Raw genomic sequence first — 71,879 nt, forward strand, 5'->3', positions numbered from 1 at the left:
CCTTTAGACTTGCAATAATTCTTAAATTGCTTAGAACAGAATTTCATACCATTATCAGTGCGAAGTATCTTTACCTTCTTTTCAGTTTGTCTCTCAATCATAATCTTCCACTCCTTAAAAGCTGAGAATGCTTCATATTTATGCTTCAAGAAATAAGGCCAAACTTTTCTCGAATAATCATTAATTATAGTCAGCATGTAACTAGCACCACCTAGTGACTTTCTGCGAGATGGTCCCCATAAATCAGAATGAACATAATCAAGAATACCTTCAGTTGTATGAGTCGAAGCGTTGAACTTCACCCTCTTGTGTTTGCCAAAGATACAATGCTCACAAAATTTCAATTTTCCAGGTTCATATCCATCAAGAAGACCTCTCTTATTTAACTCTGCCAAACCAAGTTCACTCATATGTCCAAGATGCATATGCCAAAGGTTAGCAGCATCACAATCAGAATTCTTTGAAATAGCTGGAGTAGCGTTACCTGAAACGGTAGAACCTCGAAGGTAATAAAGACCATTGGTCGAACTCAAATCACCTTTCATCACAATAAGGGAACCTTTGATGACTTTCAAAACACTATCTCCACCTGAATACTTGTATCCCTTTGCATCAAGGGCACTCATAGAAATAAGATTTCTCTTCATCTTCGGAATATACCAAACATCTGTCAAAGTTTTGATTATGCCATCAAACATCTTGATTCGAATAGAACCTATGCCTTCAATCTTGCTTGGTGAATTATCAAAACCCAAAACGGAACCAGCAACAGAAGTGGAATCAAAAGTATTAAACCCATCTCTATGTGGACACATATGAAAAGTGCATTCAGTGTCAAGTACCCACTCATCATTGGTCTCAGCACATCCAGTAATAACGACAAGAGCATCATCCAAATTATCATCACGAGCAACATTAGCAGAATTTTCACCTTGTTTGTTACCTTTCCTCTTTTCTTTGTTCTACAACTTGAGACACTCTGAGATGTCATGCCCGTCTCTCTTGCAATATCTGCAATATTTCTTGTCTCTGGATTGCGACCGGCCCCTATAGCCATTTTTACTTTTGCCTCTGTTTCCATTATTGGCGTTCTTCTCCTTTGTCCTGCCACGAACAAATAATCCCTCGGCTTGGGATGAACATGAACCATCATGAGGCACCATTAATTTCATCTTCTCCTTGGAGTTCAAAGCTTCATAAACTTCATTAACCGTGAGAGTATCACGACTATATAATATGGTGTCTCTAAAATTGGTATAAGAACTTGGCAGTGAACAAAGTAACAATAAAGCAGTATCTTCCTCTTCATACTTAACCTCCATTGCAGCTAGATCAGATATGATCTCTTTAAATTCAGAAATATGATTCAAAACATTACCTCCCTCAGGTAATATGTGTAGGAATAATTTTTGCTTCAAATGCATCTTGCTGGTGAGATCTTTAGTCATGCAAATCCCTTCCAGCTTTAACCATAGAGCGGCGGCAGTTTTCTCGCTCAAAACTTCCTGCAAAATATTATTATGCAAATGGAGTTGAATTTGTGACAAAGCCTTAGGGCATCTCCAGCCGTTGGCCCCCCAGAGGGCGTCTAAAAGCGCCGCCTGGGGGTGAGCCGGCGCAAAAAATGGCCCTGGGGGCGAGTCGGTCCCCAGCCGTCGGCCCCCAAGGCTGCCCCCCAGGCGCGTATTTAAAAAAAACCGTTCGGCGAAGTTATGATAAAAACTAGTTAAATTTCGGACAAACATGGCAAGTTTCGGCGAAATTCGTCCAAACATTACATTAACCTAATGCATTAATCTAATCTAAAAAAAAGAAAGGGGCTGAAGTCGTCGCCGCCATCGTCCTCGTCGGCCTTCTCCTCCTTGACGCGGGTGCCACTGCTGGACCCCTACCCGACGTCGCCTTGGCGAACAGGCGGTGGCGCGTCATCGTCGTCATCGTCGCTGTCGCATAAGACGACGACCCCGCCTTCCTCGCGACCGCGTCGGCGCTCCTCGAAGCGGCGCAGGGCGGTGCACTGGCGCTCCTTCGCCTTCTCCCGGCGCGCCTTCTCCATCGCAATGGAGTCCTGGCGCGCCCATTCGAGGGTCGCGTCGTCGTCGTCGAACTCCGCCTTCACCGGAGCCAGCCCCGGCTCCGTCACCGGCGCCAGCCCCGGCTCTGTCTTTGGCTTGACGAAGCGCGGAGGAGCCGACGAGGACGAGGCGCGCCGGCCGCCCTCGTTGATGATGATGCCGGCGCTGCGAGTGCGCCGGCCGAGCGGCGACTCCGCTGCGGGCTCGGCCTTGACGCCGAGGAGGGCCGGAGAGCCGGAGGAGTGCGATGAGGATCGGGAGGAGGAGGACCCGAACCTCCTTGGCGCCCATGGCCCGACGCGTCGGTGCTGCGCCGGGGGGTACGCCAACGACGGGTCGTTGCCGCCCTCGAGGTACGTGAGCACGCCCTCGAGTGTGCGGCCGGGGACGCCCCACCAGAGGTGGCGCCCCTCGCTGTTCTGCCGGCCGCCGACCACCGGCGCGCCGTTGGTGGACGCCAGTCGCTGCTGCTGGCGGCGCTCGAAGTACGCCGCCCAGGCCGCGTGGTTGTCGGCGGCGTACTGGGGGAGGGAGAGTTGGGCGTCGGTGAGGGACGCGCGCACGATGTCGACCTCCTCGACGAAGTACCTCGGCTTCGCCACGGCGTCGGGCAACGGGGGAATGGGCACTCCCCCGGCGCTGAGTCTCCACCCCGTTGGCCCGGCGCGCATGTCCGGCGGCGCCGGGATGTTCGCTTGGAACAGGAGCCAGGACTCCTGTTCGCGGAGCGAACGGCGGCCGAAGCCGTTGGCCGCCGCCTCGTCTTCGGGGAATCGTTCTGCCATGGCGACGGCGGGGATGGGCGGGCTCGGGAGAGGTAGAGGGAGGGGCTCGGCGGCGGCTAAGGCTAAGGCGTCGCATGCTCTCTCCTTGGGCTAAGGCGTCGCCAGCGAGCCGGCATCAACGCCCCTGCATCGGCATGGGCCCCAGCTCACTCCTGCGGTCAGGGAATCGCCGGCGAGCCCACCTTGGGCAGCTTCTCCTCCTTTCTTTATCTCTCCCCAACCCCAATCCCCATCACCTCCTCCTCAGCTTCTCTCGCATCGGCCGCTGCCCGCATCAACACTGCCTCCCGGCGAGCAGAGCTCCGCCGTGGCTCTTCACTGTTGGCTTTTGATCCCTAGATCAAATCACCTAGAAACTATGCACGCGAGGTGCAAAAGCTAGCTAGATGAGCTTGATTGATTCTCAAGCAACACACACGTAAACGTTGAACTTGACCTAGCCGGCGGCCTTGGCGGAACGTCTCGACGTAACTTTAGCAAACGGAAAAACTGATTTGGTGATAGCTACAGCCTGTCTTTCTTTGTAGGGAAACGGTTGGGACCGGCGCACCGGCGGAAGATTGGGCCGGTCTCCCTCTTCCTCGCGTCACTCCTCCACATCTCGCGCAGCTTGCCGGGGCGCGCGCCGCCCTCTTCTTCTGCTCCCTCCTCCCCACCCCTTCCCCATCCCTTCCCCCTCCCTCCCCCCCCTGCCCGCCCCCCGGTCGCCACACCACGCCTCCCCCTCTCCCCGCTCGAAGCTCGCCATGGCTCTGCGCGGTGACCATCCCATCTCGCCGGCGACCGAGGAGGGGGTGACCACGGGAGATGCTGCAACCGGGGCGACGGGGTGCTACCACGGCGACGGCGACGCTGATGCAACCCCGCGGGAGGCCGGGGTGTGTGACGGCGATGACCGAGGTGACCGTGGGCTGCAACCACGGTTTTTCCATCACTGGTAGCCGGTTGAAGCTTTTCCTATATACGGTTGAAGCTTTCTCTGTCAATGTTCGCAACTTTTTCTCTGGTTTGCAGGTCTGGTTGAAGCCTTTTTTCTTAACGTATGAAGCTTTTTTATACACGATTGAAGCTTTTCCAAACCACAGTCGAAGCTTTCTGAAAACGATGGAAACTTTTTTTCATTTTTTTGTGTTTGCTACAACCACGCCATTTTTTTGCTGCAATCGACAACCACAGAAGCTACATCCATTTAACATTTTTGCTACAACGACGACGGCGGGCTTAACCAAGACTGCTACAAAGAAAAATAGCTGCAACCGTTGATAGAAAAGTTTCAACCGTAGATACAAAAAGCTACAACCATTAAAAGAGAAAGCTACAACCATACACTGCAAATCAGAAAAGTTGCATCCGTTGTAGAAAAAGCTTCAATCGTATGTGTGAAAAGCTTCAATCGGCGTGCGTTGCCACCGGAGCTGCAACCATAGTTGATGGCCTGGTAGCCGTCGTCGATGCAATTTTCGCGCAGCGACGAGCATCAATTGTGAGTCGCGGCGACGGAGCTACAACCGGGGAGAGCTACAAGCGCCGCCGCTGCAAGCTGCAACCACAGATGTAGTTTTATTTTCATGGGTCGCGGCGACGATGAGGACGGCCGGCGACGGTTGGAAGCGGCGACGGGGACGGGCGGCGAGGGTGGGGACCGGCGACGGGGACGGCCGGCGAGGGTGCGGACCGGCGACGAGGACGGCTACCAGAAGGGATAGGAGGCGCTGCGCGGCGGAGCCCGAGCGAGGGGATCGAACCCGAGGAAGAAGAAGCTGGGGTGTTCCTTTTTTTTTTGCTTCCAGATCCAACCGCTGCGCGCTCACATCCAACGGCCTGGGCTAGACCGGCCGAAACTTTCGGCCGGTGCACCGGCGCCTATCACTGCCCTTCTTTGTATTGCTTTTCTCTTCGTTGGTCTAATACAGATTACAGGGGTGGTCACGTATATATACTACCAGGCTAGACCTAAACCCAAACCGACTAGGCTTAGTATCCTACATGGACACGCATACATACAAGACGGACACAGGATTACTCTAACATTCACCATTATCCCGCTCCTCTCACCCTCCTCCTTCTACCCGCCTCATGCACCCACTCTCGCAACCCTGATCCGATGCTCTGAGCGTCGTTGAACTACATATTTATCTACAAATACACTGTACAATTAATTCTAATCCTTGCCGATCGATCAGGGAGCTTGATTGACAGCCGATATATGTATAAAGAAGAAGAAGAAGAAGAAGAAGAAGAAGAAGAAAAGAATGAAAGAATTGTTTGATCCTTCCTCTCTAGCTCTAGCTAGGCTAGCTAGTTGTCGAGGTGGTGAGCGCGCGTGTCCTCATGCATCAATGTCACAGGGAGGGAGGGAGGGTCAGAGTGCCACGACGGCGGCGGCCTTGGCGGCGCCGGAGTCGTCCTGGTGGGTGAGGTCGTGCCGGCCGGTGTCGATCATGATCTTGAAGCGGCAGGTCCCCTGCGACGGGTCGGTGGTGGTGACCACGGAGAGGTTGTTGAAGCCGCAGGATCCCTTCTGCTGGCTGGCTGACTGGAACAACTGGTTGAAGGCGTAGGAGACGTTGCCCCTGACGTCAAGGCCGCCGCAGCATGAGGCTGGTGCAGTCGGCGTACTGGCACGCGTACCCGACGGCGCCCACGATGGCCGGGTCGGTGGGGCTGGCGTCGGGCCGGAGCACGCACCACTGCTTGGACAGGTACTTCACGCCCTTGGCCGGCACGATGCCCTTGCCGCCGGCGAGGCGGAGCGCGTACTTGGGCGAGCCGTCGTAGTTGAAGACGCCCCAGTGGCGCTCGACAAGTACTTGGGCGAGCGCCGCCTGCACGTTGTGGTGAGGGTGGTGATGTCCGGGCGGAAGTCCCCCGAGGAGGGGCGGCCGTCGAGCGACTCGTAGACGTCGGCGTTGAGGGGCACGGTGACGCGCACCTGGCGGGCCAGGCCGGCCTTGACGAGCGCCGCCTGCACGTTGCGCACCGCCGGGAGCGTGGCCGCCTCGAACTGGCCCTTGTACGACTTGAGGAACGGCTCGTTGCCCACGGCCACGAACCTTGGCCGATCATCCATGTCATCCAGGGTTTGTTTGAATGAAAAAGAAAGAGGAAGAAAAGAGAGTTTGATTTCTCTTGTTCGTTTCTTCTTGCTTGTTTGATTGACGTACGTGTACGTACCGGATGTCGACGCCGTAGTCGGAGACGTAGTGGGAGACGTTGTGCTCGGCGGCGGCGACGTCCCGGGCGACGGTGGCGAGGAGGTCGTTGGGGAGGCCGAGCATGACCTGGATGCCGGAGTGGCCCAGCGCCTTGAGCGCGGCCGGGTCGGCCTCGAAGAGCTTCACCTTGTCGAAGCCGTTGTCCTTGAGCAGCTGCACGGTGACGTCGCCGGGGAGCGGAGCGGGTGCAGCGCGCGCGTGCCCCAGTTGGCCGCCAGCGCGTCCGCCCTGAACGCTAATGCTAGGGCGAGCAGCCACAGCAGCAGCAGCGCCGCCGGCGCCGACGACGACGACCACCCCATAACAATCGATGGACCGATTCGATCGATATACTATTACTAGCTAGCTAGATGCCCGTTGTATATATGTACTAGGCGAGTTGGTCCTAGTGTTGTTGCAGCCAGGAGATTGATAGATAGACGATATATATTGGGAGGTGAGGAGAGTGAATGGGAAATCCATCCATCCATCCATCCATCCATCCGTATGTTGAGTTCATTTAAGATGCCTAGAAAGACAAGTATTTAGAAACGGAGGGAGTAGTATAGTTGATGGTTGCATGGGAAGTAAGTTTGGATTTGGGTTGCAGACTGGAGAAAGATAAGCATATACAAATTGTATTGTGGGGGCATCGCATTGCATTGCATTGCATCGGTTGAGAGGCAAAGAAGAAGATGCCAAGAAGAAAGACCAAGGAAGGATGGACAAGTGTAGCAACCAAGGGCAAAAGGGAGGTAGGTAGCTGACCTAGGAAGGAAGGAAAAGGGCATTTTTGCATCAGGTGAGAAGGAAAAGGGAAGCAGCTGCTTATGCTATAAGTTATAATTATTCAAGAAGAAGCCCTAGATTCATCCAGAGACACACAGTTCACCTCAACTTACTGCTGTTGAGAACGACATTTTAACCGCTCCTTTTTCGGAAAAGGAGGTATTCGAGGCCATCTCCCAGATGAAAAATAATAAGGCATCCGGTCCGGATGGTTTCCCGGCTGAGTTTTATAACAAGTGTTGGCATATTATTAAAGGGGACCTGTTGCCGATGTTCCATGATTTGTTCTCAGGACAATTGCAGCTTTTTTAGCTAAAACTTTAGAACAATAACCCTGCTCCCTAAGAAAACAGAGGCCGTGAGAATCGAGCAATTCAGACCTATCTGTCTTCTGAATGTCAGTTTCAAAAATTTTACCAAGGTCGGGACGATTAGGCTCACACAGATTGCGCATGCTGTGGTGCAGCCTACTCAAACCGCTTTCATGCCGGACAGGAACATTCTGAAAGGGGTTGTGGTCCTTCATGAAACGCTCCATGAGATTCACACGAAAAAACTTGACGGAGTTATTTTCAAGGTGGATTTCGAGAAGGCGTATGATAAAGTCAAATGGCCATTCCTTCAACAGGCCTTACGCATGAAGGGCTTTGATGAAGCTTGGCGACGCCAGGTCGAATCGTTCACGCAAAAAGGGAGTGTTGGCATTAAAGTGAATGATAATATAGGTCATTATTTCCAAACGCATAAGGGTCTGAGACAAGGTGATCCTATGTCTCCAATTTTGTTCAATATTGTGGTTGATATGTTGGCGATCCTGATAGGGCGGGCGAAGGAGGCAGGTCAGGTGGGTGGCTTGGTGCCTCATCTAGTTGATGGTGGTGTGTCCATCATGTAATACGCTGATGATACAATCATCTTTATGGAGCATGATTTGGCAAAAGCAAGAAATATGAAGTTGGTGTTATGCTTATTTGAACAATTGACTGGATTAAAGATTAATTTCCATAAAAGCGAGCTGTTCTGCTTTGGTAGAGCCAAAGACGAACAAGAGGCTTATAGACAATTGTTTGGTTGTGAATTGGGGGCTTTGCCTTTTACGTATCTAGGTATTCCCATTCACCATCGTAAGCTAACAAACAGAGAGTGGAAGTGCATCGAGGATCTGTTTGAGAAGAAATTGAGTTGCTGGAAAGGAAAACTCATGTCTTATGGAGGCCGATTGATTCTTATTAATTCGGTGCTCACGAGTATGCCTATGTTCCTCCTTTCCTTCTTTGAGGTCCCAGCTGGGTTAGGAAAAGACTGGACTTCTATCGATCCCGATTTTTCTGGCAGAGTGATGAACTTAAGAGAAAATACCGCCTTGCCAAATGGGATATTATCTGTCGACCAAAGGACCAGAGGGCCTTGGTATTGAGAATCTTGAAGTCAAGAATAGATGTCTTCTCAGTAAATGGCTGTATAAGTTGTCAATTGAGACGGAGGCAACGTGGGCGCAGATTTTACGTAGTAAATATCTGCAGTCCAAAACTTTGTCCCAGGTCACACTGAGACCAACTGATTCGCCGTTCTGGAAGGGCTTATGAGAATCAAAGCTACCTTCTTTAACGGAACTAAGTTTATTGTCGGTAATGGCAACAATACTCGATTCTGGGAGGATACGTGGCTTGGGGACGCGCCTTTGGCAACCCAGTATCCGTCCCTATATCGTATTGTTTAGCGTCGTGAGGCTTTTGTTGCCACGGTTATGCAGTCCATTCCACTCAATATTCAGTTTAGGAGGGTGCTTGTGGGCGATCGATGGGAAGCATGGCTTCACTTGGTGCGTAGACTGATGGAGGTTCAGTTAGCCCCTCAGCCTGATCAGTTGTGTTGGAAGCTTACTAGATCTGGGGAGTTCACAGTTAAATCGATGTATATCGATAACATTAACTCTAGTGTTATTCCTAGTTCCAAACATGTTTGGAAAGTCAAAGTTCCTTTGAAGATTAAAGTGTTTATGTGGTTTGTCCATAAACAAGTAATTTTAACAAAGGATAATTTGGTTAAGCGCAACTGGACAGGTTCTACTAGGTGTAGTTTCTGTGATCGGGACGAGACTATTAAGCACCTCTTTTTTGACTGCCCGTTGGCAAGAGTTTTGTGGCGCTCTGTGCAAATTGCCTTTAACATTACTCCTCCGACTTCGGTCAACACGTTATTCGGGACGTGGCTTGCTGGGATAGAGTCTGAAACAGCTAGACACATTCGTGTAGGAGTTTGTGCGTTGTTATGGGCAATTTGGAATTGCAGAAATGATTTGGCTTTTAACAGAACAACAACTATTCATTTTTTTGCAGGTTTTATTCCGGGCTACTGCGCTGATCCGTATGTGGTCCTTACTCACTCCGACGGAGGCCAGGGAGCGTTTGGTTACTGGATCTGTCCGGTGGGAGATGGTAGCGTGGGATATCTTCAACCGGTTTGGATGGCGGTCATGTAATAGGATAGGCGATTACTTTACCTATCTTCTCTTTTGCCAGCCGGTTGTGGCTTGTTGGGCATTTTGTATTGGCGTTGAGGCTCGTGTGAGCTAGCCGTTCTTTTTGTTTCCAGACTTTAAGACCTTGTTGAACCTTGTTAAACTTTTTTAATAAATGTGGCCGTATGCATCATTTTGATGCAGAGGCCGGGGAGTCCCCCTTTTCGAAAAAAAAGAAGAAGCCCAAATTAAGATGGAGATACGTACATGAGAAGCCTCCACGTGCATTCCATTCCAGTTCAGTTTTCAAAAGGGAGGACCAACCTGTGTATTTCCTAGACTGGAACAGGATTTGTAGCACTTGGTGTATGGACATTATGTTGTTCAAAATAATACTGGGAGATTTCAAAAAAAAAATCTATGAAACGTGGGTGTCCAATCTACTTTCGTGTGAAATTTTGTGAAAGTATACTAGGAAACGTACATATCCGTGACAAACAAGCCAAAAAATTCCAATGTATAGAAATAAATTGTTTGGATGGATTTTAGTTCGGACAAAGTTTCCTCTCTGCCACGGACGATACGTTTCTTGATATTTTTCTATGAAACTTCATACGGGGGTAGATTGGGCACCCAAATTTAAGATTTCATATATTTTTTTGAATTTTCCTTGTAATTTCTCGATTTAATTTTTTTATAGGGAGGAGGTGGAGAACTCAGGTGCTCGCGTGTGTGTGTGTGTGTATTTCTGGGACCAATTTCTTGTATTACTTCATTTTGTGATTCCATCTCCAGTTATCTCTGCACTCCATTAGGATACGTGTGTGAGGCCGACATAACGTCACAATCCTACCGAGGAGTATAGTATCAAACAGAGGACACATGTGCATATCACACTTGTCCCTTTTCCTCCTGGCTGGCTATGGCTAGATTTTCCTCGCAAAAAAAAGAAGAGGCTATGGCTAGATTCCAAGGTCAAAAACCCAAACTCGGCCCCAACAAATGGATTCGAGACTTTACGAGCAGCTGACATGGGATGGGTTGTGCTAATTGGCCATTAGAGGACGCAGGCCCCCGTTGGTTAAGTACTTCCTTCGTTCCTAAATGTAAGTCTTTGTGGAGATTTCAATATAAAGCACATACGGATGTATATAGATGCATTTTAAGTTTAGATTCATTCATTTTGCTCTGTATGTAGTCCATCTAATGGAATCCCTACAAAGACTTATATTTAGGAACGGAGGGAGTACATTTTTGCTTGTCCATCCATCCATCCATCCATGTCTTTCTCGCATCTTCTTCCTTCTGTAGCTACAACCAACCTCTTTGGTTTGGTACATGAATATTCCTTTCTTTCCTCCTTTTGCAAATCCAATAAAAGTGGGACGCTTCAGATTGATTGTTCTCTCATATATGAGGTGGTTGCCACCTTAATTATAACTTCTTGTTGATTTTATTTTATCTTACTTATTTTCCCGGGGGGAATTACGATTAATGATTAGCATGCAACGTTATCTACAGCCGGAGGCCCCGGATCTGCCCTAAACGCCCGGGCAGGCTGCCCGGCAAAACATGCCCAAACGCTTGAACTGACCAGCACTCCTATCTGGGGCGGATATGGGTGCCCGAATGCGCCCGAGCACGGCTGCCACGTATGACTGACCGCAAGGGCCCACGTGGTCACACATCAAAAATATTGGTCCAACGAGCGCCTCCCCTGGTCCTCGGCGCGGACACATTCATGGCACCACTCCGACGTGCCGCTTGAGGGACCAAGTCCGGCCATTTAAGCTTGACAGCGATGGCCTGTCTCTATGACGTCCCCATCCCTTCCCTCTCCCTCCCCTCTGTGCCGCCACCTTCCATCTGCTCGCCGTAGCTGCTAGCCATGGCCCAGCAAAGGATCACCATGTATGCGATGCTGAATCGGAGCATCGGTTGCATATGCTAGAGGAGATCCGTGCTAGGCGCCATGCGAAGGTCGCTGTCGGCCTGCCTCCGGATTCACCATAGCCGAAGGAGGAGCACGCATAGCCGCAGAAGGAGGAATCTGCCATGGTGGAGGACGACACTGCCATGCTGGAGGCGGAGCGGGAACCAACGGAGGACACACGGGAACATCGTCAAGTTACTTTCGCCATGATTCATGGATTTAACGTTTATTGCCTTGATAAATGTTATGTGGGATGACCAGAGCTATGGTACTATTTTTGCTTGAACAAATACCTACTTATGATTAGATGGCCAGCTCCCGCATTAGCGTCCACTGAGGATTGGAGATGCACATAGAGGGTCCCTAATTTTGAAAGCCTAACTAGCGTTGATGTTAAAAAATATCCCTCAAATCAAAAATTAAATATGCTTGAAGCTTCCCACATGCATTGTAGAAATCCGACTCTAATCATGATATGTGAATGTGAGTTAACAAAATAATCAAACCAGGAAAAAAGGAACCTCCAACGTCTATAATGGGTGATCCATCGAATGATACATCCATTTCTGCGACAAGTAATTCCGAACGGAGGGAGTAGGTTTCTATAGGAGGAGGGGAAAGTTTCTTGGAGGAGCAGACTGCCAAGGCCATGGCAAAGAGGAAGGGTTTGAATGCATTCGCCATAAGGTGATGGTGATCCAGCTTAAGAGAGGCGTAACACTCGGGGGGGTTTACCACGCCTCCCCGGCCAGATCGCCCCCACATCGACGAGATATAGTCGTACCGCCCAAATCGTCAATAACCTGCATACACCCACACCATAAGAGAAGAGAAGAGAAGCAATTAGTAGTTACTCCCTCAAGTAATGATCTAAACGCTATTATATTTCTTTTCTTTACGAAGGGAGTAGTGTTTATGACATGAAGGGCTCAACTGACTCACCATGAGAGGATGGCGAGGAAGATGCCCAGCGCGAAGCTGGATACGGAGACGCCGTCACGGCGCACGCAGCAGCATCCGTGGTGTTGGAAGGTGAAATACGAGACGAAACCCACAAGGACAGCCAGCTCGGCCATACCCACCACCAAAGACAGGCTCATGACTGAAACACGCACGCACCCCTGTCGTTCAATCTGATGGGAGAATATCATACGGAAACCAACATTCGATGGAAACCAGTGAAAACCACGAGAAAAAGATGTTTCGAAGTTTCAAAAAAAATGAAAAAAATGCTGGATGTTAAGAGGATGATGTTTATTGCCACACAAAATTTCAAGTTAAAACACATTACGAGATGTGAGCTATGAAAAAGACAAAATCAATGTTGAATAGTGCCGAATAGTAATGTCACTATTCAGGGCTGAATTTGTCTTTTTCATAGCTCACATCTGGTAACGTTTTTCAACTTGAAATTTTGTGCAGCAATAAAATATCACCTTTTTAACATCCCACATTTTTTTCAGATTTTCTTGAAACTTTAAAATATGGTTTCCATGAAGTTTTCATTGAATATTGGTTTCCGTATGATATTCTCCCCAACCTGATATCCTCAGGCTTCTATTTTTTTTTAAAAAAAATAAAATTAAAATTAGGTACAGCCAAGCCAAGGCCAAGGCAATCAAAGGGAAAATGAGTAGGCAACAGGAATGGAGTCTTCCTGCAGGTACCAATCCAAGCCTCTTGTCTTCTCTTGATTGATGACGGCGACGACGGTGAGTGAGAGAAGAAGACGGAGACGGTGAGCAATGAGACGGCAATCTTGGGGCCGTTCGCCCGTTGTCCCAAGTCCAAGTCGCACGCGCATCCCGCACGCGGATCAGTCTCTGCTTCTAGTATATATAGAAGAGATGAAGATGGTCTTGGAAGAAGGTTGGTTTGGGCTTGGGAGTAAGAAAGAGAAGGGCGTAGGAAGGCACCGCATCAATCCTTTGACGTACCCAAGGAAGGAAATTAAAGCGTCCTTTGGAGTGCCCAAGGTGGCATGGGCTCCTCCCTCATTTATTTCAATCACCCGGCGCATCCTTTCAAGCATTCATTCATTGAGGATGTCTCTCTCCTCTATTTTTTTGTAGCCAGTCTAGTCCAGCAATTTTATTGTGCTTTATTTAACGAATCAATTGTTCTGTTAGAGTTTGTATAAATAATAATTCATCTGTCTAATAATTATACAAGGACCTTGTGATTCTGCTCTACCTACTTATTATCTACTCTCCCAAAGTACTCACCAAATCCAAACATCTGTTTCTGTTTTGACTTGGCCCCAAGATGGTGCGAATTTCGGCTAGCCCCTACCTAGATGGTGTCATTTTGATATTTATAATATATATTCAAGCACCGTTAATTGAATTACTATTATTTTTTTTCTCCCACTTCAGCGTGCGGCGATACTCGTACTCGAACAACAACATAAAATGGCATATTCAATGGCTTCAAAAAAACTTTGCAAGATGAATGTACCCTCAACTTATTATTTGTGTTTTTTGTGAGCACCAGCCAGCAGGAACAGGAACATAAACAAGAGCATCCATGTCATGTAATGATTTTCAAGGTGCTCTCCGGAAAGAAGCAACATGTAATGATAACATCACAGCATCCTATTTCACATGACACTACTGCATTGCACAACCATCTTGGACAGACCATGTCCAAGATGAATGAATCATACAACAGGAGCAGGTGCACAATCTTCATCATGCCAAGACCAAACTGCAAAACTCCGATTGCTTTCCATCCAACTCTCGCAAAACCGCCTTGGCTCATCACCCACTCACTACTGTGTCCCTCTCTGCCGCCGCCTTGTCACCATCCATCCTTCTCAAACCTGAGAAAATAAATTACATGCATGCATGCATACAGATGAGCCTGGTGTACGTGTCAACTTACAAGGAGCACACAGCAAAGCAGCAGTGAATCACATCAACCAGAATATGCCTCTTTAGTGTCGTATATATGCACGGCACAAATACTTCACATAAATTGTCTAGATACATTTATTTCTGCGACAAGTAATTCCGAACGGAGGGAGTAGAAAGCTAGCTGTGGTGGGACGGACAACACGTGTATATATATATATATATATATATATATATATATATATATATATATATATATATATATATAACAATACAACATAGTAATTGGCTGGCTGCAACAAAACCAAGCTAATTAAGCTAGCAGATAGCCTTTTCTGCATTCACCTATGCAAAATCCTCAAGCAGAGACGGCTCAAGTCAAGAAAAGACGATCGATTTCCAAAATTAAGCTTGCGTCTGCAGGTATCGTACCGATACGGAAAAAAGAGAGGACAAAATACGTAGAGACAGGGCACTCTACAGTACTGCCAAAAGGGCTACTAGCTGAAAGAACCGAGTGAGTCAGGTTTCTCTAACAAGACAAGCAAGACAAAGATGCTTTATGAGTTCAAAACCACACTTCAGTGACACCTCCAGCAAAGAAACAAATCACAAGTCCCAGGTATGAGAGGTAGCACCTCAGCTTCAAAACCGTCTCCAAGTGGCCCTTGAGCATATCAATCAAGATCCCTCGCCCTGTAACAACCAACCAAAACTTCCAGGTTCCTGTAATATTCATTCAAAAGACCAGGTCAGGTCTCTCAAATGAACACAACACAAGGAAAAGTTAATGACAAAACACAGGAACTTATATTCAGTGACTCGCTATAAAAAGACCAACAACGAGCCCTTGGCGGCCATTCTTTTTTTTTTTGCAATGATAAAGGGAGTTTTATTCCTTAGGTAACAGGATTACAATCAACTGGCAAGAGCCCCTCAATACAGGGAGGACCTCTTTGAAGCCAAACAGCAGTACACGACTCAGTACGGCTGTAATTAGCCAGACAATGTGCTATCCTATTCTGAGACCTAGTAAGCTTTTGGGGCATAAACTCCCGACCTTCCAACAAAAACTTGATTTCCATTGCCAAGTGCCCATATGCCGACCGCGTAAGAGAATCACTAGATAAGATGGACAGGGCCTCCGAGGAATCAGACTGCACGTATACCGGGAGCTTCGTATGCTGACAGGCTAGGGCCATACCTTGCATAAGAGTGTGTATCTCTGCCTCCAGTGCATCATTACAATTAAAAATAACTCGGTAGGCCGCAAAAACCACAGCCCCAACTTCATTGCGTAAGATCATACCTGTCGCTGCTGAACCGTCTAGTGGTGAAAACGATCCATCTACAGACAGGGCCAAGGATCCAGTCGGAGGCCATTCTTTTATATGGAAAACAACTTGGGTGCCCTGTGGAGTCTTGAGACACGAGCGTGCACCTGCACAGCTTCGCAATAGAGTGACTGCCCACTTCTCAAAGCCTCACAATATGAAAAGTGGGTTTCATACCTAGAATCCACCAATGTTTATCTCAGTGCGCCAACGAGTAATAAATAGCTTTGGGCAACCAGTTTCTAGATACTCCCTCCGTCCCAAATTACTTGTCTCGGAAATGGATGTATCTAGAACTAAAATACATCTAGATACATCCATTTCTACGACAAGTAATTCCGAACGGAGGGAGTACATATCAAGGACTAAGTTAGGCAGATATTGCCGGTGTATGCCCAATAGAGATAGGGTAAATGTGTTGATTACACGGGACTGATTGTTTCTATGACTATTTTGCCTCACAGGATGCCAAAATGGTACTCCCTCCGTCCAGAAATACTTGTCATTGAAATGGATGTATCTAGATGTATTTTAGTTCTAGATACATCCATTTTGATGACAAGTAATTCCGGACAGAGGGAGTACTATTTCATTCTCCCAAACCTTCCTTAAAAACAATAAAATTCATTTGGTTCATGATAGTTTATTGCAGCTATGCAGGTCAAGAAGAAATACTACAAACGATTAACAATCAATAACATGGAAACTTCCAAGCCAAGACAAATAATGTAAATTAATACAACAAACATGGAAGTGATCTCCTATTTCATCACCCTTCATTGTACCGCTCATGTGAACACTGCTGCTAGTTTTTTGAGGACTGAAACCACCGCATTTTGTCCAGCAAGGCGACAAGATAACAAACAAAGACTAAATCATACTCCCTCTGTTCCTAAACATAAGCCTTTTTAGAGATGATAATACAGATTACAACGGAGCAAAATGAGTGAATCTACACTCTAAAATGTGTCTATATACATCCGCTTATAGTCCGTATTGCAATCTCTAAAAGCTCTTGTATTTAGAAACGATGGGAGTAATTTTGATCCATAGCTGAGGGCTTAGTTTTCACATTTTGAATACAACTAAGCCCTCTGCTGCCCAAAAATTCTAAACATTTCGAAATAATCAATCCAACAACCTCACATGATTGTGGTGGCCCGCCAGAAGACCACCACCAAAGATCTAAACACCAAATCAACGGCTTGATGGCCGGGCACCATCTCAAAGCAAGAGAGAAATAGAGGACATAAAGGGCTCACCTGAACCAAGAAGAGGTGGCCACCACTGCCGAGGTTGTAGAAGAGATTAGGCTAGCTTAGAGAATAAGCTAAATTACCTGGAAAGAGGAACATGATGAAACTTTACACTCTCAACACTTATGCATAACACTAGAGATAGCTAAAGCAATCATAGTAAATCAGTTATCATCTACTCCCTCTGTCCGGAAATACTTGTCATCAAAATGAATAAAAGATGTATCTAGACGTATTTCAGTTCTAAATACATCCCTTTTTATCCATTATGATGACAAGTATTTTCGGACGGAGGGAGTACTAGACAATAGCAACTAGAAACAACCAAGTAACTTCCATTATGATAGTTCTTCATCCAACTCTGTAAATGTGCCTTACACATCATTTGCAAGAATCATCATCATCGTTAACACGTAGAAAATGACTTAACCTCGACATGAAAACACAAACATCATAGCACCATAGGACTTACGACAACCACTAGATCTTTGGCTCGATGGCCAGAACAGAGCATGGTATGGCCATAGATCGAAAGCTAGCACCCAGAGAAAACAGAGGACGAAGGTGAGATCAGGTACTCACCCAAGTAGTTGTAGCTGATGCATTCCATGGAAGCCCAGATCATCACACCGTGTACGGACTGCTAGACCATCTCGATGTCGAGCGCCTTCTAGTTGACAAACCAAATTCCACATGTCCCTTGAGCTTATCAAGTTCCCTCAACCTATAACAGCCTAGTCAGATCTCTCTCGAATGTACAAAACACAAAATTATAGCATAACAATATTCGAGCTTATCAAAACTCAAAAGGTAGAGGTCAAGTCTCAAGTGCATCGCATACATAGTCTGCATGGAAATAATGAAAAAACCCGGTAGACAAACCAGAAATAGTGCTGGATTGGGGATTCATCGATTCTATAAACTACAAGTCAAACTAAAAAACTTATTCTCCGGGGCTAAATCCGCACAAAGGGCGGCCATCACCATAGCCCAAAAAACTAGAGCTTTCCATGGTACGATGGCGAGCACGGAGCTCACCACGACACGATGGATGTGGACACAAAGAGCAGAAGAGAAATAGTGGCACTAGTTATCACAACATACCATCACCATAGCCTCAAAACCTAGAAATTTGCATGGCCAGCATAGAACCTACCACGGCTCGATGGCCATGGAGACACAGAACAGAAGAGGAAGCATAGGAGAGGAAGGGAGTGCCTTATCTTACCTACGCCACCTCTGCAGCATTGGGGAGAACACAAATGAAGAAGAAGAACTTTGGGGAAACAAGTGAGCAAAGTTCCATGGCTGTAAAGAATGTAATCATGTGTTCAGGGTAGATAAGCACTATGCACGACGCATGCATTTGAAGCTACTCCACGACATATATGATTTAAGAAAATCATGATAAATTTTTAAGAAACCAAATGAAAAACAATTCTCGAATGTATGTTCTGGAACCAATTCAGCAATACAACATCATCCCTCACCATCTAAGAATGGAATACTACACATTGCACAACACCAAGACAACACTACACAAGCCCATGCCTTGGTGAAAAAAGGCCTATAAAATCAAATGTCACCTAGTAGACCATACCAACTTGAAACCAAGCTTCTTCCATGATGATCTATTAAAATAAGCTCTGTGGCAAGTCACAATCAATCAAGCCATCGTATTCCTATATTCACTGCACGCAACACCAACACATGGGAATAGGTCAAGCATGCCACACTTCTTATCAGTACCACAAAGCACATCACTAACATTTGGTGAGAAATCATGTAGAGAATATCACTCTTTTCTTGTTCAATCCTATCAAAGAAGACAAAGAATCACCTACCAATACTACCAAGAAGCATATTCATTGAATCACAATTGAAACGGAAGCATAACCATGATGAATAGTCACTATATCATGCCAGAGTACTGCATTATCTAATCACATGCATTTTGATCTCAGCACAAAAACAATCGACAACTCAAACCATTCTCTGATTTTAAGCACTTGACAACAATAACCCTACCTAGTTACAACAGAATGTAAAAACTAGTGCATATATTCCCATTTCTTCCAGCATGGAGACAAGATAACAAAGACCAAATCATATAATTTTGCTCCATAGCTGTGAGGCAACATTTGAGGGCTTAGTTTGACCATTTTTAATCCCACTAAGCCCTTTGCTGACCAAAATGTTTAACATTTGAAAACTATCAATCCAGACAGCTAATAGGGACAAAAATCCAGCAAGCTCACATGATCGTGGTGGCCCATCGGAAGACCACAACCATTTATCTGAACACTAAATCAATGACTTGATGGCCGAACCTCATCTTAGAGCAGGAGAGAGGACATCAAGGGCTCGCCTGAACCAAGAAGAGGTGGCCGCCATCGCCGAGGTTGTAGAAGATATGGCAACCTCAATGAATAAGCTAAAATTCCTGTAAAAGGAAACATGATGAAACTTTACACTCTTAACACTTAGGCAGAGCACTAGAGATAGCTTAAGCAATCATAATAGTGACCACACCAAAATTGAACACAGTAGCTATGTTAGGGGAGGAACACCCCTGGTCATCACAGGACTATAAATCAATTATCATCTACTAGACAATAGCAACCAAGTAGCTTCCAGTATGACATTTCTTGATCCAACTCTGGAAACCCAGAGATAAAACCCAACGTTGTATCATATTCTTGACAGTTATAACATGGACCTAAAGTATATTGGTGCCACATCTAAGATCAAGTGTTTTCATGTCCATCAAAGATGCTAAGACAGGTAAAAAATAACCAAGAGTCTGTTGCATGCTTGCAGCTAAATAAATGAAATGACCATCTGATTTCTTATTTTGACCACTTGATTCAACAATGCATAACAGAGGATGATAACAAATTTGTTGAAGATAAATTCTTTTTACTAATCAACTTTACAATCTGTGATTCTTGAAATGAAGAATGATAACAAAATTACAGGAAGTTATATTCAAGGTCTCAGAATATAGAAAAAAGAGAACTAACATGAGCCCTTGGTGGCATTTTTTTATAGAAGAAAAAACCTGAGACCCCGTGGAGTCTATGACTCAAACGTGCACCCTCATAGCTTACCAACAGAGCGACGGCTCTGTTCTCAAAGTCTCACAATAAGAAAAGTGGGTTTCATACCTTGAATCCACCTAGGTTTATCTTTCTATAGGTCAACGAAGCTAGGAAATAGCTTCAGGCAACCAGTTGCTGGACACACAACAAGGACTAAGTTAGGCAGATATGGCTGGTTTATTCCCGGTATAGGTAGGGAATATATGATGGTTTCACATGACTGCTTGTTTCTACGACACTTTTATCTCATTAAATGTTCAAAAGGGAACTATTTGGGTCTACCATACCTTCCTTGCAAATAAGAAAATTTGACTGGTTCGTGGCTTTTGATTCCAGATATGCACTTAAGAACAAATACCGTGAACAATTAATCGCAATTGGCAAAAAAGCAGGTTGTAGTTGCAAAATTTATAGTTCAAAGTGAAAATGCCAGCACAACAAAATAACAATTAAACAAGAGTCTGTTCCATCTAAATAAATTTTAGGAAAATATTTTTTTTAAATGGTTCTTCATCCAACTCTGTAAATGTGCCTAACACATCATTTGCAAGAATCATCATCATCATCAACACATAGCAAATGACTAAACCTAAACATGAAAACACTAACATCATAAAACCATAGGATAGACGACAACCACTAGATCTTCGGCTCGATGGCCAGAACAGAACACGGTATGGCCATAACTCAAAAGATAGCACCCAGAGAAAACAGAGGAGGAAGGAGAAATCAGGGCCTCACCTAAGTAGTTGTAGCTGACGAGGCAGTCATGTTAGCCCATATCATCCCACCATGTACAGACTGCTGGACAGTCTTGATATTGAGCGCCTTCCAGTTGACAAACCAACTTCGACGTGTCCCTTGAGCTTACCAAGTTCCCTCAACCTGAAACGGCCTAGTCAGGTCTCTCTCAAATGGACACAACACAAAATTATAGCATAACAATATTCGACCCATGCATGTACAAAAGTCTGAAGTGCATCGCATATATAGTCTACACGGAAATAATGAAAATTTTCAGTAGACAAACTAGACATAGTGCCGAATTGGGGATTAAGTGATTCTATAAACCACGAGGAAATCTAAAACACTTATTTTCCAGGGCTAAATCCACTCAAACGGTTACCATCATCGTAGCCCAAAAAAAACTAGAGATTGCCATGTCATGATGGCGAGCACAGAGCTCACCACAACACGATGGTCATGGACACAAAGAGCAGAAGAAAAACAGTGGCACTAGTTATCACAACAAACCATCACCATAGCCTCAAATCCTAGAAATTTCCATGGCCGGCATTGAACCTACCATGGCTCGATGGCCATGGACACACACAACAGAAGAGAAAGCCTACGAGAGGAAGGGAGTGCCTTATCTTACCTATGCCACCTCTGCAGCTTCATCACAACAACGATCACCTCTGCAAGAGGAAAACTCAAATGAAGAAAGAACTACTTTGGAGAAACAAGTGAGCAAAGTTCCATGGCAGTAAAGAATGTACACATGTGTTCAGGCTAGATAAGCACTATGCACGACACAAGCACTGGAAGCTACTCCACGACATCTATGGTTTAAGCAAATCATGATAAATATTGACCAAACCAAATGAAAAACAATTCTTGTATGTATGTTCTGGAACCCATTCAACAATACAACATCATCCCTCACTATCTAAGAACAGAATAGTACACATAGCACAGCACCAAGACAACACTACATGCCCATGCCATGGTGAAAAAAGGCCTAAAAAATCAAACGTCGCCTAGTAGACAGTACCAACTAGAAACCAAGATTCTTCCATGATGCATTGTTAGAATAAGCTCATGGCAAGTTACAACCAGTCAAGCCAATGTATTCCTATATTCACTGCACGCAGCACCAACACATGGGAATAGGTCAGGCGTGTCACACTTATCAGTAGCACAAAGCACATCGCTAACATTTGGTAAGAAATCAAGTAGAGAATGTCTCTCTTTTATTATTCAATCCTATCAAAGAAGACCAAGAATCACCTACCAATACTAACATTGTCAAGAAGCATATCCACTGAATCACGATAGAAACAGTAGCATAACCATGATGAATAGTCACTATATCATACCCAAATGGTCTGCGCCATATAGTACTGGATTATCTAATCACATGCATTTTGATCTCGGGACAAAAACAACCAACAACTCAAACCATTCTCTGATTTTAAGCATTTGACAACAATCAACCCACCTAGTTACAACAGAATGTAAAAAACTAGTGCATATATTCCCATTTCGTCCAGCACGGCGACAACATAACCAAGACCAAATGATATAGTTTTGCTCCATAGCTGAGAGGCAGCATTTGATTAATTGAGGGCTTAGTTTTCACATTTCTAATCCAACTAAGCCCTTTGCTACCCAAAATGCTTAACATTTGAAAACTATCAATCCAGCCAGCTAATAGGGACAAAAATCCAGATATGCAGGTCAATAACAAATACCGCGAACAATTAATAGCAACTGGCAAAAAAGCATACATAGTCTACACAGAAATAATGAAGAAATTCAGTAGACAAACCAGAAATAGTGCCAGATTGGGGATTAATAGATTCTATAAACCATGAGGCAATCTAAAACACTTAATTCTCCAGGGCTAAATCCACTCAAATGGTGACCATCACCACAACCAAAAAAACTAGAGATTGCCATGGCGCGATGGCGAGCACAAAGCTCTCCATGACACCATGGTCATGGACTCAAACAACAGAAGAGAAATGGTGGCGCTGGTTATCACAACAGACTATTACCATAGGCTCAAATCATAGAAATTTCCATGGCCAGCATAGAACCTACCATTGCTCAATGGCCATGGACACACAGAGCGGAAGAGAAAGACATGAGAGGAAGGGAGTGCCTTATCTTACCTACGTCACCACTGCAGCTTCATCACAACAATGATCACCTCTGCAAGAGGAAAACACAAATGAAAAAAGAACAACTTTGGGGAAACAAGTGAGCAAAGGTCCATGGCTTTAAAGAATGTAAACATGTGTTCAGGGTACATAAGCACGATGCACGACACATACATTTAGAGCTACTCTACAACATCTGTGGTTTAAGCAGATCATAATAAATGTTGACCAAATCACATGAAAAACAATTCTTGTACGTGTCCTGGAACCCATTCAGCAATACAACATCATCCCTCACCATCTAAGAACAGAATAGTACACATTGAACAACACCAAAACGACACTGCCCACGGCCATGCACTGGTAAAAAAAGGGCCTATAAAAACAAAAATCACCTGGTAGACAGAACCAACTAGAAACCAACATTCTTTCATGATGCTATGTTAAAATATGCTCCTTGGCTAGTTACAACCAATCAAACCGTTGTATTCGTATATCCACTGTGCACAGCACAACACATGGAAATAGGTCAAACATGCCACACTTCTTATCAGCAACACAAAGCACAACACTAACAATTGGTAAAAAAATCAAGTAGAGAATATCTCTTACCAAACAGTACCATGACAATGATCAATAGTCACTATATTATGCCATTTCAGCAAAATAAAACCTAGCTTAACATCATCTAGAAATAGTCAAAGCCCTGGCATATCAAAACTCCTGGAGGCAACATCGCCCATTATATAAGGAGCCACTGGCCTAAGGGGGGGGGACTTTTCAAATTAAGAATCTCAAAGAATGTCATTGTCAAGTAGGATTGTGGTTTACATGCCTATATCAAAGAAAGTAAATGTACGCTAGCAGGAGGCATCCATTAGATGAACTACAATCACCATGTACAACATGAATCCTAAATCCTAGCACTTCATCCACAACCAAGTAAAACCAATGACCAAAGACTAACATCGTAGGCCAGACCACCACCATAGACCACATGGAGTAGATCATCAGCTCGATGGCCGGGGCAGAGCACGGTATGGCCATTGCTTGAAGACTAGGTCTCATAAAAGACATAGGAAGGAGCCCAGGGTCTCACCTGAGTGCCCTTGGCACCAGAAGCAGAGCGGTGCACCGTCGCCGGAAATCATGACAACAGCCACCAGATCACGCCAAAGAGAGCTGCTTCACGGGAGGAGAGAAAGAACGGCATTAATTAATGCCCAAGATAAAAGCATATCACAAAGAAGCACCCGTAAAGGACAATCTATCACATAAATACTACATGTGCAGTATATGCATATGCATCGCTTCATACATACATGTGCTCCTCTATTTGTAATTTCAGAGAGGAAATATGGACACTAAATCATGCATCTCCCCATGGATGCAGAGTTTAGAACTGAAATTTGAACCTTATAGATGTTAACGATCATCATTAGTATAGAAACAAAGGCAAAGTACAAAGGAGAAGCTGCAAAGACAGAGTTATGCTCGCACACTAACATAGAGGAAATGCATAACTCTATGCAAGATAAAGGAAATGCATGGGGACAATATTGAGTAATACTTCCTCCGTCCGAAAAAACTTGTCCCTCAAATGGATGTATCTAGCATCAAGTTAGTGCTAGATACATTCATTTGAGAAATAAGCTTGGGACAAGCTTTTCCAGACGGAAGGAGTATGTATGAAGACAAAATAGGGAAGTTGGAGTAGAAAGGGCAAAATAAAACTATGCACTGGGATATGACCTATGATTCGTCTCGAGTCACAAAAGGACAATTGACCCTCTTAAATTTTTTGGTGGCCATCTATGTGTTCATCCTGATGTATTTGAGTAGTATCATCTTATATTCTGGAGAGTACAGAAGAAGAGACAATCTTGTTACTTATCTCTTTCCCAATCCCGCAGCCACATCCCAGGAAAAGGATACAGCTTTGAGATCATCCTAAAAAAGAAGTTACAGGAACCCTACTAAAAAAAGCAGGGTCATGATGCCCACAAAGACCTGCCAGCCCCATGATGACACACACAATTACCAAAGGCAACAGCCCAATTAGGGATGTCAACCGGGTCCCGTTTAATCCCGTTTAAAGTCCACTTATGATATGATAGTTCAAAAGGGTTTTTTGTTTGTTTGAGGAAAATGAACTATCAAGCTAGCAAAAACTAACTAAACCGGATTGTGGACGCCATTTATTTGCCACTTACATCCCTAAGCCCAATCCTCAACTATAAGTTTGTATATGCAGCAAAAGCTTGATTTCCTTATATTTTTTAAACTTGAGATATCTATTTCACTCGTTGAGTGGCTTACCCCTGCGTTGGATGGTGCAATAGCCATCAATGGCCCATGAGAGCGGACTCCACATGAACACCAAGGATTGAAAGAACTTGCTCTCCTTCCACTCACACATTAAAGGAAGAAAGAGATACCTCGGCTTCAGTTAACAGAACAACAAGGATTGAAGCAATGCAGAAAGAATTGAAGGACTTTGCCTCAATTAATATCAACTTGTATACCTGCAAGTTGTAGACTAGGATACATCAGCTCTTATTGCTAAGGTTCTCCTCCAGGCTTATTCTGGAAAAAAAGTAAACACAATTTCAGGAATGTACTACTAGTGGTAATCATACAATATCACAAATCTCATACATCATGCTGATCCATATTTAAAATTTCTTTTGTTTGGTCCTCATGTTACTTAGGGAAGCATCAAAGAAAACACCTGCACCTCTAGAAGGCTAGCAACCATGAAAGCTTAATAAACACTACCAATTCAGCATTGCTTGCTAACAGCCATAGCCATGAACATGCCAACAGAAAGCTTACATCCAACACTTAGATGTGTTATTCTGAAGAGTACAGTTACTACTGGAACCAGGACCGAGAATCATTTTTCTTAGTTACTACTGGAAGCCAACCATTAATTATTTGTACTCCTTTGCCTTATTAAGAATGCACATGTTTTTATAACACAAACATATAGAGCTCCCAACAGTGAACTGTGAGGGCCATTCTCACCTGAGAGCACCAGGACAAGGTGGGCTTGCTTCCTAGCCGGTGCCTAAAAGCAATCGTACAGGACACACTCATCTTTGTCATCATTCTGGACACACGAACCACAAGCCAACAGCGGATAAATCATCGTAAGATTCATCACTGTTGATACAAGCAGATCAGAGTCAACATAATATTCAATAAATAGCGTCAATAAAGGGTGACCGCCAGAGGCTTAACACTGCCTCTGATACACTTGTTAAGCATCAGCTACACTAGAGTAGATTCAGCAATCGTAATATTGACCAAACAACAACTAAAAATAAAAGATATGTTATGGAACCCATTCAGGAAGACAACTCAAATGCAAATTGCATAGCACCGGCACTACACATGCCTTAGTAAAAGGATCAAATATCATCTAGTCTAAGTTGAAACTAGCAACCGGAAACAACCAAGCAAGTGCCTTATCTGGTTGTTAAACAGAGCATAACCATCCAGTCATATGACCATTAACAGAGACCATATCACAAAGCAAACAGTTGCAAGCGACCCAAGACAACTAAGGATCATAGCCATCACATCTACCAAGCCTAAGTAGACATTAGCAAGGATATTTAGCAAGCCTAAGTAAACGGTTGCAATTCCCAAATTCTGGCATCAACATAGATGACTGTAGCCATCACATACATATGCACCGCTGAGCAACAGATAACTCAAAGGAGCATCAATATGATTCTAATTTATAATTCAAAGAAATGAAATTAGTGGACTTATTTATTTTAAAACTAGAATAAGGTCCAGCTAATCTATCACTACTTTGCAGATTCAAACATGCAACAAAAGACATGACGGATTTGACAAAAGTAGCTAGCTAGGGGAAAGTGCAGCACTGCAAGCAAGGAAGGGTAGTTGTCCTACCACAGCCGTCGAACTCGATGCTGCAGTTGCCTATGTGGTGCTTTTGGTGGTCAAGGGCGTGAGCTCGCCAAAGATGGCTGCTTGCAACGGTCCATGGTCGTACGGCGTCAACAGCTCCTGGTCTTCACCGCCTCTAACGGTTTTGTTGCTGGGCGAAGAAGAAGATGGCCAAGTCCCACCCCAGGCAGGCACGAGACCAGCTTTGGTGAGACATGAATCCTTCCTCAGCGGCCGGTCCTGGATCCATCCACGTGGCACGCCTCCTCTGCTGCTGGTCACACCTCGTCCTCCACAGAGGACGGTTCTGGACAAAAACATCAACATTTCATATAAACCAATATTCGTGTTTATCATGAAATAAGATCTGTAACCATATTGTATTATGCAAGTAGTGAGATTAGAGGTACTACAAATGTTCTCATGTAGATATGTAGATTTTTACCAATTTCCTTCCATCACGTGCAACCAAAGAGTTGTTTACTTAGAGAGAGAAAAAAATGATAATTTCTCATTCAAACATCTTAGCTACAACAAGAACAACTGATATATTTCTGAAAATATATGGTAGAAACAAGAGGATATCCATGACGGTACGGTTGTATGTTCGGAAAGAGCAGCTTCGAAGAGAAGCAGCTGCTAAACAGCCTCCACGATTACAACAAGGAAAAAAGAAACCATCTTAAGCTATTAGGAATGCAAATAGAACAGGGAAACCCATGATTGCCCTGCTGAATTCCACGAATACCACAAGCTAAGACCTGAGTAAACAGAGACAAAACTAGTACTAGCACGATCGATTATGTGGCTGATTGCAACTAATTTATTTAATGAACGAGTGTACACGCACTAGTAGTACTAGAGAATTTCATCGTCATGCTCCTACACGAGAAAGATGCTCAGTGGCATCAATTAAATTAAGCCAGGATGGTGCCAACCAGAATATGAAGAAACTAGGAATCGACAACTTGGATAAGCCATTTTAACACAAGACCTGCAGGCATGGGGGATCATCTCATTTATTTATTTGACAAACACATAAAATTGCATTCACATGACCATCTAGTGAAAACAAATAGCATCACAATAATCCCTAATCGCAGCCACAATAAGCACCAACTTGTGGGACAAAATTGACTTATGAATCTGCTCATGTCTAAACTGATTTGGAAAGAGAGATAAAAAAACTGAATCGGACTTGAACCGAACAGAGAGAGAAAAATACAAATGTAGATTATCATCAACATGCTGCACATCAGCAGGGTCTTTCCACTTTGTTGTTGCCGAATGAAAAAACCTTAAATGATCTGAAGTTCAGACACAAAGCAACATGGAACAACGAAGGTCTAAAGCAGTCAAGATTATCAAGTTCGATTCATCTAAACTACTAGTACACTTCACCCCAGAAGTATAAACTAACAAGTAACAAGAATCTCCATAAAGAGGTTTGCTTACCTAATCCAAGATCTACAAGAACGAGTTTCTTTTTTTGAGGAGTTCCAGGATGACTAAGAAGAAAGTTCTCAGGTTTGACATCCCCATGTACATATCTGGAAAAAAAATAGAAGCGTCCTGAGAAAGAGGGAAAATGCCTGATGCACAAGTTTGAAAACCAGGAAGCAACAAACTACAATGCTTGTGTTGCTTGACTTGATGTAAATATATTTGTAGTTCCAGAATAGATAGCGATACCATATTAGGCATAGGTGCAAGATAGGAAAGAAATGATTTAGTGTGAAAAGAATTGCTCAAATTAAGTCCTTCAACTATGAATGTTCTCATGTCGATGTGTAGATTTTTATCAATGTCTTTCCTTCCCATGCAAGAAAAGAGTTGTGTAGTCACAGAAAAAAATGAGTGGGTACATGAAAACGATAGTTTCTCATTCAAACATCTTAGCTACAGCAAGAACAACTGATATATTTCTGAAAAGATATATCCTACGTCAAGCAAGCATATATCCATGGCAGTACAGTTGAGTTGTATGTTCAGAAAGAGTGGCTTCAAAGAGGAGCAGTTGGTAAACATCTTCCATGAATACAAAAAAAGAAGAAAGAAGCCAGCTTAAGCTGTTAGGAATGCCAACACAAGAGAAATGCTCACGATTGCCCTGTCGAATTCCATGAATTCCACAGGCTAGGCCCGAGCAAACAGATTCCTTGATATCTCTCATCAGTAGCCCACCGACTACAAACGATTCTACAACATCCAATACCACCACTACTATTCAATAGTGGAGTATCTCACTCCTCTGAGCAACAAAACTATTAATAACTCGATCGATTATGTGGCTGGCTGCAACTAATTTTTTTAAGAGACGGGTGTACATGTACTAGCAGTAATTAACCTACTTACTGCTGGTACTTACTACGGTTTGGTTTCTCCTCAAGATGACTTGTTTTTCAGAGAGAGACCATGCACTGTTAAGGCACTACTAGTTGTTGTAGCTAGTAGTATTGATCAAACGCTGCAGACGGCTCCATGGCACTTGGATGATCACATAGACATTGGAATCTGCTGCTCGTATTTAAAGAGGAAAGAGAGAAAAAATAAAAACTGAATCGACCTGGAACAAGACGGGACCCAAAAACTGAATCGGCCTAGAAAAATTTCTCGTGTTTCATAACCAACCATAACATAGAGAAACTAGGCATTATTACAACCAGAAAAGAAAAAAAAGGATGTCGGTCCAAGCCGTTAGAAAGACCAACAGAAGAAAGAAACTCACGTCTGCCCTATTGAATTTGGACAAGTGATGAATCATAAATAAGCTTCTCACTTTATTGCTGCCAAATGATAAATCTTATATGATCCAGAGTTCCAGAAACAAAGCAATGAAGAACACCAAAGGTCCAAAGCAGTCAAGATTATCAAGTTTGAATCATCTGAACTACCAGTACACTAGCAACAGCATTCTACCAGTAACCCTGCAGCGAAAACTAACAAGTAACAAGGATCTGGATAAAGACTTGCTTACCTAATCCAAGATCTACAAGAAAAGGTTTCTTTTCTTGAGGAGTTCCAGGCTGGCTGAGATGAAAGTTCTCAGGTTTGACGTCCCATTTTACATATCTGAAAGAAATATACAGAAGCGTCATAAGAAAAGAGGGAAAATGCATGATGCATCAAACATAGCTAACCTTCGGATGCCTGCTTACCCTTCAGAATCCATGCTTTCCAGCATAGAAATGGGCTCTGCAGCAATACAAGCTACCATTCTGATAACATGCTGAAAGTTTTTGACACAAGTTAGAAAACCAAGAAGTAACAAACAACAATGCGTGTGTTGCTTGATTTATATACATCTTGATATAAACATATTTGCAGTTCCAGAATAGATAGCAAAACCATATTAAGCATAGGTGCAAGATAGAAAAGAAATGATCGAGTGCGAAAAGAAATGGTCAGACTAAGTCCTTCAACTACGAATGTTCTCGTGTAGATGTGTAGACTCTTACCAATTTCTTTCCTTCACGTGCAACAGAAGAGCAGTTTATTCAGAGAAAAAAAATAATGGAGGCACGAAATTGGTAATTTCTCATTCAAACATCTTAAATACTGCAAGAACAGCTGATATATATTTCTGAAAAGGTATGGTATATGAAGCAAGTACGTGCATATCCATGACTATGTTTAGAAAGAGCAGCTTCCAAGAGAAGTAGTTGCTAAACATCTTCCACGATTTTAACAAGTTAAAAAAAACAATCTAAGCTGTTAGGAATGCAAACAGAAGATACTTACTGCTGGTACTTATTACAGTAAGGTTTCTCCTCAAGAAGACTTGTTTTCCAGAGAGAGCCCATTGTTAAGGCACTACTAGTTGCTGCAACTAGTAGTAGTAGTGATTAGATGCTACAGACAACTCCATATATATGGCGCATGGATGATCAAATAGATACTGGATCTGCAGTTCGTGTTCAAATCATAAAGAGAGAAAATGAAAAACTGAATCGACCTAGAAGGCTAGAACAAGACAGAACCAAAAAACTGAATCGGCCTAGAAAAACCGCTCGTGTTTCACAACCAACCAGAACATACAGAAACTAGACATCAGTAAATCATTTAATTTTAACCCAAGAAGGCTTGTAGGCATGGGGGGTCATCTAATTTGTTCATTTCACAAACACATGTAATTTCATTCACACGGCCATCCAGTGAAAGCGAATAGCATTACAATAATCCCTAGTCGCAACCACATAAAGCTCCAACTTGTGGGACAAAATTGATTCATGAATCTGCCAAAAAATAAATTTGTTCAAGATTCTGCTCATGAACGGAACCGAACAGGGAGAGGGAAGGGCAAGACAGGACCTTCCATGCCGTCAGTGTAGGAGCAGCCATTGAACCCGCAGGGGAGCAGCTCACACAAGCAGATGAGATGGGATGACACTGCCTGCACGCAACCACATACACCCACACGTTAGTGAGAGAAAATGTAATGGTTGCATGAAAAATAGATTATTTTTGCTACAAACATCTTACGTACAGCACAAACAACCATTATATTTCTGAAAGATATGGTAGATCAAGCAAGTAGATATCCATGACAGTATGGTTGTATATTTGGAAAGAGCGCGTTCCAAGAGAAGCAACTGCTAAACAGCTTCCATGATTACAACCAGAAGAGGAAAAATGGAAGTCGGTCCAAGCCGTTAGGAAGACTAGTAAGAGAAGAAAGAAACTCACGTCTGCCCTGCTGAATTCGAACAAATGATAAATCTTAAATGATCTTTCCACTTTGTTGCTGCCAAATTATAAATCTCAAATGATAAATCTTAAATGATCTTTCCACTTTGTTGCTGCCAAATTATAAATCTCAAATGATCCAGAATTCCAGATTTCTAGACACAAAGCAATATAGAACACCGAAGGTCCAAAGTAGTCGAGATTATCAAGTTTGAATCATCTAAACTACCAGTACACTAGCAACAGTATTCTACTAGTACCCCTGCAGCATAAACTAACAAGTAACTAGAATTTGGATAAAGAGAATTGCTCACCTAATCCAAGATCTAAAAGAAAAAGTTTCTTTTCTTAGGAGTTCCAGGCTGGCCGAGAAGAAACTTCTCAGGTTTGACATCCCCGTGTACGTATCTGAAAGAGATATATAAAAGCATCATGAGAAAGAGGGAAAATGCCTGATGCATCACACATAGCTAACCTTCAGATGCCTGCTTACCCTTACCCTTTAGAATGCATGCTTTCCAGGATAGAAATGGACTCTAGAGCGATACAAGCTACCATTCTGGTGTGATGCTAAAAGTTTTCGGCACAAGTTAGAAAACCAGGAAGTAACAAACAACAACTTGGCTGAACATACAAAAGACTTGCAGGCATGGGGGCTCATCTAATGTGTTCATCTGACAAACAGATGTAATTTCATTCACTCGCATGACCATCCAGTGAAAGCAAATGGCATTACAATAATCCCTAGTCACATGCACATGCGCTCCAAGTTGTGGGACAAGATTAAGCTGTTATGAACGCAAACAGAAGATAGAAACTCGCGATTGCCCTATTGGATCCCACAAGTTAAGATGTGAGCAAAAGCAAACAGATTTGTTGATGCCTCATCGGTAGCCCACCGACAACAAACGACTCGACAACATCCAGTACTACCACTAGTACTCAATAGTGCACAGAGACAAAACTAGCTAGTACAAACTCAGTCGATTATGTGGTTGGCTGCAACTAATTTATTTAACAGACGTGGGGCACACTTACTGCTGGAGCTGGTACTTATTACAGTTGGCTTTCTTGTTTTTCAGAGAGAGGCCATAGTTAATGAAGATGAAGGCACTGGTATAGTGGTTGGTGCAGCTATCGGTAGTGATCAAACGCTAGAGCTCCATGGCGCATGGATGATTGCATAGATACTGGGATCATTTGCTTGTGTTCGAATCAGTAAAGTGAATTGACCTAAAACAAGATGGAACCGAAAGAAGTGAATCGACCTAGAACAAGATGGAACCGAAAGAAGTGAATTGACCTAGAACAACTGCTCGTGAACATAGAGAAACTGGGCATCGACAACTTGGCAAGACCATTTTAATTTAATTTAACCCGAAGAAAGACTCGCCGACATGTAATTTCATTCATTCGCATGACCATCCAGTTGAAGTTGATTAGCGTTACAATAATGGGACAAATTAATTCATGAATCTGCATGCCAATAATTAAGTTTGTTCAAGAAAGATCCTGATCCTGCTCCTGCTCATGAATGAAGAGAAGCGAAACCTCTTCCATGGCGTCGATAGGGTCGGTGCAGCCCTTGAGGCCCCCCGACCGTCCTTGACACGAGAAGATGAGATGGAGATGGGATCGTCTCATCAAACTACCTGCATCCACCCACACCCACACCCACACCCACACATTAGATAGATGCAGATGCAGAGAGGAAGAGAAAGAAGAAGAGAAGTCACACATCCGAATCCGATGCTTTTGGAGGCCTCCTGCGGACTTGACTTGCGGAAGAAGAGTTGCGGAGGTTGGGCGCGGCAGGATTGTGGAGAAGGATGGAGCTTGAGACAGCATATATGGTTTTCTTCTCCTGCAGCAAAGGAAATGAAAGGAAGGACCTTGGCATCACCAACCAACTAGCATATATATATATATATATATATATATATATATATATATATATATATATATATATATATATATATATATATATATATATATGAAAAATACATCCTACCACCTAGTGGTAGCTACCCCACATGTCTCATATACTACCATATGGTACTATATATACTACTTTATCACTCTAAATATGTTCATATACTATATCTAAGATATTTGAACGCAAGTTACATGAAAAAATTGCATATGAGCCCATAGTTTTTGTTATATTTATGAAATACGTACATATTTGTATGTAAAAAAGAGCATGCTTAAAATATGGTACATACTACCTAAAAAGTAGTATATATACTACCTAAACATCGTTATATACTACATACTACACGTACATACTCTCGGTTTTTACAGATACTACATACAACATACCAAACGCAAGTGGTGGTAACTACCACTGGTGGTAGATAAAATTTGTCCTATATATATATATATATATATATATATAGAGAGAGAGAGAGAGAGAGAGAAAGAGAGAGAGAGAGAGAGCAACAAACAAAATCGAAATCGAATCCAAGCACCTTGACGATTGAGCTCCATGGCTTGGGCACCTGGAGAAGGTCGAAGCAGAGGAGGCGCAGCGAGAGAGAGGAAGAGCGCCCCGAGAGAGGAAGGAGGGAAGGCCGCCGGCTCACCTGCGGGTCGGGTCGATCTAGGACTGGGAGAGAAGGTGGGGGCGACGGATGTAGGGGATCTCCAGTGGGGAGGTCGCCGGGGTGGTGGATGGAGGCGGCGGCGCCACCGTGGGTAGGATAGGATGGAGACCAAGGGGACCAGGAGGGGAATGACAGACGACACTGAGAGAGAGAGGGGGAGAGAGAGATAGCTGCGTGGGGTCCAAGTCCAACCTTTGATGGAGAGCACCATCTCAACCGTTGATGGAGAGCACCAAGCGATCCAACGACGCAAAACCCGCATCACGCGGATCACCCCCTCCCCTCGCAATAAATTTTCCGTCCCGGTAACAACACCACACCGGTCAATCAATTTCAATCACTTGCTACCTCCAAGGGGGTTGGTTGGACATTTGATTCGTTGTCATTGATTCGCTGAGCTGAGCTGCACAACACTTATCGCTCAAAATCATTTCTAGCTATGAAACATATATAGCCGGTTGATTTCATCAAATAAAGCCTGAAGAAAAGATAGTCATTCTCCAACGGAATAGATACACATATATATTGGATTGGACGGTTTTTCTTTTTTATTTAAGTAAATTGGACCGGACGGTTTTTGTTGTTGTTGTCGTCGTCGTCGTCGTCGTCGTTGTTGACTACATTGGATTAGGAGTATTCCTTTTGTTTAGTACAAACCACCAGCTTCAGAGTTTCGCTCCACGCTCCTCGCACCTCCCAGCCCGTCTCGTCGTCACACACTAGTTATAACATCATCATCATGTGTCACACGATTCCAATACGCGCATGGGTCTGTTCCAGCACCCTTGATAACTTCTTCATTTTATTTGTTTTAGGAATGGAGGAATCTTAACAAATATGTGACTACTTCATTGTAGAAAATTAAACTTCTAGTTGTTTTAGAACCGGGAGACATCATTTTTTTTTATAAAAAGATTGGACCATTCCTTTCTTTTTAACTTGAACTTCTTTTGGTCTTTGTAATAAACATCGGACAACTCCGTTATTTTTAGTTGGTTTTTTTTGTTTTTGTAATAAACATCGAACCGCTCCGTTAGTTTAGTTTTAAACTTATATTTTTTAGAAATGGGGAAAGTACGTTTCTATAGTGATCAAACTGAATATTTTATTTGTAAACATTAAAGTATCCAATTTTAAATTTAATCTTCTTGGTTTCTTTTTTACAAACGGGAAAAATGTTTTTTAATAAACTTTGAACTACTCTATTTTTAATTTGAACTTCTTGCTTTGTTTATAAGCGTAAGATACACATGTTGTTGTTTCATTTTAATTTGATATTTTTTTAAAAACCAAAACAAGATGATACGCAGTCAACCACATAGGCCGGTACAAACATAATTAAGTTATCTATTTGTTATTTTTTTCAACCACTGGGAGAGAAGGTGGGGGCGACGGATGCAGGGGATCTCCGGTGGGGAGGTTGCCGGGGTGGTGGATGGAGGCGGCGGCGCCACCATGGGTGGGATAGGATGGAGACCAAGGGAACCAGGAGGGGAATGACAGACGACACTGAGAGAGAGGGGGAGAGAGAGAGAGATAGATAGATAGATAGATAGCTGCGTGGGGTCCAAGTCCAACCTTTGATGGAGAGCACCATCTCAACCGTTGATGGAGAGCACCAAGCGATCCAACGATGCAAAACCCGCATCACGCGGATCACCCCCTCCCCTTGCAATAAATTTCTCGTCCCGGTAACAACACCACACCGGTCAATCAATTTCAATCACTTGCTACCGTGGGTTTGGTTGGACATTTGATTCGATGTCATTGATTCGCTGAGCTGAGCTGCACAACACTTATCGCTCAAAATCTTTTCAGATATAAAATTTAGGTCGTTCTTAGAGCATATCTCGCAAAATCCCACAAGCGGACGACCCCGCAAAACTTGTTTAATTAAGGGTGCCCCTTCCTTTTAGACAAAAGTACGGGTGGGTAAATGGAAAAAGAGAGCCTGCCTTAAATAAAGGTGTTGCCTTCCCAAACAAATATTGTATGTATCTCTTGTGGCAAGAAAGAAAAAGAAAAACATAAAGTTTTGAATGAACGAAAATGAAAGCAAAGGAAGGGGCTTTAATTTTAAATTTAAAAAGAATTAAATGCGTCGTCGTTTGGCCTCCTCCAACCCGTCGCCGCCGTCGTTTTCGACACAAGGTCAAACTGACATGCATGCATTTCGAGGACAACGGCTTGGACGAGAAGGTGCAGCTGCTCCCCGGCGGCGTCACCGTGCAGCTGCTCAAGGACAACAGCTTCGACAAGGCGTTGGGCCACTCCGGCATCCAGGTCATGCTCGGCCTCCCCAACGAGCTGCTCGCCACACGTCGCCCGGGACGGCGCCGCCGCCGAGCACAACGTCTCCGACTACGGCGTCGACATCCGGTACGTACGTCTCTTTTCTTCTTCTTCTTCTTCTTCTTCTTCTTTCTTTTTCATTCAAACAAACATGAAGAAACGAACAAGAGAAATCAAACTGATGGACATGCACGGATGGATGACAATGAAAGGAAGGATCGAACAATTCTTTCATTATTATTTTTTCTTTATCGGCTGTCAAGCTCCCTGATCCACCGGCAAGGATTAGAATTGTATCATTTGTATCTGAATATGTAGTGCAACGCTCAGAGGATCAGATCAGGAGGAGTGTGTTGCACAAAGATCCTCTATCCCTCCTCGACTAATATAATTAATATGGAAAATAGCAAATGCGAGGACTTGTGTGAAAAGTCCATTCAATCTTTCAGCTTTGCCTTGTTGTCGTATTGTATTATGGGGGGAACAAAATCAGGAACACGTCTTCTATAGCACTATGCTCCATAATTTTAAAGGCCTCACAGCCAATTGAGATTGTTGATTTGGATTCTGTTCCTCGATTTTGACCAGGTCGCATCCATCCTGGGGTCGTGTGGAGACAATCAGTGTTGGGTGGGCCCGATTTTGACTTGGTCGCATCCTGAAGTGCGCGCGCTTATGTTGAGTTGTGGGCATGGCGGCCGGTGCAAGCAGAAGCGGCCACGGTTGCGAGAGCGGGCACAGGACGCGGGTACAAGGAGGAGGGTGAGAGGAGCGGGTTTGGGAGAGGTATGGGTGGCTTACGGGCGGGCCCTCTATCCAAACTAACAGTCAACAAACGATGTTGACAATCATGTGCCACGCCAGCTCTTCCAGCGGAAATGGGCTGCCAGAAATCGGATTAATTCACTTTAAATCGGTCATCAGTGTTTATTGAGAATTTTAGTAAGGGAACAGTAGGTTTTTTGGGCGCCCAAGAAATGTGGTGGCAATTTCATGGCTGAACTTTAAATGTGTGGTCTTTTGCAATTCACTCGGGTTCCTCGCTAGATGATGGGTGGTAAGAACATGTACACGAAGCACATAACTAGGAAAATAAACTACATTTAGGCTTCGTGTGCGCCGTCCAAATCTTTCCAGTCTTGAAGATGTTAGAATTAATGGGCCTGGCCCATTAACAAAATCTGAAATCTCAAATGAGCCCATGTGTAAAATGACAAGTGGTAGTGCTAAAGTTTTTTGAGAATATATTTCTTATGAAATATATGGATAGCATTGCTAGATTTTGCTATGAAATAATTCCTGAATCTAGTACAACTGATGAATATTTCAAACAAACACATGAGGAAGTCCTTGAGAAGGATAACGATGAAGTTCCTATAAGGAACAAGAGACAAAGGGTTAGAAAATCCTTTGGTGATGATTTCATTTGTATACCTTGTGGACGATACACCCAAGTCTATTGCAGAGGCATATGCATCTCCAGATGTAGATGATTGGAAAGAAGCCGTTCATGATGAGATGGACTTAATTCTTTCTAATGTAACTTGGAAACTAATTGATAGACCATATGGTTGTAAACCTGTGGGATGTAAAAGGGTGTTCAAAAAGAAGCTAAAGCCTGATGGGCCGGCGAGGCAACCCGCAGGGCCGCCGTGCAGACGCGGCGGAGGCGGGTGGCATGGATCGATTGGCGGGCCGACGCGCGAGTGACGGCTATGATTGACCGTCGCATGGCGCGAAGCCGCCGGGGCGGGGCGATGCAGGTTTCCTGGTCGGAGCAGGGCAGCGACGGCCGACGCAGGGCGACGGGCGGACCGACGCGCGGACGGCGGCTGGCCTTAACGGGCCGCCTTGGCGCGCGTGGATGCGGGTCGAAGGAGAGGCGGGCTGGTCGCGCCGGGGTTGGAGTAGAGGCGCACGGGGGTCGACGGCGGCGACGAGCGACGCAAACCGATCAAGATTAGATTGGAAAACCAAAAAAGACGTCGATCAAAAACGACCGGCGAGAGAGCGAAAAAGCCCGGAGCAAGGGCTCGGGAAAAAGACTCTCTAGGGCAGCCGGCCAACATCGGCTGTCAAGTATTTTCGGACGGAGGTAGTACATCGGCTGTCAAGGTCCCTGGTCGGCAAGGATTAGAACTATACATTTGTATATGAATATGATCATCAGGAGGAATGTGTTGCACTTGCACAAAGATCCTCCATCCTCCTCCGACTAATACTACAACATGGAGAATGGGAAATGCGTTCAACCTTTGAGCTTTGCCTTGAGGAGCCAGCGGGTGCCCCAGACCCAGTTAATGATGGATGGATCGGTATGATCTTCTTGTGTGAGTTGGTTGTGTTGTTGCAGGCAGGCATTGGCAATGGGGAAATCCATCCAAGAGCAAATTATAAGTTGTCCTTCAATTCGATACGTCCTATGAAGGTCGCATGTGCAGTAAGTTAAGTTTGGGTTTGCATAGCTAGGGAAAGGAAAGCAAATTGCATCCGTTGGGAAGGTGCTATGCCAGAGGATAGGATAGGATGGACAAGTGTAGCAACCATACGGGAGTAGATTGGGCACCCAAATTTGCGACTTCATTTTTTTTTTTTGAATTTTCCTTATAATTTCTCGATTTAATTTTTGTATAGGGAGGAGGTGGAGAACTCAGGTGCTCATGTGTGTGTATTTCTGGGACCAATTTCTTCTATTACTTCATTTTGTGATTCCATCTCCAGTTATCTCTGCACTCCATTAGGATACGTGTGTGAGGCCAACATAACGTCACAATCCTACTGAGGAGTATAGTAGTATCAAACAGAGGAGGGACACACGTGCATATCACACTTGTCCCTTTTCCTCCTGGCTGGCTATGGCTAGATTCCAAGGTCAAAAACCCAAACCCGGCACCAACAAATGGATTCGTTCAGATACATGCGACATGCGCGTGAATGGTCCACCGAAATCCGGCCCATTGCTTTCCAGGGGCGCAGCTTCCTTTTGCCGTTTTATTTTTATGTCTTGGCAGACAAGTTAATGAATTCTTGTCCGGTAAGTATACGACTTAGAAACCAAGTCGGTTTGAGATTGTGATCGCGACACAGTACCGCCTCTCGTCCTAATATATATACTGCTACCGGCTGCAACCATAGACACACCAAAAACACCGAGGGTTTTGCTTCGTTTCACAACTTGCGCCGCCACCATACTCTACTCTATTCCGAACGCCGACGTGCATCAGCGTGCGGGAGAGCAGGTCTACGGAATCGTTTGTCTTTGCGATCCTGCACCGGGAGAGGACGAATTAGGTTTTTGGGAAGCGCTCTGCGCGACTGCTCAAGTTCGTCATCACGGGTTGTCTTCCGTCCAAGTCAAGCGGTGCTACTCATCGTCTTCGTTGTTGTCAGTTTGGTGGTAGGATCACGCATGTGGCCGGTTTGACAATTCACCTTGGCACTCTGACCCTCGCATTGCTCGCCATCATGGCACTCTGACCCTCCCTCCCTCTGACATTGATGAGGACACGTACGCGCGCTCACCAACTCAGCGCGCTCAAACAGATCTTCCACTAGATTGATTATTCTGGCAACAACTTCTCACTAGATTTTGCACATGAAGCAAGCAAGCATCCTCCCCTCCAACAGTCATTCCTCAATATGCTCGCCTGCCACCCACACCTTCATCAGCATCAACCAGTGTCATACATCAGGGTGGAGCGCAAATGTCTTAATTTTCACTTATAAATAACATACATTCCTCAACATTCTACATAATAAAGGGGAACTAACTAACCCAACTTGGGGCAGCCAATACATAACTCATCATCAATTCAATCTATACATGCCAAGTTCCTCCAGAAAATGTTTGATAAATAGGCACACAGTAAATCCAATGAGGCACGGCAAATTCCACAAATATAAATAAGCAAGGACCAGTAGATGAAGGGCTCAACTCACTCACTCACCGTGAGTGTACCATTTTTGCTTGTCCATCCATCCATGTCTTTCTCGCATCTTCTTCCTTCCATAGCTACCGTAAGACAATAAGTTTTGGGGGAACCAGCACAACCCTCTAGGGGTGGCTTATCTCATATATATAATGGGTGTGTTACAATAGGTACAATATACGTACACAAATACAGAAGCTATACATAGTCTAACACCCTCCCTCAATCTTAGCCACTTTCTAAAGAACCGAGAAGGGTAAGATTGCGCCTACAAGCCTCAAACTGTGGTAGAGGTAAAGGCTTAGTGAAGATGTCTGCAAGTTGATCCTTAGAAGAGATGAACTTGATCTGGAGTTGCTTCTGCGACACACGTTCCCGTACAAAGTGATAGTCAACTTCAATGTGTTTCGTTCGGGCATGAAATACCGGATTTGCAGAAAGATATGTAGCACCGATGTTATCACACCAAAGGATAGGAGGCTGCGGTTGAGACAAACCCAACTCCTGAAGCACAGACCGCACCCAGATAATCTCTGCAGTAGCATTAGCCACAGCCTTATACTCAGCTTCAGTACTACTACGTGACACAGCTGCCACGTATAACTGACCACAAGGGCCCACACGGTGACACGCCAAGATTATTGGTCCGACGAGCGCCTCCTCCGGTCCTCAGTGCGCACGCATTCATGGCACCGCTCCGACATAACGCCTGAGGGACCAAGTCCGGCCATTTCAGCTAGACAGCGGCAGCCCATCCCTATGACGTCCCCATCCCTTCCCTCTCCCTTCCCTCGGTGCCGCCACCTTCCATCTGCTCGCCGTAGCTGCTAGCCATGGCCCGGCAGAGGATCACCATGTATGCGATGCTGACTCCAGAGTGTCGGTTGCAGCTGCTGGAAGAGATCCATGCTTGGCGCGATGTAAGGGTTGCTGTCGGCCTGCCTCCGGATTCTCCGTAGCCGGAGGAGCAGCATGCAAAGCCGGAGAAGCAGAATGCTGCCATGGTGGAGGCGGAGCCGGAACTGCCGGAGGACACACGGGAATATCGACAAGTTACTTTCACCACGATTCATATTGATTTAACGTTCATTGCCTTTAAAAGTGTTATGTGGGTGGACCAGAGCTCAGGTACTGTTTTTGCTTGAACAAATACCTAGTTATGATTAGACGGCCGGCTCACGCATCAATGTCCGCTGACGGATGATGAGGTGTCCGGTTTGGGGCGTCAGCGTTGGAGATGCACATAGACGCTCCCTAGTTTTGAAAGCCTAACTAGAGTTGAAGTTAAAAAATATATCCCTCAAATCAAATATAAAATATGCTTGAAGCTTCCCACATGCATGCATCGTAGAAATCCGACTCGATCCAATCGTGATATGTGAATGTGAGTTAACAAAAATAATCAAACCAAGAAAAAAGGAGCCTCCAATATAATATAATGTGCTCACATGGAATGAATGTTGGGGCCGGAGACGTACGCACGCTAGCTAGCTAGCTAGCTGGGTTTCTACAGGAGGAGGGGGGGAAAGTTTCTTGGAGGAGCCGATTGCAAAGAGGATGGCAAAGATGAAGGGTCTGAATGCTTTCTCCATAAGGCGATGGTGATCCGTCTTAAGAGAGGCGTAACACTCCGGGGGTTTACCACGCCTCCCCGGCCAGATCGCCTCCACGTCGACGAGATATAGTCGTACCGCCCACAACGTCAATAACCTGCACACGCCCGCACCCACACCCACACCATTAGAAAAGAAGAGCTCCCTCAAGTAAGTAGTAGTGATCTAAACGCTCTTGTATTTCCCAAGAGCTCAACTCACTCACCATGCGATGATAGCGAAGAAGATGCCCAGCGCGAAGCTCCATTCAGAGACGCCGTCGCGGCGCACGCAGCAGCATCCTTGTTTGAAGGTGAAATACGAGACGCAGCCCACAAGGACAGCCAGCTCGGCCAAACCCACCACGAAAGACAGGCTCATGGGGTACACGCATTCACCCCTCTCGTTCAACCTGATATCCTCCGGCTTCTATTTTTTTTAAACAAAACAAAACAAAAAAATTACAACAACCTAGTAAGTTCCGTTCCGTTAAACGCATGCAAATTAACAAACAAAAAGATAAATAGTACTCCCTTCGTCTAGGTGTCTAAGTCAACTTACGAAAATCAAATAATCCCAAAACACTTAGGCACGGTACATTAACTCCTTCCTCGTTTTTTGTTTTGTGACATCAACCAATAAGAGATGTGGGCCGTGCATGCTTTCAATGACTTGAGGCTACCAAACGTGACATGCAGTGGTTAGTTCATTGCATGCAATGCTATTAATTAGCAAAAAGATATTAAGTTTTCTCGTTTTCCTCTTCGCCTTGGTCGCGGTGCACAACGTAAGATGACTTACACATCTAGACGGAGGGAGTACTGGTATGAATAATATCATGTGGAACATGTGCTTGCTTACCTCGGGCCTTGTGGCATTGGCGGAGAGAATCAAGGCCGCTATGCCTAATCCTACCACCAACCCAGTTAGGAACCTTTTTAACTTCTCTGTGTTCATTTCGTTGTTGTCAGTTTGGTGGTAGGATCACGCGTGTGGCCGGTTTGACAATTCACCTTGGCACCCAACTGCATGCATGCAGATACTGCGCATGATCTCGCAAGCAAAAAAAAAAGAAACAAGAAGAGAAATAAGATAGATTGTTAAGATTAAGACATTATGGAAATGCATGCACTCACAATTCACATGGAGATGCATGCCATTGCCACAACCACGGGACTGAAATTTGTGTATGGATCTCGTCGGCTTCTCGCGTATGCATGCTTGCATTGACTCTTATTATGAGGAAGGTACCATGTCGAAACGGGAATGGAAGTCGTGGGGAGGGGAATGAAAGTAGGTGAGCGGGCGTTTAGCGGTGGAGCTAGTTTCTCGTTTGTTTCTCCCCGTCCCAAAGCAAGTGGACCTCCGACTTTCTTGGAGAGTCAAACTTTGTTAAGGTTATGATGGGGACATCCTCCTTCAAGAGGTGATGTTAGTAGCAATGGCAAATCGGCAAGAAGGATCCCCTTGGCTGCCTCATGTGCATGCAGAGGTTGGACTACAATGTTAGGCCAGTCATAGTGGGAGTAACATAGCGCACTTCAAGAAAATTTTGTTTATGTGACAAGTAGTTAATGAGATGCTCCGTCCCCCAACCCTAGCCGCCCCTCCTCCTCACCCCAACCCTAGCCGCCCCTACTCCTAACCCTCCCCCCCCTTCCCTTCCTCGCCGCCACCTGAGGCAGCCGCCGGGCAAGCCCGGGGCGCCAAGGATGGTGGCGGCGGGGCCTCGGTTGCCCTGCTTCTGCGTGGGGACCCCAGATCTGGAGCGGCGCCTCCATTGGCAAGGCACGGCAAGCTAGCAGCCGTGCGGGCGGTGGATCTGGTGTCCCGGCCGTGCGAGTGGCGGGATTCGGTGGTCGTTGGCGGCCAGCGGCGGCTTCTGCGACGGTCGGTGCGCGCGATCTGGCGCCTCCCCCTCCTCCCCTGGTCGGCGTGCGCGCTAGCCTAGTCGGGCCGCACTTCCTCTTGGTCGCTGGTTCTGTACAGGAGGTGCTGCTGGTGGCGGGGATCTAGTTCGGGCGAAATCCCCGGCCGGCCATGACCGGCCGCGCCGGCGGCAACGCCTGAGGGCGTCGTTCCCTTCCTTGGAGGCGTCGGTATGGACTAATCTCCTCACTTCACATTCCCCTAGTTATCCCAGGCGCAAGCCCTAACTTTGTTGAGCTGTGGCGGCGCTCACGGCGCCGTTCCCTTCTTGAAGACGCCGCTTTGGAATCTTGGGGTTGGTGGCGCTTGTGGGTGGTGTACGACGGTGGTGGTGCGGCCCGATCCTAGCATGGATTTACGTCCGTTGCTTGGTGATGGACTCGCGTAGATGGAGGTCATCGGCTGGCGTCATGGTGGCGTCAATGGCGGAGGACCTGCCAAGGCTCGCGCAGGTGGAGGTCGTCGTTTGGCTTCATGGTGGCGTCGATGGCGGAGGACCTGCCAAGGTTGTCACCTCTCTGCTCTGAAAATGGACCAGTGGAAGATGGCGGCGATGACACATGTGAGTGCGTCGGACCGGTTTGAGCCCCGGACCCGGCAGATGGCTCGGTCGGGGCCTCCGGTTTTAGATGTTAAGCTTAGGTGAGAGGTCTGGGTATGTGGCCCAGCTTGCACCCTTCATCATTTGGATAGGAGTAGCGGCAAATGTTGCCAAGATGGCGGATTCAGACATATTGTTGTTCTAATTTGTAAGGTCCTCGAGAATAATCAATAAAATAGCCGCATGCATCTCCCAGATGCAGAGGCCGGGGGTCATCCTCCTTTTCTAAAAAAAGTAGTTAATAAAATATGGTAACATAATATGTTACTGCAACATAGCGCTTCTCAAGACAAGATGAGTAAGCTAATAAATGAGATCATCTATGATACTATTACTATATTATTTTATATTATAAAGGAAGTAACTTAGACTAATGTCATATGCGTGACACTAGTATAAGTTACTCTTCGCTATAACCAGCCTTAGTAGCATCAAGGCAAGGCAATCAGCATGGTGGAGGACGTGGAAGGGACGGGATTGAGATAGACCAACTGACCCCTGACGTGTGTTCTGACTTCTGAGCTTCCGACAAAGACAAAGAGAACAACGCTTAATTACCGTCGGAAAGTGAGTTGATCGATCGGGCGATCGTAGCCATCAGTCGTGCGCGCACACAGTTGTTTCCCTGTTTAATTTTTATTAATTATATTTCTTACAAATATATGCTACTAATGTTTATTAAAACATATCAGGGTGAAAGCAAATACTCCTCCGTCCCACAATATAAGAGCAAAAACGTAATATATTATGGAACGGGAAGAGTATCTTTTAACAAAAATTGTGATGAAAATAATTTAGTCGCTCGCTCGAGGGATGACGCATGCTAGCATTCATATTTGGGAAGTCATGGGCAGCTCACGCCTAACTTTTTATCTCCTCTTTCAATTCCCTCTACATGGAGGGGTGGCGTCCTCCCAGAAAATAGCCAAAATAATATTCACTAGGTGCTAGATACATCCATTTGAGCGACAAGTAATTTGAAACAGAGGTTTGTCAAATACTATATTTGTAGCTACCATAGAATTTTTGTCATTTTTTTTATATTCCATGGAAATTTATTTCATAAGTCCATGGCAAATTTATTACATATAGCTTTGTATTTGTTATAGTCCATGGCAATTTATTAATAAGTCCATCGCAAATTTAGTACATATAGCATGGCAAATAATTTGTATATAAGAGGGCATATTTTGTTGATCATACTATGGCAAATTATTTTGTGTATGTTCCATGGCAATTTTCATATTATATAGGCAGATTTTTTTTTCATTGTGTCATGAATTAAAAAAAATTGCCAAAAAATTATTTTGCGACATGAATTAGCAAGCTTTTGCAAATCTATGTATGTATTTAGAAAAATTATATGTGTTTCTGCGATGTGTTTTTTTCTTTGGACTATTTTTTTGTTCTTAGCATATGGATGACGCTGGGAAGGGAAAGGCTCAATAAAAGGCCTGCCAGCTATCGAGTCGCTGGTTTGAACCTTCCCTAGCAACCATTTTGTTCGCTGCACCTCCTCCTCCCAGCTGATGTTCCCCAATTATTTGGGTCCTAAATTCAACCCTGCCTGACATCACCCTGCAGTCGGCCGGTAGGGTGAGCGTGCATGCGACGCCAACGTCAATGTTGTATGCAGCGACTCCGAGTGGAAGGATGCCACTCGGCATATGGTATGACTCGACGATGTCGTAGGTGCTCTCATTGTTCGCCGAGGTGTTGATCTCTGGCAAGAGGAAGCATACGGTGTCTATGCTAAAACCGACAGATCTCGAGTAGGGGGTCCCAAGTTTGGTGATCTGAGCTAGATGGTACCAGGAAAAAGTAGGGACACATTTCTTAACCAGGTTCAGGCCCTCTCGAAGAGGTAAAACCCTATGTCCTGTTTTTGATATATTAATTGTGATGGGGTTGCGTCCAGCATAGTTTTTGGTTTCTTTGCTAGTTGCTTCTTTTGGTGCTCATGACGAGCAAACCGCTCATCGGTTCTAGAGCTCTTGCCGCATCGACATGTACGCCTTTCATTAGCGGAATCGAGCAGATCTTTGATCGAATCTTTCTATTCTTTTTTGCTAGCCAGGTGTCTTCCCTAACACAGTATCTTGATACTATGTCCGATAGCTCAGGAAACGTTTTGAATCATCTCCGTGCGAAGATATTATGGATGCCTTCATTATGACAATTATAACGGAACGCCAAAATAGCTTCTGTATCGCAGCAATCTAGGATCTTATTTTTTACAAACAAGCATCTCATCCAGAATTGACGAGCGGTTTCTCTAGTCTTCTGTTTAACATAGGACAAATCCCGTACGTCGGTTGGTCCCGCACCCTCGAGACAATATGCAACATGGGGGGAGAGCAAATCCGAATCTGAATTGATTTGACATCGTCCTGCCGATGCAAGGGTGGCTCAAGGAGACCCTTGGGACGGTTGCACGGCAGCGTGTTCGTGATCAGCTTGAGAGCTGGATCCGATCTCCAAGCTCGATTCGATCGTCTGGGGACACTGTTTTCTAAGGGGTGACCCGCCGGTTCCTCGGCCACGACCACCGAACTGTCCTCAACCAGATCCGAGGATGCTCCAAAAATTGCTTAAGTAGTACTAGCAAAAGGGTTTGTGCATTGCAATGGGAGTAAAAAAATCATAATCTCCAATTGCCATGACCACATTTTGCTGCATCGCCGAGATACAATATCACTCTCAATTTAATAAAATCATGAACAATTTTTGAAATCACGAAAAAAATTAAACTCATGCACATATTTGAAATCGTGAACATTTTTCCAATCCATGAACACTTTTACAAATTTTCAAACATTTTCTAAAATCAAGAATTTTTTTTAAAATTAATGACCATTTTATACTACTTGCAAACACTTTTAAAAAATATGAACAATTTTCAAACAATTTTCTTGAGTCGGTGGTTTTTTCTAGAATCGATGGACATTTTCTTTGTAAATTGGTGGAATAATTTTTGACATTCACGAACATTTATTTGATAAAATGAACATTTTATGAAATGCATGATATTTTTGAAATACTTCACGAACATTTGTGGAAAACTACCATTTTCGTGAAATCTTAAAAAAAATTATGAACATTTTTCTAAAACTCATGGACATTCTTACAGATTTAAAACATTTTCTAAAATTATGAACATTTTCTGAATTAATTAATTTTTTATAATATTTGAAAAAAATGATATTGTGAACATTTTTTAAAATAGGTTTATTGAATAGGCGAAAATTTCTAGAGTTGCCGAACATTATTTTGGAAATTTGTGGAACAATTTTTGATATTCACGCATATTTTTTGATTTAACGAACATTTTTTCAAATGCATGATCATTTTTTGAATCAGACAATATTTTATGAAACAATAAAGTATTTTATAAGGCACTAATAATTTTTGCTTTTTTAGGATATTTTTCAATTCATGAACATTTTTTTGAATTGGCAAAATTTTGCTCAATTTCATTAGCATATTTTAATACACAAACATTTTGAAAAAATCATGAACATTTTTTGATTTCACGACATTTGTTTCCATAACTGCGCACTTTTGTTAGAAATCGCGAACATTTTCTGAGTCCACAAACAGTTATGAATTATTAAACATTCTATTTGGGACCTCATGGGACGCCGTCGCCGACCGCTACCTCGCAGCGCTGCGAGTTGTCGTCCTCCCGCGCCCCGCCCATCGATCGTGCGGCGACACGGTCTTTGATTTCCAAGTCAAGAACATTCTAGACTGGCTTGAAGACTTGAACAACGGTGTGCCGGAGGACAACAACAAGCATGCAACCACCACCATAATTTGATTTGATTTGTTTAATATTGTATCTCGACAATGTATCTCGGTCGTATGAATGTAAAGTCACAATGTGACTGAATGAAACCTATGGTTTAAACAAATTTGCGTTTTTCTCTCTGAATGTACAAACTTATGAAATGATTTTTTAAACATCAATGTTTTCTCCGAATAAAATACTTATCGCACACACTTTAGATATAACACCCGTATGCAAAGCGAGAGTTATGGTTCCTTCCCCAGTAAGGCAAAACTAAATGAGAGAAAAAAAGAATGGACAATGTTACTATCCTTTTCCACACTTTCATATAACTAGTGGGAATTTTTTGTTATAGAAGTTGACTTGTATATTTCAATGATGGACTTCCTCAAATGCTCGAGGTCTTCTTGAGCAAGCAAGTTGGATGCACGCCCATTTAGTTTTGTTCATACACTTATAGTTCTTAGTAAATCCGTTGCATGGCAATCCTTACTCATTGCATTGATATCAATTGATGGCCATCTTCATAGCCCGTTAATTAGCCTCGTTGATACGAGAATTTCTCATTTTTTGTCTTCTCCATATCAACCTCTATCATCATATTCTATTCTATCCATAGTGCTATATCCATAGCTTGCGCTCATGTATTGTGTGAGAGTTGAAAAAGCTGAAGCGCGTTAAAAAATATGAACCAATTGCTCGGCTTGCCATCGGGGTTGTGCATGATAAATACTTTGTGTTAAGAAGATGGAGCATGAGAAGGCTATATAATTTTGTAGGGATAATGTTCTTTAGCATTGATATTTTGAAAGGCATGATTGTTTGTTGGTATGCCGGAGTATTTATGTCTTTATATCAAATTATAGACTATTACTTTGAATCATTCGGATCTTAATATTCATGCCACAAAATAAAGATTACATGATGAATATGATAGGTAATATTCCACATCAAAAGTCCTGATGGTAATCAAAGAGCGAGCGTGTCGACGACGATCACATCAACCTTGGAACCATTTCCCACGCGCATCGTCACTTCGTCCTTCGCCAGCCTTTATCTATTCTGTAGTTCCTGTTTAGAGTTGCAAATGTGAGCAACCGAACTGGTATCAAATACTCAGGCAATAAACGAAAGCTGATAAGGTACACATCAATAACATATATATCATATATACCTTGTTGACGTTGGGCCCCTTCTTGTCTGCCAAATGTTGGAAATATGCCCTAGATGCAATAATAAAATGGTTATTATTATATTTCCTTGTTCATGATAATTGTCTATTGTTCATGTTATAATTGTATTAACCGGAAACTGTAATACATGTGTGAATACATAGACCACAACATGTCCCTAGTGAGCCTCTAGTTGACTAGCTCGTTGATCAATAGATGGTTATGGTTTCTTGACCATGGACATTGAATGTCGTTGATACCAAGAACACATCATTAGGAGAATAATGTGATGGATAAGACCCAATCCCTAAGCATAGCACGAGATCGTGTAGTTCGTTTGCTAGAGCTTTTCTAATGTCAAGTATCATTTCCTTAGACCATGTGATTGTGCAACTCCCGGATACCGTAGGAATGCTTTGGGTGTATCAAACGTCATAATATAATTGGGTGACCATAAAGGTGCACTACAGGTATCTCCGAAAGTGTCTGTTGGGTTGGCACGAATCGAGACTGGGATTTGTTAATCCGTATGACGGAGAGGTATCTCTGGGCCCACTCGGTAATGCATTATCATAATGACCTCAATGTGACTAAGAAGTTAGCCACGGGATCATGCGTTACAGAACGAGTAAAGAGACTTGCCGGTAACGAGATTGAAGGAGGTACGGGGATACCGACGATCGAATCTTGTGCAAGTAACATATCGAAGGACAAAAGGAATTGTATACGGGATTGATTGAATCCTCGACATCGTGGTTCATCCGATGAGATCATGGAGGAACATGTGGGAGCCAATATGGGTATCCAAATCCCACTATTGATTATTGTCTGGAGAGGTATCTCGGTCATGTTTGCATGGTTCCCGAACCCGAAGGGTCTACACACTTAAGGTTCGATGACGCTAGAGTTGTAATGGGAATAGTATGTGGTTACCGAAGGTTGTTCGGAGTCCCGGATGAGATACCGGATGTGACGAGAAACTCCAGAATGGTCCGGAGGTGAAGATCGATATATTGGACGAAGGGTATTGGAGTCTGGAATTGTTTCGGGGGTACCAGTTGACGACCAGCGTGATCGAAAGAGGTTTCGGAGGCCCCAACAAGCGTTGAGGGGCCTTATGGGCCAAGGGAAGGGGGCACCAGCCCACTAAGGGGTTGTGCGCCCCTCCCACTCCATATCAAATAACTTGGAGAGGTGGGGCGCCTACTCTAGGGCAGCCACCCCCTCCCGGCTTGGGGGCCAAGTCTCCTAGGGTGGGGGCGCCCAAACACATCTAGGGTTTCCCCTGTGGCCACCGCCCCTCCCATAGGGAAACCCTAGGGCACCTCCTCCTCCCTCCTTCCCCCTATATATAGTGAGGGAGAGAGAGGGCAGCCGTGACCTCTTCCCCTGGCGCATCCCTCCTCCCTCCTACACCTCCTCCTCCTCCGTAGTGCTTGGCGAAGCCTTGCTAGAGAACCACGAGCTCCTGCACCACCATGCCGTCGTGCTGCCGGAGTTCTCCCTCAACTTATCCTCCCCCCTTGCTGGATCAAGAAGGAGGAGACGTCCCTGGGATGTACGTGTGTTGAACGTGGAGGCGCCGTCCGTTCAGTGCTTGGATCGGATCTTCCGCGACTTGAATCGCCGCGAATACGACTCCATCAACCGCGTTCTTGTAACGCTTCCGCTTAGTGATGTTCAAGGGTATGAAGATGCACTCCCTCTCTCTCATTGCTAGCATCTCCTAGATTGATCTTGGTGACACGTAGGAACTTTTTTGATTTATTACTACGTTCCCCAATAGTGGCATCATGAGCTAGGTCTATGCGTAGATTCTATACACGAGTAGAACACAAGTAGTTGTGGGCGATGATTTGGTCAATTTTCTTACCGTTACTAGTCTTATCTTGATTCGGCAGCATTGTGGGATGAAGCGGCCCGGACCGACCTTACACGTACGCTTATGTGAGATAGGTTCCACCGACTGACATGCACTTGTTGCATAAGGTGGCTAGCGGGTGTCGATCTCTCCCACTTTAGTCGGATTGGATTCGATGAAGAGGGTCCTTATGAAGGGTAAATAGCAATCGGCATATCACCGTTGTGGCTTTTGCGTAGGTAAGAAACGTTCTTTCTAGAAACCCATAGCAGCCACGTAAAACATGCAACAACAATTAGAGGACGTCTAACTTGTTTTTGCAGGGTATGATATGTGATGTGATATGGCCAAAAGGATGTGATGAATTATATCTGTGATGCATGAGATTGATCATGTTTTTGTAATAGGAATCACGACTTGCATGTCGATGAGTATGACAACTGGCAGGAGCCATAGGAGTTGTCTTAATATATTGTATGACCTACGAGTCAATATAAGCGCCATGTAATTACTTTACTTTATTGCTAACCGTTAGCCATAGTAGTAGAAGTAATAGTTGGCAATACAACTTCATGAAGACACAATGATGGAGATCATGGTGTCATGCCGGTGACGATGGTGATCATGCTGCGCCTCGAAGATGGAGATCAAAAGCGCAAGATGATATTGGCCATATCATGTCACTTTATGATTTGCATGTGATGTTTGTCATGTTTACATCTTGTTTGCTTAGAATGACGGTAGCATAAATAAGATGACCGCTCACTAAAATTTCAAGAAATGTGTTCCCCCTAACTGTGCACCGTTGCGAAAGTTCATTATCTTGAAGCACCACGTGATGATCAGGTGTGATAGATTCTAACGTTTGCATACAACGGGTGTAAGCCAGATTTACACATGTGAAACACTTAGGTTGACTTGACGTGTCTAGCATGTACATACATGGCCTCAGAACACGAGAGACTGAAAGGTCGAACATGAGTCGTATGGTAGATGCGATCAAGATGGAGATGTTCACCGTAGATGACTAGTCCGTCCCACATGATGATCAGACACGTCCTAGTCGATTCGGATCATGTATCACTTAGATGACTAGAGAGATGTCTATCTGAGTGGGAGTTCATTATATAATTTGATTAGATGAACCTAGTTATCATGAACTTAGTCTAAAATTGTCTTTACAATCTATCATGTAGATCCAATGGCCCACGCTAATGTTGCCCTCAACTTCAACGCGTTCCTAGAGAAAACCAAATTAAAGGACGATGGAGGCAACTATACGGATTAGGTCCGTAACTTGTGGATCATCCTCATAGCGCCAAGAAAGCATATGTCCTTGAAGCACCACTAGGTGACGCACCCATTTTCCCAGCAACTCAAGACATTATGAACGCCTGACAGTCGCGTAGTGATGATTACTCCTTGGTTCAGTGCGGCATGCTTTATAGCTTAGAATCGGGGCTCCAAAAGCGTTTTGAGCAACACGGAGCATATGAGATGTTCCAAGAGCTGAAAAGGGTTTTCCAAGCTCATGTCCGGGTCGAGAGATATGAAGTCTCCGACAAGTTCTATAGTTGTAAGATGGAGGAAAACAGTTCTGTCAGCGAGCATATACTCAAAATGTCTGGGTTGCACAACCGCTTGTCTCAACTGGAGTTAATCTTCCAGATGAATCGGTCATTGACAGAATCCTCTAGTCGGTTCCACCTAGCTACAAGAGCTTTGTGATATGCAAGGGATGGAGAAGTCCATTCCTGAGTTATATTCAATGCTAAAATCAGTGGAGGTGGAGATAAAAAAGGAACATCAAGTGTTGATGGTGAATAAGACCACTAGTTTCAAGAAAGGCAAGGGAAAGAAGAACTTCAAGAAGGACGACAAGGGAGTCGTTGCGCCCGGTAAGTCAGTTGCCGGGAAGAAGCCAAAGAATGGACCCAAGCCTGAGACTGAGTGCTTTTATTGCAAGGGAAATGGTCACTGGAAGCGGAACTGCCCTAAGTACTTAGCAGATAAGAAGTCCGGCAACGCCAAAGGTATATATGATATACATGTTATTGATGTTACCTTACCAGCGCTCGTCGTAGCTCCTAGGTATTTGATACCGGTGTGGTTGCTCACATTTGTAACTCAAAATAGGAGCTGTGGAATAAGTGGAGACTGGCGAAGGACGAGGTGACGATGCGCGTCGGGAATGGTTCCAAGGTCGATGTGATCCCCGTCAGCACACTACCTCTACATCTACCTTCGGGATTAGTTTTAAACCTCAATAATTGTTATTTAGTACCAGCTTTGAGCATGAACATTGTATCTGGATCTCATTTGATACGAGATGGCTACTCATTTAAATCCAAGAATAATGGTTGTTCTATTTATATGAGAGATATGTTTTATGGTCATGCTCTGCTGGTCAGTGGTTTATTTTTATTGAATCTCGAACATGATGTTACACATATTCATAGTGTGAATGCCAAAAGATGTAAGGTTGATAATGATAGTCCCAGATACTTGTGGCATTGCCACCTTGGTCACATTGGTGTCAAACGCATGAAGAAACTCTATGCAGATGGACTTTTGGAGTCTCTTGATTATGAATCATTTGACACGTGCGAACTATGCCTCATGGGCAAGATGAACAAGACTCCGTTCTCCGGAACAATGGAGCGAGCAACCAACTTGTTGGAAATAATACATACTGATGTATGCGGTCCAATGAGCATTGAGGCTCGCGGTGGCTATCATTATGTTCTCACCATCACTGAGACTTAAGTAGATATGGGTATGTCTACTTAATGAAACACAAGTCTGAGACCCTTGAAAAGTTCAAGGAATTTCAGAACAAGGTAGAGAATCAACGTGACAGCAAAAGAAAGTTCTTATGATCAGATCATGGAGGAGAATATTTGAGTCACGAGTTTGCACGCACTTAAGGAAATGTGGAATTGTTTCAAAACTCACGCCGCATGGAACACCTCAGTGTAATGGTGTCTCCGAATGTCGTAATCGCACTCTATTGGATATGGTGCGATCTATGATGTCTCTTACTAATCTACCACTATCATTTTCGGGTTATGCTTTAGAGAATGCCACATTCACTTTAAATAGGGCACCGTCTAAATCCGTTGAGATGACACTGTATGAATTATGGTTTGGGAAGAAACCTAGGCTGTCAATAATCTAGATTACATGGTAATGATTTTAACACCCATCGAGTTTTGGTGCTGATCATGTTTTTCTCGTGGAAGAGGCTTAGTCAACAGGTCTGCTACAGATCCGTGTGTATTTTGCAAATCTCTATGTCCCCCTCCTTGACTTGATCACGGATGGAGTTGAAGCATCTCTTGATGTGTTTGGTTCTTTTGTGAAATCTGGATTCCTTTGCTAAGGCAATTGCTCCACTATTGTCACAAAAGATTTTCATTGGACTCGACACACTAGGTATTACACCTAGATCGGATATGAACTCCTATATCTAGACTCCTTCATTTGCTGCTTCCGAAGCAGCTATATACTCCACTTCACATGTAGATCCCGCCACAATGTTTTGCTTGGAACTGCACCAACTGACAGCTCCACCATTTAAAATAAATATGTATCTAGTTTGTGACTTAGAGTCATTCGGATTAGTGTCAAAAATAGCATCGACGTAACCATTTATGATGAGCTCTTTGTCACCTCCATAAACGAGAAACATATCCTTGGTCCTTTTCAGGTACTTCAGGATATTCTTGACCGATGTCCAGTGATCCACTCCTAGATTATTTTGTACCTCCCTGCCAGACTTATGGCAAGGCACACATCAGGTCTGGTACACAACATAGCATACATGATAGAACATATGGCTGAGGCATAGGGAATGACTTTCATTTTCTATCTATCTTCTGCAGTGGTCGGGCGTTGAGTCTGACTCAATTTCACACCTTGCAACACAGGCAAGAACCCTTTCTTTAACTGATCCATTTTGAACTTCCTCAAAACTTTGTCAAGGTATGTGCTTTGTGAAAGTCCTATTAAGCGTCTTGATCTATCTCTATAGATCTTGATGCCAATATATAAGCATCTTCACTGAGGTCTTTCATTGAAAAACTTTTATTCAAGTATCCTTTTATGCTATCCAGAAATTCTACATCATTTCCAGTCAACAATATGTCATCCACATATAATATTAGAAATGCTATAGAGCTCCCACTCACTTTCTTGTAAATACAGGCTTCTCCGAACGTCTGTATAAAACCATATGCTTTGATCACCTCATCAAAGCGTATATTCCAACAATGAGATGCTTGCACAAGTCCATAGATGGATTGCTAGAGCTTGCACACTTTGTTAGCACCTTTAGGATCGACAAAACCTTGTGGTTGCATCGTATACAACTCTTCTTTAAGAAATTCATTAAGGAATGCAGTTTTGACGTCCATTTTCCAAATTTCATAATCATAAAATGCGGCAATTGATATCATGATTCGGACAGACTTAAGCATCGCTACGGGTGGGAAAGTCTCATCGTAGTCAATACTTGATGTATGTATTGCATATGGATACCTGTGGTGACAATAGGGTATTATATTGAGTCACTTGATATATGTTTTGGTAATCAACTCGTGGATTCCCGTGGTGACATTGGGGTGATCTAGGCATAGGGGTTGATACACGTTTTCGTCCTACGTTCTCCGATAGAAACTTTCGAATGATTCTTTGTTGCATGTTTAGGGCTTGTTATATGATTTAATTATGTTAGCATTGTTGAGAGATTGCACTAGTGAAAGTATGAACCCTAGGCCATGTTTTCAAGCATTGCAATTCCATTTGTGCTCACTTTTATCGCTTGCTACCTTGTTGTTTTTATTTATTCAGATTATAAAAATATATTTCTACTATCCATACTACACTTGTATCACCATCTCTTTGCCGAACTAGTCCACCTATACAATCTTCCATTGTATTGGGTGTGTTAGGGACACAAGAGATTTGTTATATTTGATTGCAGGGTTGTTTGAGAGAGACCATCTTCTCCTACGCCTCCCACGGATTGATAAATCTTAGGTCATCCACTCGAGGGAAATTTGCTACTGTCCTACAAAACTCTGCGCTTGGAGGCCCAACAGAGTCTGCAAGAAGAAAGGTTGCATAGTAGACATCAATCACCCCCTCTCGCAAGCATCCGCAACTACGAAAGAAGAATTAAGATAAACCTAACCATAGCATGAATCATATGGATCCAAATCAGCCCCTTACAGAATAATGCATAAACTAGGGTTTAAGCTTCTGTCACTCTCACAACACATCATCTACTTATTACTACACAATGCCTTCCCTTAGGCGCAAGTATGGTGAAGTGTCATGTAGTCGACATTCACATGACACCACTAAAGGAAGAGTAACATACATATCATCAAACGAATACCAACTTCACATGATTACTTGTAACAAGACTTATACCATGTCCTCAAGAACAAAAGTAACCATTCACAAATCATATTCATGTTCAAGATCAGAGGTGTATTGAATATGCTCAAGGATCTGAACATATAATCTTCCACCAAATAAAGCAATTAGCATCAACTACAAGGTGTAATCAACACTACTAACAACCCATAGGTACCAATCTGAGGTTTTGAGACAAAGATTGAATACAAGAGATGAACTAGGGTTTGAGATGTGTCATGGTGGGCGCACGGCAGATGCCAAGGGATGGCTAAAGAGAGGAGGAGGCTCAAGGGTGCTGGTGGACTCCAGAAGCGGGGTTGGCATGAGCGGGCACGGGACGCCGGACATACCCAGGTTTGGGGCTCTCCGGAGAGATAATACCCTTAGTCCTGTCGAGTGTAGTTTGATGTTCGATAGTACAATGTCGCTCCTGGAGCTGTATGCGAGGGGAAGGGAGCTGGCCAAGGCTTAGGCCGCACCTTCTCCCCGAGGTTGCTGTTGGGTGGCTAGTTCTGAGCTTGCTGGCTCATGTTCTCTATGTATCACCTATGTTCCTCCTTGTATACGCGTGGGCTCTTGGGGGGTTTTATAGACCAACCCCCCAGGGGTACAATGGTAATGCTGCGAGTCGGTGGGTCCGGTTTGTCGGTGTCCGGGAACCCGTACTGGGTCCCGCTGGGGGCATGTGGTTCACCGGGTTCCCCTAGGTGCGGGCCCCGCATGTCTAGGGGTACTGTGCGCCGTCTTGTCGATCGTCAGGGTGAGGCCGAGTCGAGTCATGTACAGTGGCGCCCCATGAGGTCACCGCTTGCTGTCATTAGAGGCAAGGGCGAGGGCACTGTAGCCACGCCAGCCCTGGTCAGCAGGTAGGTGAGGGGCACTGTTGCCTCGCTCCGGTTGACCATAGGCATGGGCGGGGCACTATTGCCTCGGTCATTGGTGATTGAAGTCTCGTCCCATCGTACGGCCTGGATGGGACGGGAGCTGACCCGTGGCTGGATTGCGGAGCACGCCACGGGTGGAGTTGGGTTGTCGAGGGAGCCTTGGTCGCGCCGGGTTTGGCCGCCTTGTGTCGGTTGTTGGGGCCGAGTCGACGCGTCTTGCTGGGTCGGAGTGTTTGGCCGGGTCGCGGGGTTTGGCCGGGTCGAGCGACCCGGCCAAGCGCGTGCCGGCTTGAGGGGCGATGCTGGCCCAGTTGTTTTGAGAAGGATCAGGGTTCCGTTGCCTGCCCGGGGTTTATCCTCCCGACAGTAGTCCCCAAAGCTGTGAAGGTCCGCCGTCTTCGAATGAGTGGGCCTTCGCAGTTTCCCCCTTGAGCAAGGCGGATTCTGCGAGCGCCGAGTCCGGCAACACCCACTGTGTTCCAGTTTTCTAGGAAACCGGATCGCGGCATCCCGGCGGTGGCGGGAACCGAGGAGTTCATCGAATCTTCGGGCAATCCCTCGATCTTCACACAGGCGCCACGTGGTGCCCGGGAGTCGGAGGGGCCTGACGGGCCACGCGCGTGACGGGACTGAGCAATGGGCTGGGGCCCACTGCCGTGCGCCCTTGGCCCACACGCGCGGATTTATTGCGGTGTTCGGGGGCCGGTTGCCCTTCCCCAAACAGTTACTGGGTGTGTACGTGCACACTTATTGCGGGGTAGTGGAAAGGGTGCGCGCAGATGATCCCACTCCCCCACGATCAAACCGAGGGTTATAAATCGGGGAGTAGGGGCGACGGGCATCATTCTCGCTCGCACCCTCCCGCCCCTTGCTCTCGCCCCGCTCTCTGCAACCGACGCACTGCGGCACCTGCTGCTCGAGCGGAACTTCTCCGTTGTCCATTCTCTCTCTTCTTCCTTCTTCCATGGCTCTGTCGTCGGGCTCTTGGATGGGCTCCAATGCCACTGACGAGGCCATCACCCATCTCCGAGCGTCACGGCGCCTGCCGCGGGAGATGGATGTCGACGTTCGTCTACCGCACGGCGAGCAGAGGCCGCAGCCGAAGGAGTCGGAGCGCGTGGTCTTCCTCACGCACTTCGAGCACGGTTTCAGGCTGCCGGTGAGCACCTTCTTTCGCACATTCCTAGAGTTCTTCGGGCTTCAGCCGCATCACCTTGGCGCCGGCGCCATCGTCCAGCTCTCCGGCTTCGACACCCTCCGCGAGTGGTACCTGGGGGTCGATCCCACAATCGATCTCTGTGCGCGCTTCTTCTCCCTGAAGCGGCAGGGCCCGTCGACTGGGGAGTTCGCCGACAGCGGGGCCGCCGTTATCTCGAAGCGGTCGGGGGCGGACTTTCCCAAGATCCCGCTGGAAGATTCTGCCAAGAAATGGCAGAACTCGCTCTTCTACATCCGCAACCTAGGTGCGGACCGCATCAACCTTCCGCCCATCGCCATCGCGCCGCCGCGGGTGAAGACGAACTGGGGCTACTCGCTCAGGCGCCCGTCGTAGGAGATTCTCAATTTCTGCGAGTGGGTGGCTATGATGAGGACGCGGGAGGGGCTCTCCGGCAGCAACCTCATCGCCGTGTTCATCATGCACCGAGTCCTCCCGCTGCAGAGGCGCTCCTGCCTCATCGGCGAGATGGTGGGCCTTCAAGACCCCAACCGTATGGGGTCGGCGCGGCTGACGGTGGAGCAGATCGCGCGCCATGTGAACGACATCTCCAAGGCCAACCTTGGAGAGGACTGGCGGTTCAGCAAGGTGTCATACAATGACTCGAACCCGGCGCCGCAGGTGAGTGTCTGGTCACCTTTCTTTGCCGCTATGCACCTCCTCGTCCGTCCTGACGCGACACGGGAGGTGCTCTTGAACGCGAGCCAGCATCCTTACGCCTGGGCTATGTCGCAGGTGGCGCCGGTGGCGCCAGGGGGGCCCGCGGCATGTGGCGGGGAGGAGGAAGCCGAGGCCGACGCCAGTGCGGGGCGTCGCGCGGGTAAGTCTTGTATTTTTCTTCATGGATCTTGAGTTGTTGACCGTGGCTCGGTGCGGGCGATGCTGATGCTAGTTGTTGGTGCAGCAACGTCGGGGGCGGAGGCGGGGACGCGGGCGGAGCTGGGTCGTTGCGTGGGGCGGTGCCGAGCCACCCGCACGAGGAGGACAGTGTCGCTTCGTGGCCCCGGGCCCCGAAGCGCACGGCGGACCCGGCCGAGGCCGGGAAGAAGGCCAAGAGGAGGTGCGGCGGGAGGCCGACTCCGGTCCCGGTCCTGACGGGGTAAGCTTTATCTTCTGCACGCGTCCGGGCTTGCCGAGCCGGCCTTGTTTCCTTTTTTTCATTCTGTCTTCTTCTTCAGGTCGCCGATTGCGTTGGCGAAGGCGGCAGCGGAGGCCGCGGCCGCCGAAGGCACCGCGTTCCGCAGGAGCCGGTCCGACCTCGTTGACCAGGACGAGGTGGAGGGGTGGTCCGACTTGGACCTCGGCCTGGACCCGAACGACGCCGAGGGCTTGGACTGGCGCGACCTGAACAGGGCCGAGGCAGAGCTGGAGGTGGCGTCAGTCCGCGATTGGACCGATGCAGCGGCAGAATGGGCTCGAGTCGGTGCGGAGCCGGCCTGGCGCGAGATGCCGGAGGGCACGGTGGTGGCGGCGACGGTCTTTGAGCCGTTGTCGGTGAGGGAGCGCGGCTGCGAAGGCCGGGCTGAGGTGGTAGTCCTTGACCGGGAGGTCGTGGACCTGGAGGACGATACCCCGCCGCAGGTCGACGTCGTCGAGCGAGCGAGGGCTGATGGCGGTGGAGGAGGCGCCATCTTGGAGGAGGCGCTGCGGTTGGCGGCGCGCGAGGCGCCGCTGGTGTTGGAGGAGGAACCGTGAGGCGCCGCCGGGCCGGAGGCGGCGACGCAAGGGGTCCCGACGTTCGGGTCGTAGACGGCGCCGGAGCGGGCATTGGAGGAGGTGTCGGCCGCGTCGAGAGCGGCCAGCGGGGAGCTCGCCTTGGCGCTCCAGTATGGAGGGCATCGGTCCATCGCGCCGCAGCCAGCGCGGAGCGGGGGTGCCGCGGTCTTCGGGCCTCAGACCCAGGAGGAGGCGGCAATGGACGCCGTCAGCCGTCGCCTGCGTGGCCGGACGGACCGGCTTGAGGCCTTCGCCCACGCTGAGGGGGAGCGGACGAGCGACCTAGAGCGCGCCGTTCTGGTAAGCTTTTTCTTCTTTGTGAATTCTTCTTTGTGGGGGCGCGCTAGCGCACCCACCGGGTGTAGCCCCCGAGATTCGAGCCAACTATGTAGCAGTTGGGTCGAATCTTTGGAGCGTTGGCCTTGTTCTGACTTCTGCTTTTTTTCAGCAACTCGACGCCTACCGGATTGGCGCCTTCAATCGTCTCTTGGACAAGTACCGGGAGCTCAAGGGGCAGCTTGCCGCCAAGGAGGAGGAGCTCCGCGTTGCTGCGGGTATCTTCGTGCTCTCTTCTAGTGGGGGTGCGCTAGTGCACCCACTGGGTGTAGCCCCCGAGATTCGGGCCAAGTGTGTAACAGTTGGGACAAATCTTAAAAGTTTGCTTCCTTGTTTGCTGATCTTTTCTTTTTGCAGCTGAGGTGCTGCCTGGCAGACTCGTCTGCTCTGGGCCGGTCACCACTATGATCGGCTTATTTCTGACTCCGGCCGCCTCGGCGTCGAGGTGGCGAAGGCGAGGGCGGAGGCGGCCGTGGCCCGGCGGTCTCTCGACGAGGCCAACCAGCTGCATGAGCAGCTGGCGGGTCACAAGAGCCGCCTCGAGGCCGAGGTGGAACTCCTTAAGGCGGAAGCCGCCAAGGCAGCGGAGGCGCAGCAGGCCCTGGTCGAGGCGGACCAGCAGCATGGCCGGCTGGCCAACGACAAGGGCCGGCTCCAGGCCAAGGTGGATCACCTACGGGAGCAGGCTACCGCGGCTGAGGGGGCCCGCCAGGACGAGGCCCGTCGTCGTGAGGCGGCCGACGACAAGGACGCCAAACTGAAGGCGACCCTTGCCAAGGCGGCTGACCTGGAGAAGGCGCTGCGGGAGCGCGACCTTGCCATTGAAAGGGAGCGGCGTGGTACGTTGCTCGAAGCGCAGCACCTGGAAGAGTCCTTCTCCAGTAAGTCCTTTTCTTACATTTTGCCGTGTCGGGGTCCGGTTTTTCGTCCTTGTTCTTCTTCTTCTGACATGGTTCGCCTTTTGTGTCAAGGGCCTTCCCGGAGACGCAACGGCTGGCAGAGGAAGCCGTCCGCTTTCAGCGCGACCCTACCAGAGCCGTTGGGTTCGGAACGGACCCGCGGGTGGCGTGGACCTTCCCGAAGATCATCGCCGCTGCTTAGGCCCGCCTGCGGGTCATGGGGACGTAGATGGAGCGGCTGTCCCAGGCCGGAACCACGATGACGGCAGCCCTCTGGCCGGACTCCGTCCATCCGCGTAGCTTTGCGCGCCTAGCGCGCTGGTTGGAGATGGGGCCGGATGAAGGAAGTATGCCCTAGAGGCAATAATAAAGTTACTAGGAAACATGCCCGTTGTCGTGGTTCTAAGCCTGACAGTAGAGTGGGGGTAGGTATGGAGAGGCAAGGTTCTAGCTATGGAGAGGTTGTAAACACAAAGGATGTACGAGTTCAGGCCCTTCTCGGAGGAAGTAATAGCCCTACGTCTCGGAGCCCGGAGGCGGTCGAGTGGATTATGAGTATATTAGTTACAAGATGCCGAACCCTTCTACCTGTGGAGGGGGGGTGGCTTATATAGAGTGCGCCAGGACCCCAGCCAGCCCACGTAGGAGAGGGTTTAAGGTGAGTTAAGTCTGGGGCGTTACTGGAAACGCCCCACATAAAGTGCCTTTACTATCATAAAGCCTACTTAATTACAGGCCGTTGCAGTGCAGAGTGCCTCTTGACCTCCTGGTGGTCGAGTGAGTCTTCGTGGTCGAGTCCTTCAATGCAGTCGAGTGAGTCCTTCGTTAGTCGACTGGAAGGCGACCTCTTCTAAGGGTGTCCTTGGGTAAGGTACTTAGATCAGGTCATGACCCTACCCTAGGTACACGACCCCATCATTAGCCCCCGAATGGATTGAGGCTTCGAGTGAGGAAGGAGTTGATGTCGTTTCCGATTAACCTTTGCGCTCTGGTCGTGCATTGTTCTGGACCAAAGAATCTCTTCGTCGATAGTGAGCAACTTGTCTTCAGTCGACTCGATCCATTCTCTTCTTTCGTCGAGTGATCTTTCGGGCTTCGACGATCTCCGAGCGACGGATCGCGGGAAACCCCGTGTCTGACAGACTGATCTGCCGTTCGCGGATTCCGCGGGATGCGAAATTTGGGGACGCGCGCGAAGCGGAGCGGACCGCGGCGTTCGGATGGGACGGGACATAGACGCCTCGATCTCCGCGCCGCTTTCTTCACCATGTATCCCGTCTGCATAACTGTTCCAGGATATGATTAGATCGACCGGGCCCACCTGTCATCCACTCGGAAGGGACCTTATAAATGCGCCCGACGAGGATTTCTGTACTGTGCCTCAGCATTCTCTCTCTCTCTGCTCCCTTCGTCCCCGTCCAGCACGCTCGCTCTCGCCCCCGCACAACTTCCCCACGCGCATCTCGCCGGCAACCATGGCCAAGGAGAAGACGGCGGCGCTGGAACGTGCGAAGAAGGCATCGGCGTCGGAGAAGGCGAAGGGGAGATCTACCAGCCGCGGTGGGTCTTCGTCCAGATCCCGCCTGCCGAAGGGCTGGGTCCAAGGAGACTGGATCCAGTCGACCATCACAGAAAAAGACCTCCTCGACATGGCCAACGAGGGCTTGATCCCTCATGGAGCTGCGAGGCTTCCGGGGAAGGAGTGGCAGCCCCAGCCAGAAGAGGGTGAGTGTGTGCTCTTGGCCACCCACGTTGATCGTGGATTTTCTTTGCCGCCGAGTATTTTCTTCCGTGGCTTCTTGAACTTCTTTGGAGCGCAGCTCCACCACTTTACCCCAAATTCTATTGCCTACCTTGCCGCGTTCGTGTCCATGTGTGAGGGTTTCCTGGGCTGTCGACCGCACTGGGGTTTGTTTAAGCATATATTCACGTGTCGCTCTCAGACCGTGAAGAAGGCGAGCCCAGGCGATGAAAGGACCCGAGTCGTCCAAATGTGTGGGGGTCTGGGCATCCAGGTGAGGAATAAGAGCACCTTCCCGCCCATGACCTTTCCCGAGTCAGTCAGAGGCTGGCAGTCGACCTAGTTCTACTGCCAGGACTAGTCGACGCCAGGGCAGTCGAGTGGACTCCCACAGTTTACCATGGACCGAGTGAACAAGCCCTCCTCTCTGAAGTTGATTCCGGAGGAGAAAGCTGACGTGAAGATGTTGATGGAGCGCGTGGTGCAGTTGGTCCGGGAGGGAGTGACGGGCATGGACCTCCTGGAGGTCTTCCTCAGGCGTCGCATCCAGCCCCTTCAGTTCCGGAGCCACTGCATGTGGTTGTACAGTGGGACTGAAGACGAGACTCGAGTCCATCCAGAAGCAGTCGACGATGTCACTCTGGAAAGATGGATGGTAGCCGTTACCGGAAACAAGGATAACCCACGCGGAGCCAGAAGGATTCCTCCACTCGACCACAACAGCGATCCAAACAAGGTACATTTGCTCTGCTCTCCACTATGTTCTTGTCGCATTCATTTCTGTTTATCCTGCCGACTGGTCGACTGATCCTTGTCTTGATATCTGCTAGGCTCTCACCGAGCTGTACTCGATGCCCAATGGGGCACAAGCTCCGACTAAGGAGGGTGAGGCGAGTGGGGGCGAGAGCCAGGAAGAGGAGGAATGGGACTCGGACGTTGCAGAGGATGATGACGACGACGATGATGATGATGACGGTGATGAAGATGACGTTGAGGACGAGGAAGAAGAGGAGGAGGAGGTCGTACCACCGCGCTCAGAAAGGCGGTCAAAGCTTGTCCACGACCCTTCGACTGAACGTGGCAAGGGGGTTGCGACCGTTGTTCAGTCGACCAAGCGCCCTCGGACCACCTCTCCGGTGCCGACTGAAAAGGCACCGAAGCAGCCCAGGGCGGCCTCGTCGAAGCCGATCAAGCTCCTGCCGAGGATGAAGGTGTCCATCCCCACTATATCAGGGTAATCGTGCTGCTTAAGTCTTCTTATTTTGTGTGAGCTTTGTCTCTGGTCGACGCTGAAGTTAGTCGACTGATCCTTTGGAGTTGCAGTGCTGCTACTTCTGAAACCTCAGCTCGGGCTGATGACCACGAGATGGAGGACGCAGCAACTTCGAAACCAGGTACTGTATTCTTAACACCGTTCTTAGTCGACTGACTCGCGATCTCTGATCCTGATTCTTCTCCGTAGCTCCACCCAATGCTGTTATCAATCTCCCTGATGATGATGAGGATGAAGAACCACTGAAGCGCAGGAGGAGTAGGAAAGCGTCCGCCAGTAAGGTGTCCCAGGATGTGACGGCGCCTGAGATTCTGATTGCGGAGGAAGAGAACACCACTCGACACACGGTGTCCTTCGCAGATCCATTGACGAGTGCTCAGCCGCCCTCCCTCTTCACGACGCACCACGTCCCAGAGGACCAAGCTGGCGTGGCGAAATAAGCGATACGCCAGGCGGGAATCATGATGGAGCAGTTGAAGACCATCCGGGATGCGAGCCAGGCAGCTTATGACGCCAGTTCTGCCCTCCAAAGCAATGTTCAGGTCAGTCGACCACCGTTTGTTCTGTTGGATATGCTACCAAAAACTTTTCCTTTCCGGAATTTATAGTAGTCACCCACTTGGTGTGTCGATTAAACTCCGTGTTAGCGGGGGCACGCTGAGTGCACCCGCTGGGTGTAGTCCCCAAGACTAAGGTCGACTGCTGGCAGTCGGCCTTAGGCTTTATGATGTCAATCTTTCTGTCAGTCGACTATGTCGACTGGATTTCACAAACCGGTGGGGGCACGCTGAGTGCACCCACTGGGTGTAGTCCCCGAGACTGTGGTCGACTGCTTGCAGTTGATCACAGTCTTAAAGAATACATCTCTCTTTTTTTTGAGGTCGACTGGTCGACTTTATCTTCAACAGGATTAGTGGGGGCACGCTGAGTGCACCCACTGGGTGTAGTCCCCGAGACTACGGTCGAATGCTTGTATTCGGCTGTAGTCTTAGAAACGTGTGTTTTTTTCCTTTTTCACTCGGAAGTGAATTACATTTGACATTTAGTCGATTGGTTCTTCGCAGAACTCCTGTGATCTTGTGGCTCGCTACTCTGAGCTGGAAAACAAGCACACTCAACTCGAGCTGAGCTTGAAGCTGGTTTAGGAGAAGCTGACAAAGGCAAAGGAGGATACCGAAGGTATGTTTGGTGAGATCCTGACTGTTTTTCCCCTTGCTTGTTTCAAAATCTGATCTTGCTGTAACTTGCAGGTAAGGTAAGGGAGGCCCACCAGAAGAAAGACCTCGAACTAGCTGAGAAGATCAAGCTTGCTGACGAGAAGTTAGCTTCAGTCACCAAGCTTGAACAAGACAATACCAATCTGAAAGCTGCTCTTGGGATCGCCAACAAGGAGGTCAGTCGACTAAAAACTGATAAAGCTGCCCTGACCGACCAAGTCAGTAAGTTGACTGGGAAGAAAAATGATCTGGAGGCCTTCCTGAGTGGTCTTGCCAAGAAGCTGTTTCTTATGCTTGAAGGTAAACCTCTATTCTCGGCAAACATTTCCAATTGTGGTTTTTCCATTCGACCATCCCCTTGACTTAGTGATCATCCTTGCAGAATTTTGTCAAAACTTTGGAGAAGAAACTAGCCGACTAGAGCCAAACCTCGACCCTGTCAATTCTCCGGTGAACGATGAAGTTGCCATGGATGTTTTCCGACTGGAGTCTCGTGTTGCAGCTGTCGTGGACTATCTCGCAAGGCTGAAGGCCGCCACATCTCGCATCGACTCGACGCTCTGGCCTGAGGAGACACTTCAGAATGACCTTGAGTCGCTGATGTCCCGCTTGAACTCGATCCCTGGTCGAGTGCAGGAATGGAAGAAGTCCTCGGCTCGGTGTGGTGCAGATGTTGCTCTGTGTCTGGCCCGAGTCCACTATAAAGATGCGCGAGAAGAGAAGCTGGCGGCCCTTCGGGTGGCCAACACCAAGAAGCACGACTTCAGGTCCTTTATGGAAACTTTCCTTGCAGCTGCCACTCGGATCGCCGACGGAATTGACCTTGATGAATTCGTTGCACCTTCCAGCCCTCCACAGGAGGGGTAAAAAACTTCTTCTGGCTCGACGCTTTAAATTTGCCTCGGTATGCCGAGTGGAATTGTAACCGATAAACCTTAACAGGCTTAACGCCTGAGCACTTTCGGTTCCTTTAGATATCGATTCAAACTCGAATTTGGTGCTTGAATACGATTGCCTTAGGCTCGAAATGTCTTTTGCAGGTTCAAAGCAAGGCGCCTTTACTGCAATCGACTTATTCTTTAGTCCACTTAGGCGAGCACTGGGCTGCGGCTAAGCCTCCGAGTGGAAGCCCGGCTTACCACTCGGTAGGATTTCTATAACTTAGGCGAGCACTGGGCTGCAGCTAAGCCCCCGAGTGAGAGGTTACTCTTCACTCGGTAGGATTTTGATAACTTAGGCTAGCACTGGGCTGCAGCTAAGCCTCCGAGTGAGAGGTTTGCTCTTCACTCGGTAGGATTTTTATAACTTAGGCGAGTGCTTGGACTGCAGCTAAGCCTCCGAGTGAGAGGGTTGCTCTTCACTCGGTAGGATTTTGATAACTTAGGCGAGTGCTTGGACTGCAGCTAAGCCCCCGAGTGAGAGGTTTGCTCTTCACTCGGTAGGATTTTTATAACTTAGGCGAGTGCTTGGACTGCAGCTAAGCCCCCGAGTGAGAGGGTTGCTCTTCACTCGGTAGGATTTTTTACAACTTAGGCGAGCACAGGGCTGCAGCTAAGCCCCCGAGTGGGAGGGTTACTCTTCACTCGGTAGGATTTTTATAACTTAGGCGAGCACAGGGCTGCAGCTAAGCCCCCGAGTGGGAGGGTTGCTCTTCACTCGGTAGGATTTTTATAACTTAGGCGAGCACAGGGCTGCAGCTAAGCCCCCGAGTGGGAGGTTTGCTCTTCACTCGGTAGGATTTTTATAACTTAGGCGAGTGCTTGGACTGCAGCTAAGCCCCCGAGTGAGAGGTTTGCTCTTCACTCGGTAGGATTTTGACAAACTTAGGCGAAACGGATTCGCAGCTAAGCCTCCGAGTGGGAGTCTGGCTCACCACTCGGTAGGATTTTGATAACTTAGGCGAAACGGATTCGCAGCTAAGCCTCCGAGTGGGAGTCTGGCTCACCACTCGGTAGAATTTTTACAAACTTAGGCGAAACGGATTCGCAGCTAAGTCACCCACTGAGGGGGAATTTTATTGGACAAAAATAAAAAGTGACAGAAATTATGGAGGAACTATGACACTATTATTTTGAGGTCCATGAACTACAGAAGTACTTTATTGCAACTCATCGGAGTGATAAAACTTAAGTATAAAATGGGCGGAGTAGTTCCGCGTTCCAAGCTCGGGGCTCGTCGATATTGTGCTCGACGTTGTAAAGACGGTACGCCCCGTTGTGGAGAACCTTGGTGACGATGAAGGGACCTTCCCAAGAAGGAGCAAGCTTGTGTGGTTTGTGCTGATCCACTCGGAGAACTAAATCTCCTTCCTGGAAGGCTCGACCTCTCACATTTCTGGCGTGGAAACGACGCAAATCTTGTTGGTAGATGGTCGACCGGATCAGAGCCATCTCCCTTTCTTCCTCTAAGAGGTCGACTGTGTCCTGCCACGCTTGTTCAGCCTCTGCTTCGTTGTAGATTTCAACTCGAGGAGCATTGTGGAGAAGATCACTCGGCAAGACTGCTTCAGCTCCGTAGACCAAGAAGAATGGAGTTCTTCCGGTCGACCGATTAGGTGTGGTCCGCAGCCCCCAAAGCACTGAGGGAAGTTCGTCGACCCAAGCTCCAGCCGCGTGTTTGAGATCACGCATCAGTCGGGGCTTCAATCCCTTAAGAATCAGTCCATTAGCTCGCTCTGCTTGTCCATTCGACTGCGGATGGGCGACTGAAGCGTAGTCGACTCGTGTGCCTTGGGAGTTGCAGAAATCTCTAAATTCCTCCGAGTCGAAGTTCGATCCATTATCCGTAATGATGCTGTGCGGGACTCCATATCTGAATATTAGTTCCCTGATGAAGCTAACAGCAGTACCGGTGTCAAGGTTCTTGATTGGTTTGGCCTCGATCCACTTGGTGAACTTGTCGACTGCCACCAGTACATGCGTGAAGCCACTTCGTCCTGATCTCAAAGGACCGACCATGTCTAGTCCCCATACTGCAAAAGGCCAGACGAGTGGGATGGTCTTCAGAGCTGACGCAGGCTTGTGCGACATATTTGAGTTGAACTGACATCCCTCGCACTTATCCACTATCTCTTTTGCCATCTCATTCGCCTTTGGCCAGTAAAATCCGGCTCGGTATGCTTTGGCCACGATGGTCCGAGAGGACGCATGACGACCACAGGTCCCCGAGTGGATATCATTGAGGATGAGTCGACCTTCTTCTGGTGTTATGCACTTCTGACCAACTCCAGTCGCGCATTCTCTGTATAATTGTCCTTTGATTACGGTAAAGGCCTTAGATCGACGGACGATCTGTCGAGCCTCTTCCTCATCCTCCGGAAGCTCTTTTCTCAGGATATACGCGACATATGGAACTGTCCAGTCGGGAATGACCACCAAGACCTCCATGATTAAGTCGACCACCGCTGGGACTTCGACCTCAGTCGGATCTGTGGCACTCTTGGGCTGTGGAGTTTCTTCGGTGAAAGGATCTTCTTTGACTGACGGAGTGTGTATCTGCTCCAAGAACACACCACTCGGAATGGCTTCTCTCTTGGAACCTATCTTTGCTAAATCATCAGCTGCTTGATTTTTCAGTCGGGGTATATGATGGAGCTCCAACCCCTCGAACTTCTTTTCCAGCTTCCTCACTGCACTGCAGTATCTAGTCATGGCTGGGCTTCTCACGTCCCACTCTTTCATCACCTGGTTGACCACTAAATCCGAGTCGCCATAGACCATCAGGCGACGGACGCCGAGTGAAATGGCCATGCGCAACCCATATAAAAGAGCCTCATATTCTGCCTCATTGTTGGAGGAATCAAAGTGAATCTGGAGCACATATCTGAGCTTATCTCCTCTGGGGGAAACCAGAACAACCCCAGCACCGGAACCATTCAACATCTTAGAGCCATCAAAGAACATGGTCCAATGCTCCGAGTGAACTTCAGTCAGCTGTTGTTGTTCAATCCACTCGGCGAGGAAATCTGCTATTGCCTGGGACTTAATGGCTTTCTTTGCCTCAAACTTGATATCAAGGGGAAGAAGTTCAATCGCCCATTTGGCCACTCGACCAGTTGCATCTCTGTTGTGCAAAATCTCTGATAGTGGAGCGTCGCTGACGACTGTGATGGAATGATCAGAAAAATAATGAGCAACCTTCTTTGTGGTCATGTTTATTCCATACACAAGCTTCTGATAATGAGGATATCTCTGCTTGGATGGAGTCAAGACTTCAGACAAATAATACACTGGGCGCTGAACTTTGAGAGCTTTTCCTTCTTCTTCCCGCTCGACCGTAAGCACAGTACTGACGACTTTTCCTGTGGCTGCGATATAGAGCAACAGAGGCTCTTTGCTGATTGGAGCAGCAAGCACCGGCTGGGTGGAGAGCAGAGCTTTTAGCTCGGCAAACGCTGCATCAGCTTCTGGAGTCCACTCGAACTTGTCTGTCTTCTTCATCAGTCGGTAAAGAGGTAATGCCTTTTCACCGAGTCGTGAGATGAATCGACTTAATGCGGCCAAGCATCCAGTAAGCTTCTGGACATCGTGCACTCGCACAGGGCGTTTCATTCGGAGAATAGTGCCAATCTTCTCTGGGTTAGCGTCGATTCCCCATTCGGAAACGAGAAAACCGAGTAACTTGCCACCAGGAACTCCAAATGTGCACTTTGATGGATTGAGCTTGATATCATATCTTCTGAGGTTGGCAAATGTTTCGGCGAGATCAGCGAGCAGGTCGGAACCTTTTCGTGACTTGACAACAATATCATCCATATAAGCTTCCACATTCCGACTGATTTGAGTGAGTAGACACTTCTGAATCATTCGCATAAATGTGGCAACGGCATTCTTGAGACCGAATGGCATGGTGATATAGCAGAAGCACCCGAATGGAGTGATGAAAGCTATTTTTACCTCGTCGGGTCCGTACAGACGGATCTGGTGGTACCCGGAGTAGGCATCTAGAAAAGACAGCCTCTCGCATCCCGCGGTCGAGTCAACCATTTGATCTATGCGAGGGAGAGGAAAATGATCTTTCAGGCAGGCCCGGTTGATGTGCTTGAAATCAATGCACATTCGGAGCGACTTGTCCTTCTTAGGAACCATGACGACATTAGCGAGCCACTCGGAGTGGTGTATCTCTCGGATAAATCCTGCCGCCAACAGTCGAGCCACTTCTTCGCCAATGGCTTTTCTCTTCTGGACGGCGGACCGCCGAAGATGCTCTTTGACTGGTTTTGCAGATGAGTCGACTCTTAGGCGATGCTCAGCCAGTCCCCTGGGAACACCTGGCATGTCAGCGGGCTTCCATGCAAAAATGTCCCAGTTCTCACGGAGGAACTGGATGAGCGCTTCTTCCTATTTTGGGTCGAGTGTTGTGGAGATGTGGGTCGGAGCTGCATCGGGGTCGGTCGGGTGAATGTGAACAGGCTTCGTCTCACCGGACGACTGGAATGCAGATTCTGTGGCGGGTTTCTTTGATCGCAGCAAGTCACTCGGATCTGCGTTTTGCTTGTATTCCTCGAACTCGACCGCTGTCACCTGGGAATCGGCAATCTTGGAGCCCTTCTGAAAGCACTCTTCTGCCTTTTTCCTATCACCGGTGACAGTGATCACTCCTTTGGGGCCGGGCATCTTCAATTTGAGGTACACGTAACATGGTCGAGCCATGAACCGTGCGTAAGCTGGTCTCCCCAAAATGGCATGATATGCACTCTGAAAATCCACGACCTCAAACGTCAACTTTTCTTTGCGAAAATGTTTCGAATCACCAAACACCACATCCAAAGCTATTTGGCCGAGTGACTCGGCTTTCTTCCCTGGTATAACTCCATGAAAGCTCATGTTACTAGTGCTCAGTCGGGACATCGGAATGCCCATTCCTTTCAGTGTGTCTGCATACAACAGATTCAGCCCACTTCCACCATCCATCAGCACCTTTGTCAGTCGAGTGCCTTCGACAACTGGATCGACCACCAAAGCTTGCCTCCCAGGGGTGGCAATATGCGTCGGGTGATCAGATTGGTCGAATGTGATGGGTATTTGAGACCATTTCAGATAATTTGCTTTTGCTGGGGCAACCATGTTCACCTCTCGGTTAATGACTTTCAGTCGACTCTTGCTTTCCACATCTGCAAAGATCATCAGA

At 46.6% G+C, this 71,879-nt stretch overlaps 2 protein-coding genes, 2 long non-coding RNA genes and 1 pseudogene across 5 annotated transcripts; all 5 read right to left on the reverse strand.

Moving 5' to 3' along the window:
- Window positions 1-5,270: 5,270 nt before the first annotated feature.
- LOC123115373 (glucan endo-1,3-beta-glucosidase 5-like) lies at window positions 5,271-6,534 on the reverse strand (annotated as a pseudogene).
- Window positions 6,535-16,638: 10,104 nt separating this feature from the next.
- LOC123115374 (uncharacterized) lies at window positions 16,639-18,154 on the reverse strand. Its single transcript, XR_006456598.1, has 3 exons — window positions 17,908-18,154; window positions 17,262-17,403; window positions 16,639-16,762 (listed from the first exon to the last, which is right to left on the reverse strand). It is a non-coding gene; the product is annotated as an uncharacterized lncRNA (long non-coding RNA).
- Window positions 18,155-20,562: 2,408 nt separating this feature from the next.
- Window positions 20,563-30,228, reverse strand: LOC123112573 (casein kinase 1-like protein HD16). Its single transcript, XM_044533604.1, has 4 exons — window positions 29,745-30,228; window positions 29,564-29,658; window positions 21,159-21,198; window positions 20,563-20,665 (listed from the first exon to the last, which is right to left on the reverse strand). Exons 1-4 carry the CDS (start codon window positions 29,801-29,803, stop codon window positions 20,563-20,565), a joined length of 297 nt encoding a protein of 98 aa, XP_044389539.1. The 5' UTR covers window positions 29,804-30,228.
- On the reverse strand, window positions 25,023-25,796 carry LOC123115375 (uncharacterized). Its single transcript, XR_006456599.1, has 3 exons — window positions 25,693-25,796; window positions 25,191-25,251; window positions 25,023-25,108 (listed from the first exon to the last, which is right to left on the reverse strand). It is a non-coding gene; the product is annotated as an uncharacterized lncRNA (long non-coding RNA).
- An 11,256-nt stretch (window positions 30,229-41,484) lies between the features above and the next one.
- Window positions 41,485-42,984, reverse strand: LOC123115376 (uncharacterized). 2 transcript variants are annotated; one of them, XM_044536538.1, is made up of 4 exons: window positions 42,828-42,984; window positions 42,553-42,744; window positions 41,918-42,120; window positions 41,485-41,809 (listed from the first exon to the last, which is right to left on the reverse strand). In XM_044536538.1, exons 2-4 carry the CDS (start codon window positions 42,646-42,648, stop codon window positions 41,587-41,589), a joined length of 522 nt encoding a protein of 173 aa, XP_044392473.1. In that variant the 5' UTR covers window positions 42,649-42,744; window positions 42,828-42,984; the 3' UTR covers window positions 41,485-41,586. The 2 variants fall into 2 exon arrangements, with proteins under 2 accessions (XP_044392473.1, XP_044392472.1); XM_044536537.1 differs by having other exon boundaries at window positions 42,553-42,733; window positions 42,828-42,960.
- Between the last annotated feature and the right edge of the window lie 28,895 nt (window positions 42,985-71,879).

The sequence above is a fragment of the Triticum aestivum genome, chromosome 5B, assembly GCF_018294505.1.
Source record: "Triticum aestivum cultivar Chinese Spring chromosome 5B, IWGSC CS RefSeq v2.1, whole genome shotgun sequence".
NCBI classification, from domain to species: domain Eukaryota; kingdom Viridiplantae; phylum Streptophyta; class Magnoliopsida; order Poales; family Poaceae; genus Triticum; species Triticum aestivum.

What these genes read in the sequence shown, in the direction of transcription:
- LOC123112573 (XM_044533604.1), bottom strand. Translation starts at nt 29,803, where the DNA reads ATGGTAGCTTGTATTGCTGCAGAGCCCATTTCTATGCTGGAAAGCATG. An exon ending in GAAAGCATGGATTCTGAAGG is followed by an intron (nt 29,659 to 29,744) that starts GTAAGCAGGCAT and finishes TATTTCTTTCAG; the next exon opens with ATATGTAAAATGGGACGTCA. An exon ending in AAGCTGCAGAGGTGGCATAG is followed by an intron (nt 20,666 to 21,158) that starts GTAAGATAAGGC and finishes AGGCCGTTTCAG; the next exon opens with GTTGAGGGAACTTGGTAAGC.
- LOC123115376 (XM_044536538.1), bottom strand. Translation starts at nt 42,648, where the DNA reads ATGAACACAGAGAAGTTAAAAAGGTTCCTAACTGGGTTGGTGGTAGGA. An exon ending in CCAATGCCACAAGGCCCGAG is followed by an intron (nt 42,121 to 42,552) that starts GTAAGCAAGCAC and finishes TAAAAAAAATAG; the next exon opens with AAGCCGGAGGATATCAGGTT. An exon ending in TTCTTCGCTATCATCGCATG is followed by an intron (nt 41,810 to 41,917) that starts GTGAGTGAGTTG and finishes GGGCGTGTGCAG; the next exon opens with GTTATTGACGTTGTGGGCGG.